This window comes from Hevea brasiliensis, chromosome 14 (assembly GCF_030052815.1).
Source record: "Hevea brasiliensis isolate MT/VB/25A 57/8 chromosome 14, ASM3005281v1, whole genome shotgun sequence".
NCBI classification, from domain to species: Eukaryota; Viridiplantae; Streptophyta; class Magnoliopsida; order Malpighiales; family Euphorbiaceae; genus Hevea; species Hevea brasiliensis.
The window spans coordinates 15,764,240-15,836,328 of record NC_079506.1 but is presented as its reverse complement, the minus strand read 5'-3'; the positions used below and the strand labels follow the sequence as shown (position 1 = coordinate 15,836,328).

The 72,089-nt window shown below is 32.1% G+C and overlaps 4 protein-coding genes, 1 non-coding gene and 1 pseudogene across 5 annotated transcripts; all 6 read left to right on the top strand.

The window, feature by feature from the left end:
• Positions 1–28,894: 28,894 nt before the first annotated feature.
• On the top strand, positions 28,895–31,218 carry LOC110648369 (uncharacterized). The gene is made up of 6 exons (XM_021802585.2): positions 28,895–29,115; positions 29,303–29,515; positions 29,968–30,063; positions 30,296–30,441; positions 30,605–30,824; positions 30,914–31,218. Exons 1-6 carry the CDS (start codon positions 28,981–28,983, stop codon positions 31,100–31,102), a joined length of 999 nt encoding a protein of 332 aa, XP_021658277.2. The 5' UTR covers positions 28,895–28,980; the 3' UTR covers positions 31,103–31,218.
• An 8,050-nt stretch (positions 31,219–39,268) lies between these two features.
• Positions 39,269–41,654, top strand: LOC131173151 (uncharacterized). The gene is made up of 6 exons (XM_058135032.1): positions 39,269–39,648; positions 39,835–40,047; positions 40,500–40,595; positions 40,830–40,975; positions 41,141–41,360; positions 41,451–41,654. The coding sequence occupies exons 1-6, from the start codon at positions 39,514–39,516 to the stop codon at positions 41,637–41,639; spliced, it is 999 nt and encodes a 332-aa protein (XP_057991015.1). The 5' UTR covers positions 39,269–39,513; the 3' UTR covers positions 41,640–41,654.
• A 2,251-nt stretch (positions 41,655–43,905) lies between these two features.
• LOC110648371 (7-deoxyloganetin glucosyltransferase) lies at positions 43,906–63,606 on the top strand. The gene is made up of 2 exons (XM_021802586.2): positions 43,906–44,523; positions 62,480–63,606. The coding sequence occupies exons 1-2, from the start codon at positions 43,998–44,000 to the stop codon at positions 63,424–63,426; spliced, it is 1,473 nt and encodes a 490-aa protein (XP_021658278.2). The 5' UTR covers positions 43,906–43,997; the 3' UTR covers positions 63,427–63,606.
• On the top strand, positions 58,900–59,006 carry LOC131173514 (small nucleolar RNA R71). Its single transcript, XR_009143830.1, has one exon. It is a non-coding gene; the product is annotated as a small nucleolar RNA R71 (small nucleolar RNA).
• Positions 63,444–67,453, top strand: LOC110648375 (7-deoxyloganetin glucosyltransferase-like; annotated as a pseudogene).
• Positions 67,454–69,873: 2,420 nt separating this feature from the next.
• Positions 69,874–71,605, top strand: LOC110648377 (7-deoxyloganetin glucosyltransferase-like). The gene is made up of 2 exons (XM_021802590.2): positions 69,874–70,450; positions 70,557–71,605. The coding sequence occupies exons 1-2, from the start codon at positions 69,934–69,936 to the stop codon at positions 71,480–71,482; spliced, it is 1,443 nt and encodes a 480-aa protein (XP_021658282.2). The 5' UTR covers positions 69,874–69,933; the 3' UTR covers positions 71,483–71,605.
• The last annotated feature ends 484 nt before the right edge of the window (positions 71,606–72,089 follow it).

The window sequence follows — 72,089 nt, the reverse complement described above, 5'->3', positions numbered from 1 at the left end:
TTTTTTATGGCCAAATCTCTCGATCAAAAGAATCTGATAGGTGTCCAGAAGTGCTAGAAAATTTGAGAGCAATTTTAGCCATGAAATTATTCAAGATAGTATTTATGAAAGTCATGCCCAAAGTGAATAAATGTATTAGCAACCCCATAAAAAGAAGAAACGAGTGGCTAGCTGCTAATTCAATTTGGCCACTCTAATAGCAAAACTATTGCTCCTACCCAAATTCTTAGTAATACCAATCCAGTAACTGACTTGAGAGTTTATACCACATTAGTGATCCTTGATAGCAATTCCATCATGCAAAACTCTAGGTTCATAAAATTATTCACGGTGATGCCAACAGTCAGAGTTTTCATGTATAATTATACATCAACATATATTCACTTTTGGAATCACCTACCCAAAGTAAATAAGGTCTTTTTTCTTATATAAAATATATTGATAGTGTAAGAATTTTTTTTATTATTAAAAATAGTTAAAAATATTATTTTAATGCCACATCAATAAAATTTGACAGTGTCAGGCAAAATATTATGATTTGCTATCAAAGTATTACTTTAGAATATCACTTTGTCGTAAAGTAAATCTTAGACTTTGAAAGGAAAAATGGGTGAAATCACATAGTATTTTTTTTTTTATAATTTCTCCACTATTTTACATAGTTTTTTTTTTCACGTTAATAACTTTCTTTTTCATATCAACACCTTTTAATGAAGATAAAATGAAAAGTTGTCATTTAACAATGGTACAAAGTCTCAGAATATCACTTTATCACAAAATGAACTATAGACCTTGAAATAAAGAATGAGAGAGATCATATAGTACATATTTTTGTTTAATTTTCTCTTATTTTTAAGTTTTTTTTTTCATTGATTAATGCTAAGATTGAGGTTGAAAGTAAAAAAAAAAAAAAAAAAAAAAACTATTTTAAATGTTATTGATAAAAATATTTTAAAAAATTTGTTGTTATTTTACAATTTTTATAATTAATATATATTAAATTTAATTTTAAAATAATTTTAATACCTTTAGTTAATATATTTAAAGATGTATTTTTCCAATAACAACTTCTCAGCAGTATGCCCAACATATTCAAATAGTAAATTGATTTGATTTTGGAGAAAAGAAACTTCAACAATAAGCCATACAAACTCCAACAGTAATTAAATGAGTTAATTTTGGATAAAAGAATTATTTTATTGGTAAAATCAAATATCAGACTCTGAATTATTAGATTTTTTTCAACAGAATGAATGAATTTGGAAATTTTAACTAACCTCATTGGTCTTTTTGTAAAATTCACCCACAATAAGAGATTATTTATCTCTTTATATATATTATCTTCTTTCCAATTAAAATTAAAGGAAACCTTCTAAAAATAATAATAATAATAATAATAATAATAATAATAATAAAGGAATGTGGAGGAAAGAAAATAAGAGGGAAAAATGATTTGTTCTCATTTTATTTAAATAGGAGAAAAATAAAAAATAAAAAAGAAAAAATATTTATTTTCCTTGTTTGAGAAGGCAGAAAATAAAAATAAAATAATTATATTTTCATAAATTTATTATTATACTCTTCATTTTCATTCATATTGTTTATATAATTTTTAAAAAATTCATATTCCACACACTCCAATTTGGAAAATCCCGGATTTAAAGAAAATAATTAGTAAAAAATAAGGGATATTTTCTATCTCTCTTATTTATTTTTTTAAATAAAAAAATACCAATATTTTTTAGTGTACTGAAATTATTTTATTTTTCTAATATTATTTAGTCTTTCATATTTTTATCAAATTAAATATATAAATATCAGCAACTATCAAATAAATGATTAAATATATTAACGAGTATCAAGTATAGTGATAAAATTTATTATATTTAAAAAAAAATTAAATTTAATTCCTAAAAATATTATTAAAAAAGCAATTATAAACTTAGAAATAGGCAAGAAGAATATATATATATATATATATATATATATATATATATATATATATATATATATATATATATGATTTTAAGAAAATCATAATATCGCGTGGAAGTTTGACCTATTACACGTGGTAAGTATATTGAGGGTTGAGTTTGTGGCCCACAATGGACGCGTGTGTAGGCGATTCATCATTATATATTGTATTGAATTGAAAGGGGCAAATGGATTGTATTGAATTGGTTTGAGTTAGATTATTATGAATTTTAAATTAACACGAGTTCCTATTGTATCATTATATATTTTTATAAAGGGTTCGAATTAATTTATAAGTTGCATCACAATATTAAAATTTTTAAGAAAAAATAAATTTATTTATTTAATTTTTTAAATAAAAATTTTAGTTAATTGGATCAAATTAAATAAATAAAATTTAGATCAAGTCACAAATATTATTGAATTAATCATAATTTCAATTTTAATTTTATTGTATTTGAGTTAGAGTATTTCAAATTATGAGTGATCAAAGCACATTTAAATTTGATAAAAAAAATACACCTTTAATAATTAAAAATTATTAAATATATCTAATGTATTTATCTTAAATTAAGAAGTATGGACTTACTTGTTTGTGAGTCATGGAGGATGCTCTAATTTGCCACAATGAATACCTAGTGGCGTAGGTCTCTTTGGCTCCATAATTTGGACCACTTTCATCATAGAAAGATAAAGATGTGCTGCGTTTGGTGATGTTTTTATGCATGAATCTGTACAATATAGCAATCATTTGCGAGGAGAGGGCTCCATAAAACCTACCAAGATTTTGAATTTTTGGCTTTCGATTGCGACAAAGAACGTTGTGAAACAACAAAAACAAGCCAGAGATAATTCCACCCCAAGAATGAGCATGCATGGCTATGCCTTATATGGTTTGATTTTGTGACACGCCGATGAATTGATGCCCATACCCTATACCTTTCAGTGTCCATTTTTGTGTCATTAATGCACATTTTGACTCATTTGAAGTACTAATATTTTACCCATTTGGGACCATTCTCATCCCTACCTTCTTTCTCTTTAACCATTTGGCCAAGTTAATGGTTGCTTGTGTGACTTGCTCTTATACGTTGGAAGATTTACTCAAATTTTATGTTTAGTATAAAATTTTATCTCAAAGTTAATGTGGATATTATTATACATTTGAAATTACTTGATTAGATTTTAACCTTGCAAGAACAAAATGATTAAAAAAAATAATAAATTGAAAACCATAAACAGAGAAGGACTGGACGTAGCTGGGAGGCGTTTTATTAGATTATAAGCCATCAAACGATGCTGGAAATTTTGGGAGGATACGTACGTATCATGCATGCACCACGTGTGACAATGACTTGTATTTATTGTTTTGGTTAGAAAATTGACAAAACATGTACTATAGCTTGTTTGGACTAGAAAATTATGCGGAACCGTAGGTTTATGAGGAAGGAGCCATTGGTTGCCAGAAATTAGGTAAAGTGATAGAAAAATTATGTATTTTTATTTTTGTTAATGATGATTTCAATTAAGTTTTAAATTTGAGATATTATAATTTTAAAAATGATTTAAATATTATTAAATTAAAATTTATTAATAAAATTATATAAGTTAATAGTGAATCATAATACTCAAAGCTAATTAAATTCTGATTTATTAGTTATATTCGGTACATATATAATATGAATTAATTTGGATGCTCATTGAATTCATTTCTCTAGATAATTAGTTTAATTTTATATATTATAAAATAAATTCTTAATTATTTAATTTTACATTATAAAACAAACACTCAATTTAATAGATTACTAGAGTGTATAAAGGGCGAGGCAGTAGATAAACTTTTAATTAGATCCCATTTATTTATTTGGCATACAAATGAGAAAGCTATGCAAATAATTTGCAATTATGATGCAAACATGTCTGCTATTAAACTCATCCATGTATGCAAAAACCATTAATTAATGGAAAATTATTATTTAAATTTGATCTATCATATATTTCTGATATAAATATGTAGAATCAATATATTTAATAAGTAGATTTATTATATATTTTGTATCTTAAATATATAATAGACTAAATTTAAGGAAGGAAAATATAATTAGGTCACATTAATATATGATGAATAATAAATTATAGTTTTTAAAGATTAGGCCAAACTTAAGCCAGCTCATACTGAAAATATACCCACCAACTAATTCTCATTATTTTCCTAATAAACTCCCAAATTATTCACAATTCATTCTACCTTGATGATATTCTTTCAAATATTTGTCCCAAGAAAATTATTGGTAGCAAAGTCCAATTTGTGTGTCTTTATATATATATATATATATCAACCTAACCAAATTGTTTATTATAAATTATTTTTTTATTCATATATATTATTTCATAATTAATAATTAAATTTTTATATTTTAGAAAATAAATGTAAATGTTCCTAAATTTAAATTATGTCATATTCTTTATTGATTATTTTTTAGTTTCTTGACTAATGATTACTAAATTAATAAAATTGGACAAATGGATGTAAGTCTGTAATGAAATTAAAATTTAGAGATTTTTTTTATTAATTTTTTAAAATATATAAATATAAATATTAGTTATAATACAATATAAAAATAAAAAATAATTTACCCTATTTTTTGTAGGATATACTTGCCGAATCACTGCCTAGCTATCCTTTTTCTAGTGTTAAGAAAGGGGAAATTATAATTAATAAGATTAATATAACTCTATAAATAATCTTACGCTAGTCATTTATTAGATAAGTTAATTATTTGTTAAAGATGTTTAGTTTTTAAATTATTATTTCTTAAAATTTTTTATTAAAATTTAAACTTTTTATCTAATTTACTACAAAATAAACTCAAATGATACGAGTAACTAATTAATGGTTCAATTGAAGATTAGTTAAATTATTCGAATAATCTAATTCAAAGTTAATCAATTTAAATTGACTCAATTTGTCACGACCCAACCTATGGGCCGGACCGGCACTAGGACCTGGGCCAGCCTAAAGCCCCCGAGGCCCGTAGTAAGCCTTAACTGTTCATTTACCCAATTCTAAGGCCCATTTGGGCCCAATTTCAAGAAAACAAACGGACAGAGTCCGGCCATAAAAATGGACTTTCCAACGAGGAGTTTTTGACTCACCCGACCTGTAAACACAATATATAGTCATTTGGGGAGCTCAGCTCACCCTCCACATACTCATCAACATAATAATAAATGGGAGCTCAGCTCCCTCATCCAATCCATCAAACATGCATAGCATATTAAGTTTCTGAGTCCCAAAATAATAATTTAGTTTACAGACCCAAATCAAATAAACATTTCTAACACATGCGGAAATTCTAAGATTTAATAAGTTTATACAAACAGTAATAATTGACCTGCGAGGGAGAAAAGCAGGTTAACCAAAATAAAATCCTCCTGTAGCATGAAAAAATATTGAACAGGAGTGAGTGTTCGACTCAGAGAGTAAAATATCAATTTAAACCATAATCTCTATAACTATCTAGAACTAATGCACCCTGTAGAGTGAAATGCAACATCAACAACATTTTCACATCATAACATCAAAAAGGTAATTTGGAGCACTCACGCACCCTGTAACATCAATCATAATATATGGGAGTGATCCCTATCTGACTCTCTTAAATCCAACTTTGGTGCGTGAAGAACTCAGCTCGGACTTCCACTTAATAACCAAATCGGGGGTCCCAGCGAAGAACTCAAGCCGTGACTACCCCTCGAAGGATCGGGTCCCAGCGAAGAACTCAAGCCGTGACTACCCGTCCTATCCATAGTCCACACCACATCACACGCACGCCAACGCACGCACACTGCTCCAAATTACCACAACAACACTCATGGCACTTTAACAGTTATCAATGCAACATAAATCGTGCCTAGAGTTTAACTACATAAATATATGCATATAAGTGATGCATGGGCATGCTGAACATATAATAATACCGAAATTACAATTAAAATTAATATTTTACTCACAGACTTGTGATGGTCACCGAGGTAGGCGGAGGAAGAAGGCATCGCTCACGACAATTATATTACAATTATTTAATACAATCTGACTCAATACAAACAAAGAAAAAGACCAATTACGTCCTAAGTCGTGCCAAAAATCCGGCAGAGTCCCCCCTATACCTAGGACCTACCCAACCTGCAAAAGGGTTCAAAACACACTTCTATACTCACAATCCATATATCCACAGTTCAATCATATCACACAGCCCCTCCTGGGCCCATCAAATCAGTCATCCATCACAATACGCAAAATTTCAATTTAGTCCTTATTATTGATCATTTTTGCAAAAACTGCCCAAACAAGCTCTAAAAATTATAAAACTTTGCCCCGCGGTCCTTAGCAATATTACTAAGCTATTGCAAAAAGAATCGTAATTTTCTAAGCTACCACGAATATTTTATGGATTTTTAATCCTATTTAAGCACTAGAAAATTACGAAAAAGTAAGGTTCGGGTTTACCTTTGCCGATTCCGACTTCGGGAACGCGCTCGGGACGTCTGAGAATGGGGGGCTAGCCAAAACCTCGGTCCAATTCGGAGACTTTTCCGGTAACGGGTCTGTCTGGCCCGAAATTTGCAAACCCGGTCAACTGTCGAATTTCCGCAAATCGAGGATACCTACACGAAGCCCATAACACGGAGGTTAGTACATAAATTTTTCAGAATTTTCTAAGCTCATTAAATGCTCGGAAAAACACTGCGAAGTTCCGTGGGACCCACCGAAAAACGATGTCTGAAAAATTCGAAATTTATGTCGTTGCGAAGCTCTCGACGAGTGGAGCGTGCTGGTAGCCTCGGTTTTCTCGTGGGATTCACGGTTTTTGAGAAATCTAGCCCAAAAGTCGAAATGGGCTAAAATCTTCCCGAGCAAAAATCGGACAAACCGCTCGATGGATTTCGGCGTTCTTGGTGTCTATGGAAAGCTCTCGTCGAGTAGATGATTTTGGACACAAGACCCAGTCCAATTGGTGGCAGGATCGGCCGGATTTGGCCGGGGAAGCTGAATCGGCCTTGCGGAGGGGGCATTCGCTAGCGTTTCCGGCCGTTTAGGCGTGGCCGGGAGGAGGGCGCGCGCCGGTGAGGTGGCTGGGCGGTGGTGGCCGTGGTGGGGAGAGAGAAAACGCGAGGAAGAGAGAAGGAGGAAGGAACGCGCGCGGGAGGAAGAAAAAGAGAAGAGGACCGGTCCGATTCGATCGGTCCGATCCGGTCCGGTTCGATTCGGCCGGTTCGATTCGAAATATAAAATTTTTGAATTTTTACTCTGCCTCAGGACCGAAAACGAGATCCAAAAATTTCGAAAAAATTCCAAAAAACTCAGAAAAATACGTAGACTCCAAATATATTTTTAGTTTTGCCACGTGGTCTTTAAATTAATTTTTAAAAATCATCAAAGTTTATATTTTCGGAAAATCGAACCCGATTTTTAAAATCTGAAAAATCTCAAAAAAAAATTCCAAAAATTTAATAAAATTAAAATACTAAAAATGCTCATAAAATTAAAAATTTTGGGGTGTTACATTCTTCCCCCCTTACAGAAAATTTGTCCTCGAATTTTACACAAGGCAGAATAAAGTACAGGATTACACATTGAACATATAAGGGTACTTACTACGCATGTCCCGTTCTGACTCCCAGGTGCACTCTTCCACTGATTGACTCCTCCACAAAACCTTAACCATAGGGATCTGTTTGGATCTCAGCTGTCTCACTTGGTAGTCCACTATGGCTACAGGCTGCTCCTCAAATGTCAAGTTCTCCTTTAGCTCTACACATCCGGCTGCAGTACATGAGAATTATCGGGAATGTATTTCCTGAGCATGGAGATGTGAAACACGGGATGAACGTGAGAAAGGTTGGGTGGTAGCTCCAACCGGTAGGCAACTGCTCCTACTTTATCCGTAACCTCAAAAGGTCCAATATACCGAGGTGCCAACTTGCCCTTCCTTCCAAATCTCATGACTCCCTTCATTGGAGAAACCTTCAGGAATACATAGTCGCCCACTGCAAACTCCACATCCCTCCGTTTGGGGTCTGCATAACTCTTTTGTCTCTTGAAAATTTGTTTTGATCGTTCCCGATTAAAGGAGCTACCTCACGAAGTGTCTTGCACTAGGTCTACATCATGCACCTTCGCTTCCCCATTTCTGTCCAACACAGGAGACCTACACTTCCTTCCATATAATGCCTCATAGGGTGCCATCCCTATCTTTGGAGTGGTAGCTTGTTGTTGTAGGCAAACTCCACCAAAGCTAGCTCATCCCATTGACCTCCAAAATCCAAGACACTCATGCGAAGCATGTCTTCGATGTTTGGATTGTCCTTTCAATTTGTCCGTCTGCGAGGGTGGAAAGCCGTCTTGAAGTTCAAGCTGTGCCAAGTGCCTCCTGCAACTTTCTCCAAAGCGAGAAGTGAATCGGGGCCCTCATCGGATATTATGGAAGCCGGAACTCCATGCAATCGACTATTTCTCGAATGTAGAGCGGGCATCTTGTGCCACGCAGTATGTAGTCTTCAGAGGCAAGAAGTGAGCTGATTTGGTATAGTAGTCTACAATTACCAATATCTAATCATATCATCGCGTTGTACGAGGCAACGATCCACAAAATCCATAGTGATCATTTCCCACTTCCATTCAGGATAGGGAGCTCTTGCAGCTTCACGACGGTCTCTGATGTTCAAACTTAACCTTCTGATAAGTCAAGCACTTGGACACAAAGTCTGCTATGTCTCTCTTCATGCCATTCCACCAATAGCTATCCTTCACATCATGGTACATCTTGGTGGAACCTGGGTGGACACTGTACAGTGTGTAGTGTGCCTCTCGCATGATTTCATTCCTGAGGTTGTCCACATCGGGCACACATATCCTAGAACCTTGCACTAGGGCGCCATCATTGGCAAATCCAAACTCACCACCTTCACCTTCTTTGTACTCTTTCTATAATCTTCATCAGTTGTTGGTCTCTGTGCTGGGAAACTCTAACTCTGTCCCTCAAGTCTGGCCTCACTGAAAAGTGAGCCAACAATACCCCCTCATCTGAAAGATCTAGGATTAAATCTTGATCCATCAACTCATGTACCTCCTGAATTAATGGTCTCTTCTCTACTGAAATGTGCGCCAAAGCGCGGAAGATTTTTACGCTCAGGCATCTACCACAACATTGGCCTTTCGAGGTGGTGCTTGGATGGTGCAATCATAGTCTTTGTAAGCTCCATCCATCTCCTCTGTCTCAAGTTTAAATCCCTCTGTTGGAAGATGTACTTCAAGCTCTTGTGGTCGGTGTATATCTCGCACACTTCACCATACAGATAGTGTCTCCAGATCTTTAGTGCAAAGATTACAGCCGCCATTTCCAAATCATGGGTGGGGTAGTTACGCTCATGCCTCTTGGTGCCTTGAAGCATAAGCCACTACCTTTCCATTACGCATCAAGACACACCTAGGCCAACTCGAGGCGTCACAATACACGGTGTATCCTTCACCACTCACGGTAGTGTCAACACGAGCGGTGGTTAGACACTCCTTGAGCTTCTGGAAACTCACCTCACAGTCATCTGTCCAAATGAATGGAACATTCTTCCTGGTCAACTTAGTTAGGGGAGCCGCTATCCTGGAGAAATCTTATACAAAACGCCTATAGTAGCCAGCTAAACCCAAAAAACTTCACACCTCAGTGACTGTTGTAGGCCTAAGCCAATCGATTCTGACTTCAATTTTCTTGGGATCCACTTGAATGCCGTCACTAGAAACCACGTGTCCCAAGAATGAGATGCTTTCTAGCCAAAATTCACATTTTGAAAATTTGGCATATAGCTGGTGCTCCCTCAACGTCTGCAACACCATCCTCAAGTGCCACACGTGTTCTTCCTCGGTCCGAGAGTATACCAGAATGTCATCTATGAATACGATGACAAAACGGTCCAAAAATGGCTCGAACACCCTGTTCATCAAATTCATGAAGGCTGCTGGTGCATTAGTGAGTCCAAAAGACATCACCAAGAACTCATAATGACCATATCTTGTCCTGAAAGCCGTTTTGGACACGTCCTCATTCCTGATTCTCAACTAATGGTAGCCTGATCGCAGGTCTATCTTGGAAAAGAATCTAGCTCCTTGGAGCTGATCAAACAAATCATCGATCCGAGGAAGTGGATACTTATTCTTCACAGTCACCTTGTTCAACTGTCTATAGTCAATACACAACCTCAATGATCCATCCTTCTTTCTCACGAATAGAACAGGAGCACCCCAGGGTGAAGTGCTTGGACGTATGAAACCCTTGTCCAAAAGCTCCTGTAGTTGCTCCTTCAGCTCTTTCAATTCTGCTGGTGCCATCCTGTAAGGTGGCATGGATATGGGGTTTGTACCCGGAACAACATCAATGCAGAACTCTATTCTCCTTTCTGGTGGCAACCCTGGAAGCTCTTCAGGGAAGACATCCATGAATTCTCTGACAACAGGAACATTTTCCATGTTGACACCTTCTATAGATGTATCTCTCACTAATGCCAAATACCCTTGGCATCCACGCCTCAACATTTTTCTAGCACTAATTGCTGACACTAAGTTATATGGAGCCACGCTCCTGTCACCGTCAAAGCTAAACTCTTCCACACCAGGTATGTGGAAATACACCTTTTTGTTCCTGCAGTCTAAAGTGGCATAGTGAGTTGCCAACCAATCCATCCCCAAAATTACATCGAAGTCCATTACTGGTAGAGGAACCAAGTCTGCTGGGAGGATCTTTCCATCCACTACTACTGGGCTACCCGGAAAAACCATATCTACATCTATGTTGTCACTAAGTGGGGTAGCTACCGACAAAGGGCATTCTAAGGTTGTAGGGTTTCTACCCAACCTCATGGCAAACACAGGGGAGACAAATGAGTGTGTAGCACCCGGATCTATCAAAACACGAGCCTCATAAGAATAGACCAGAAGAATACCTGCCACAACTGCATTTGAAGCTTGAGCATCCTGGTGGGTCAGGGTGAAAACTCGAGCTTGACCCCTACCCTGAGTGGCAGAACCCTGATACTGACTTCTACCTCCTGATCTGCCTCCAAATCCACGTCCCCCTTGTCCTCGGCCCTGTTGGCCACTGAATTGATCGCCGCCATGTTGGAAGTACCGGATACAATCGGGCGAGGAACATTTGCAATGAACCACTGTGACCCCATCGTGGCTCATTGAACACGGGGCATTCCCTAGCAAAGTGACACGTTGGCCACACTGAAGCATACTCCTGAACCCATCAAACAAGGTCCTGAATGTCCTCTTCCACACTGTGCACAAGGTGCCAAAGAGGATCTGAACGAGCAGGCTGCCGTACCACTGAGCTGTTACCAGCTTCTTTGGATCCGTACCACAGTGCGAACCCTCGGGATTTGTGTCTAAAACCACTCCTCTTATTCTTGCTTCTTCCTCTGTAAGTAGTTTGGCCACCACTATCCGTAGTACCCATGTGGGGAACACCTGAAGAACCCTCCGCTTTGTTTTTCTTTGCTCTACCGCTGTCATCCACAGCATAGCTAATCTCAATCTGTCTGGCTCGATCAACCACCACATCAAAAGACTGATCAGACATCATGGCCAGGTTCGCATACCTCCTGTCAAGCCCCTTTAGGAATCTTTTCACCTTCATAGTCTCTGTAGATACTGCTGTAGGGGCATATCTGCTCAATTCGAAGTGCAGAGCATATTCATCTACAGACCTGCCATTCTGTCTTAAGGCCTCAAAGGCCCACTGCTTCTGATCTCTGAAGCTTTCTGGCACAAACCGATTGATAAAAGTTCCACAAACTGAGCCCATGTCAATCCCTCCATCCGGGGTAACACGTAGTCATTCATCCATTGTCTAGGCATAGGCCCCATGACATGCTACACACACTCTATCAGTCTTCTATCAGTCAACTGTAAGTCTGTTCCTGCCTGTCTGCAGGAATCTAAAAACTGATATGCATCGTCTGACACATCATAAGTTCCAGGCACCAACTTCTTGAAATTAATTATCTGTTTATAAGGTTCCCCTCTTGGTGCGGTGGACTACTGCTGCTGTGGAGGGTGGACCATGTACTGCGCCATCATGTCGATGGTTCTCTGTAACCCAGCTAGAGTAGCTGCCATTGGGTCCATGGGACCCTGTGCCATAAAAGACTGATCTTGTACTGGTGGCATTGCTCTTCTACTTGAGCGACTCTAGGCCTCCTACCCGCCTCCTCGGGCGGCGCCTCATCTGTCGACACCTCGTCAGCACATCCAGTTACAGTGCGATGGCAGCTCTCCTGCTTCTACGCATTTTCCTGAAATTCAGCAGCATTAGCCCACAAAACTCAAAACTGCACATTACACAGCTCTATAGACTCATATTTACACACAATATATGAAGCAGAAACTAGAAGCAAACACGACAATGCAAGACGAATGTGGACCCTATTTTTCCGCATGTGACTCCTAGTAGACTCTTCCCAACACTTTAGACAAACATTCCCTAAGAATCTGGAGCCTAAGCTCTGATACCACATTTGTCACGACCCAACCTATGGGCCGGACCGGCACTAGGACACAGGCGACCTAAAGCCCCGAGGCCCGTAGTAAGCCTTAACTGTTCATTTACCCAATTCTAAGGCCCATTTGGGCCCAATTTCAAGAAAACAAACGGATAGAGTCCGGCCATAAAAATGGACTTTCCAACGGGGAGTTTTTGACTCACCCGACCTGTAAACACAATATATAGTCATTTGGGGAGCTCAGCTCACCCTCCACATACTCATCAACATAATAATAAATGGGAGCTCAGCTCCCTCATCCAATCCATCAAACATGCATAGCATATTATGTTTACAGATCCCAAAATAATAATTTAGTTTACAGACCCAAATCAAATAAACATTTCTAACACATGCGGAAATTCTAAGATTTAATAAGTTTATACAAACAGTAATAATTGACCTGCGAGGGAGAAAAGCAGGTTAACCAAAATAAAATCCTCCTGTAGCATGAAAAAATATTGAACAGGAGTGAGCGTTCGACTCAGAGAGTAAAATATCAATTTTAACCATAATCTCTATAACTATCTAGAACTAATGCACCCTGTAGAGTGAAATGCAACATCAACAACATTTTCACATCATAACATCAAAAAGGTAATTTGGAGCACTCACGCACCCTGTAACATCAATCATAATATATGGGGTGATCCCTATCTGACTCTCTTAAATCCAACTTTGGTGCAGTGAAGAACTCATTTCGGACTTCCACTTAATAACCAAATCGGGGTCCCGAAGAACTCAAGCCGTGACGACCCCCAGAAGGATCGGGTCCCAGCGAAGAACTCAATCCGTGACTACCCGTCCTATCCATAGTCCACACCACATCACACGCACGCCAACGCACGCACACTACTCCAAATTACAACAACAACACTCATGTCACTTTATGAGTTATCAATGAATCATATCTGGTGGCTAGAGTTTAACTACATAACTATCTGCATATAAGTGATGCTTGGGCATGCTGATCTTTTAATAATACCGAAATTACAATTAAAATTAATATTTTACTCACAGACTTGTGATGGTCACCGAGGTGGGCGGAGGAAGAAGGTCATCGGCTCACACGACAATTATATTACAATTATTTAATACAATCGACTCAATACAAACAAAGAAAAAGACCAATTACGTCCTAAGTCGTGCGAAAATCCAGTGAGTCTCCCTATACCTAGGACCTACCCAACTGCAAAAGGGTTCAAAACACACTTCTATACTCACAATCCATATATCCACAGTTCAATCATATCACACAGCCCCTCCCGGCCCATCAAATCGATCATCTATCACAATACGCAAAATTTCAATTTAGTCCTTATTATTGATTATTTTTGCAAAAACTGCCCAAACAAGCTCTAAAAATTATAAAACTTTGCCCCGCGGTCCTTAGCAATATTACTAAGCTATTGCAAAAAGAATCGTAATTTTCTAAGCTACCACGAATATTTTATGGATTTTTAATCCTATTTAAGCACTAGAAAATTACGAAAAAGCAAGGTTCGGGTTTACCTTTGCCGATTCCGACTTCGGGAACGCGCTCGGGACGTCTGACAATGGGGGGCTAGCCAAAACCTCAGTCCAATTCGTAGACTTTTTCGGTAACGGGTCTGTCTGGCTCGAAATTTGCAAACCCGGTCAACTGTCGAATTTCCGCAAATCGAGGATACCTAAACGAAGCCCATAACACGGGGGTTAGTACATAAATTTTTCAGAATTTTCTAAGCTCATTAAATGCTCGGAAAAACACTGCGAAGTTCCGTGGGACCCGCAGAAAAACGATGTCGGAAAAATTCGAAATTCATGTCGTTGCGAAGCTCTCAACGAGTGGAGCGTGCTGGTAGCCTCGGTTTTCTCGTGGGATTCACGGTTTTCGAGAAATCTAGCCCAAAAGTCGAAATGGGCTAAAATCTTCCCGAACAAAAATCGGACAAACCGCTCGATGGATTTCGGCGTTCTTGGTGTCTATGGAAAGCTCTCGCCGAGTATATGATTTTGGACACAAGACCCGGTCCAATTGGTGGCCGGATCGGCCGGATTTGGCCGGGGAAGCTGAATCGGCAGCGCATGGGGCGTTGCGCGTTTTTCCATTGTTTGGGCGGCCATTGGGAGGGTGGCGGCGGCGCCCGATCGGTGGGCTGGGTAGGTGGTGGCCGGTGGGGGTGGGAGAGAGAAAACGCGAGGAAGAGAGAAGGAGGAAGGAACGCGCACGGGAGGAAGAAAAAGTGAAGAGGACCGGTCCGATTCGACCGGTCCGATCCGGTCAGGTTCTATTCGAAATACAAAATTTTTGAATTTTTACTCTGCCTCGGGACCGAAAACGAGGTCCAAAAATTTCGAAAAAATTCCCGAAAACTCAGAAAAATACGTAGACTCCAAATATATTTTTAGTTTTCCCACGTGGTCTTTAAATTAATTTTTAAAAATCATCAAAGTTTATATTTTCAGAAAATCGAACCCGATTTTTAAAATCCGAAAAATCTCAAAAAAAATTCCAAAAATTTAATAAAATTAAAATACTAAAAATGCTCATAAAATTAAAAATTTTGGGGTGTTACACAATTAATTTAAATTTAAATTTAAATTTTAAAATTAAATTAATTAAAATTAATTTTTGATAAAAATTATTATTTAATTTGAAATAACCCGTAATCTATTTAAAATTAACTCCAAATCTTTATTAATAACGATTTAATAGGTGATATGAATCAACTTATAATTTAAAATAATTTTTTAAATTATAATTTAAATAACTTATTTTAACTTAAACACAACTAAAAAAAATAAATTTAAATCAAAACGACTTGAATCCACTCCACCCAAGCCCTATTGCGCATCTAAATATGAGGTTGAACATGTATTTAACAAATTTTTAGGTTACAAAGTTAATCAATTTAAACTAATTAAATATATCTCTTTCGCTCATAATAATTGAAGGTTAACCAATAAGCTATTAAATTAATGATATCAAAGTTATCTTTAAAATTTTGAGATTTCAAATCCTAATTTCAAATAAAACTAATTATATATATATAATTGAAGGTTTACATGGTAAGCCATCATCGAGACTAGGGAAAATTATATGCCATCATCATAAAATTTCTCTTAGTCTAAAGTTCTATTTGATAATATTAACTGTTTTAATAGATATTAGATACTTTATTAACTGTTAACTGTTTTATTTTCGATTAGATATTAACTATTATTAGTTAGTTATATATATAGTGATTTAAAATAGGAATGTTTAATAAAAATAGCTATTAGACTAGTTGTTAAACGTAAAAATAGTTGTATTATCTTTGTTGACCCTGATCAAAATACTTCTTCAACCTCTATAAACTAGAAGGGCAACTTTTTATAAACTAATTCCTCAACTTCTAAATACTAAGATAAATATTATGCCACTGAACTGTATAAATAAAAGAGGTAATATTAAACACTACTTTAAATGTCCTATTCAATAATATTGGTTGTTGTAGTAGCTGTTAACTGTTTTAACAACTGTTTGCTGTTTTGCTATCTGTTAGTTATTAAATATTAGTTGTTAATATTTAATTATTTAATGTTCGATAAAAATAACTGTTTGGATTAATTGTTAAATGTAAAACTAGTTTTATCTTTTTATTGATTTTAATCAAAATGGTCTCTCAACCTTTAAAAGTCAGAAGAAGCAATTTTTCATGAACAATTATCTCAATTTCTAAATACTAATATAAATATTATATTATCAAACAATACAAATTAGAGAGTTAATATTTTAATCATGATTAAAATACTAAATATTACTTTAAAAATTGTTATCATATTGTTGGAAAAGAAAGGTTAATGCTTAACAGGGCTAGATAAAGATTGATCCAAAGAAATTTTCTTTCCATATATAATTTCTCTATTGGATAATTTTGTCCGTAATATATGACTAATTAATCATCATAGATAACCTTTATCATTATCTTATCCTCGAGAGATGCATTTAGGCATCCTTCCTCATGCACTTGTAACAAAGCATGATAGCAATTAGTAAATTTATTGGAATCTCGATAAACAACACAGTAACATTTTGCACGAACGGTGACATTTTGATCCTTCTTAATTATATATGTTAAAAAATTGTTTTGTTTAATTACAATTAATTAATTTATATTATAGTACTAATTATTCTCTAATTAAATGTTTATTAGTAGAATCCTGGACAGTATAGCCTTATAATAAAATATATAAGTGGTGAAAAATTCAAACTTGTGATCCTAATAAATAATAATAAGAAGCTTCAAGTTGTATTCTTACTAAACAACCTTAATCTCCAATCCAATTAATTATTGATTAATTTATCTTGTGCATCAGAACCTCTTATGAAAATTTTAAATGTAAAATTCTTTCCAATTCGATATTGATAATTTATAGAATTGGCCCTTTCATTGCAGAGTGTATATATTCATTTTTCTCATAATTTATTTGTTATTATAGCCAAGTGGATTTAAAATGGTAATTTTTTATTTGACTCATCAAATTTATTTAAAAAAAATTCATAATTCGCTTAAATTTACATTTAATTAAAAAATATATGAACTTTCAAAGGATCAATTCAATTATTGCCTATATAGTTTAATTTATTTAGATAAATTTGGCCAATTTAAAATTTAGTTTAAAAATTATTTTTTTAAAAAAAATATTTTATATGAAAAAAATTAATAGATTGAGTTCCTATATTTTAAAATTATTTTATATATTAACTCTATAATTAACTTCTAGAATCAATATGCAATTCAAGATGATCTGACATAATTCTGTCTGAAAAAAATAGACTTAATTATTAAAATAATTTGTTTTAAATAATTATTTATAACTCTAATATAATTCTGAAACTATTTACAAAATTAATATTTACTTGAGAGAAAACTAGTTAAAAAAACAGTTTCAAAGTAAGATATTTAACAAAGAAATCCTAAATGTTATTTTCTTATATATGTCAGAATGTGACTTACAAATAATTTATTCTCCAACAAATAATTAATATAGAATTCTAAAGATAAATTTGTATTTTGATATAAATTGTGTTAAACTATTTATTAGAGAAAATAAATTCTCTACAAGTCAGGCATTACAATGTCTTGACATATTCTACCATACTTTCTTAAGCAATTTGGAATAATTAGTTTACTTGTTCTTATGCATTTTTACTAGACTAAGACATGCTTAAGAAAATATCATTCTAAATTGTATATTTTTAAGTAATCTGACACATTTAAAAATACTTTTAAAAACATTTTTCAATTCACAATTTTTTTTAAATATCTTTTTTCAAAAATACATTTTCAATTGGTATTTTTTAAGTAAATATTTTGTAAATAATTTTAAAATTACATTAAAATTGTAAATAATTGTTAAAAAAACACATTATTTTAATATTTATAAATTATTTTAATGATTAATCCAAAATTATGAACCAAAAATGGTATGAATTACAATAACATGAATTTGTCTAATCCAATGTGTTTATCACCTATACTTTGTATTGAATTCACCTGTTTTAATTCTATAAAAATGAAACATTAATAATAACAATAATAATAATTCTTTTATGATTCTACTCTTTCTATTTTTCTATTCAAATTTCGACTAATAGAAATTAATTTTAAGGTTCACGCATTGACAAAGTGCACACTAGAAAACAATAAACACTTTTTGAAAATATGCTACTATCCACTAGATATATATATATATATATATATATATATATAATGTCATTGAATTGAAGGTCAAGCAAAGCAAGCCAACTTGTCATGGTGTATTCAAATTTTCTAATGGGTCCTCTCTCTCTGTCTCTCTCTCTCTCTCTATATATATATATAGATGGGGCCTTGATCTAACTTTTCTTTGGAATTGCATATGACAAGATTTTGATTAATCCAATTCATGCCTAATTTTCTTTGGCTTGTGGTAGTATGACTATTGGGCAACTTGAATGGAAATGACAAAATTGTTTTGAGCAAGCTCCAGCCTGGATGATTCAAAATTACATTGATATACACATTTATACGAATTTATTTTCTAACTAATTAATCCTTTATTGGCCATTGTGGAATACCCTTTACCCAAACTGATATGGACACATCCCAATTGCAGCAATTTTTTTTTCCCCTTGCTTATCATTATGCTTTTATATTAATGAGAAATTTGGTACGAGATTAATTTAAAATAATTATTATAACTGTAATTTTTGACTCATTAATGGTGTTTGATGCTCTAAAAGAATATATTATTGTTGAAGTTACTTAATATTTAAACCCTTAAAAAAGGTTAAATGTTGATATTAGAGGATTAGATTAAAAAAACTTAACAAATAAAGCAACACTATCATTTAAGGTTTTTTTTTTATTAACCTTATACTAAATATTATTTATTATTTTTTACCCATTATTCCTTTAAAATTCACAGGAATAACACTTAACTTCAAATCTTTAGCCTTGGTGTAAATGCTTCCTAATTACTAACTAGAATAATTTTTTTTTTCTTCTATAACCAATTTTAATTGAAACTCAAATTCAAAATCTAATTAATAGTTTTTGGGATGATTCCACTAAGCTCATTCATAAAATAAAAAATCTTTTTGAAAAAAAACCAAATAAATTCATGTAGTTTTAGTCAGATTAAATAAGTTCAAAATAAAATTTTGAGTTAAATAAGTCTAAAATAAAGTTTTGGATCGAATAAATTCTTATACTTATATAATTAAAACTAAATAAGTTCTCATCTAATATAATAATAAAATATTATTTTCTCTATTTTTAATAATAAAATATTAAAAAATAGTAATTTTTGTTCATCATGTTTTTTATTTTTTAAAAAATTTTATTTTAATTAAAAATAACAAATAATTTTAATATTATAACTTATTTTACCTTACTAAAAAAATATAAAGACTTATTTCATCCAAAATTTAATTTTAAACCTATTTAATCCTCCCCAAATTACAAGAAGTTATTTAATCTTTTTAAAATTCTTTTATCTCAACATGTGAACTCTAAACAACCATATAAAGAATCATTTTAGATGTTATATAAATTAAAATGTGTGTTGGCTCAAAATTTATTATATATTTAAGTCTACTGACAATTTTTTATTATTTAATATTAATTAAATTTTAAATTTATAAATTTAAAAACGACCTTAATGTCTGATTATTAAGTGTAAGACTATTGATGGGTATTGATAACAACCATTTTCTTTGAACAGAATCAAATGGAGCCATTTTCTTTGAAATAGGAGTCATTCAAAATTGGCATTTTCTTGCTGCTGTGAAGGGCTGGAGCTGCTGAGCATTTAAATCACTTAGGTAAATGCCAAACGAAAACAAATTGACAATTCCAATCAAAATAATTAATTAGCAAAGACCTACAAACACCAATCACCAATGGAATTGGGTTCATTATACCTAAAACTTTGTCAATTTTTGGAATCCATGCGTCTGGGAAGATATGCTAGCTTGCATGTTTTAGACACAGCAGTTGGGAGCAGCTCTCAACCTACTTCCAGCACCAGTAGAAGACTTTTTTGCAATAATTGCTTGTGAATTTTGCAGGATAAGATGGATATTGGTTAAATGCTGGTAAGGGATTATTTTGCTTATCCCATATATCATCTACTTAAACAAGATTTAATTTTAATTTAAATATAATGAATTTTTTTTGAAATATATATATATATATTTTATCGTGATATAAATCGAATTATTAATATTTATTACTCCATAATCTGCCGGTGCAGCTGTGGCAAGCACTATGTATATAAATTGCCATCTTACTTGCAGGGAGCTTTACGAAAAAGTGGAACTTTAATATATGCAAGTGATTGTTTTGAAAATCTCAGAAGGCTTATCTTTAAGCAAAAATATTAATTATTTCTTCTGTGTCTTCCTAAAACGTCGACTGCTATCCAGCCCATTACGTTTATTAATTATATATTCATAGTTGTTTATGCATAAATATTTCATAATTTCATCTGCAGGGATTTGTCATCTATACTTAGAACAGACGCCATCTACACAAAATATTTTATCTTATTAATCATATGTTTTCTATTGGAATTTGAGATTTATGAGAAATAATTATGTGGGAATATTATCTCTTATTGCATATTAAAATATTTAATTAGGATATGCAGATATATATAGCTAACTCACATGGATGTATGATGATGCTCCAAGCTACAACATCAAACGTAATTTATTATGTCCTCTAAAAAAATATAAATCATTTTTCAATTTTTAGACATTTAATGATTGATTATTTGATTTAGAGAGTTTGATAAATATAGTTTTTAAATTAGTGCTTAAAATTATTAATTATATTGTTAAAAATAAAAAATATTAATGTTTAATTTTTAATATTTATTTTGGCTCAATCCATCTTGATTTAACCGTGACTGTATTATTTTGAGACCCAAATTTGATTAATTCAATTTGAAATTGACTGTAAATTTGTAATACATACCAAAATTTTGCATTGGCTTGCCGACATTGATTTATAAGGTTAGGACAAGAATGTGATTGTTGCTATAATGAAATAGGTAGTGTTTGGGATAATTATTATTTACTCTTTCTATTTTATTTTTACTAAATTATTTAATTTTTTTATTAAAGTTTTTCTTGATTTGTGCTAACCAAATTAATATTTACTATCTATATTTTAAGAAAATTAATTAGTTAATTCTTATATTTTAAAAAAAATATTATTATTTAGTCTCTCTATTTTAATGAAATTAACTAATTAATCAATATATTTTAAAAAACATATTATTAGATGAAAATAAAAATTTTATTAAATCTGAATTTATATTTTTTTTAAAATTATTCAAATATTTTTATTCAATTCCTTGGACATCATGTTTGTGTTTTGTCTACTAAAAAATAATTTTTTTAATTAATTAAAAATTTAGGAGAACTAATTAATTTTTTTATGTAAATAGTTAGTATCAATTTTTATAAAAAAAATAAAAATAAATAGAGAATAAGAGGAAGAAGAATATGGGTGCAAAAGAAAAGAAATATAGAAAAATAAAAATAAAGAGAAGAAAATTAAAATATTTATGTATAAAAAATAATTATGAAACTAAATAATCAACGAATTAAATTACATAAATTAAGTAATGTGTTATTTCAAAATATAAGTACTAACTAATTATTTTATTAAAATAAAAAAATTAAATAGTAATTTAATTAATATTATAAAACAATTGATAAGTGATTAAATAGTTAAATAAAAATAAAATATATAAATTAAATAATTAATTTTATTAAAATATATAGATAAAATAATAAATTAGTCATTGTGTTTTAAAAGAAATATTTAGAAGATGCAGTCAAAAAAGTATATAAAGTTAACATGACCTAATTTTCAAAACAGCCATGAGGATTTGGGTACCCTATCATTGTCCTTGTGGACTTTGTGCCCCCTAAAAGTTCCTCCAATGTCACCCCCACGATTCATCATCTTTGACAGGAAAATTTAAAAAAAAAAAGTATTTTTTTATTTTTTATTTAAAATTTTAAATGAATGAGTTTTCATTCAAATAAATTCGATACATTTAGAATTTTATATTCAAGTAAAACCATGTCCAAGCACAATTTTCATAATAAACTCCAAGGCTCAAGCAAATAACATATTAGTCGATGAATAAAAAAACATTGCAACCCTTTTTTTTAATTATGATTTAAAATATGTATTCTCAGATTAATTTACATTAATTAAAATTAATTCTTATTTTTAGGAAATTTTAAGTATGAATTTTCATATCGATACGTTGCATTTAAAATTTTTTAATAATCTTACAAAGCGTGAGTTAAATCGTATTAAAAAAATAACTTTTATTTTTGTCAATTGAATTATTCATATTAAGTAAACATAATGAAAACACAGCGACATTCAATTTAATAATTGAGAATTCAAATTCTTTATATCATAATATAAAATTGGCAATTTTTTTTATATAATTAAAGGTGTCTTAAATTGTAATTTCTATATGTATGCAAAGAAATTCCTCTACATGTGTATAGAAAAATTGAAGTATGGCTCATATTTGAAAATTTATTATTCATTAAGCTCATGGTAAAGGGAAGGAATTTCGTGGCAAGGGACAAAGTAAAATATAATTTTATTAGCATGTAGTTGGAAGTGTGGGGGCAACACTCGCACGGTTCTATAGTTTTGATGGTTTGAGACGTTCTTATTATTTGAAAATTTGAATGATTATGTAAATTCCATTTTATATTAAAAAATTTTGAATATAAAAATTAAATCAATATAAGTAAAGTTATAATTTTCTTATCCTCATAAAATAGAAAGAGGCGAGTGATTGTTAGTGGATGTAAGCACATTTTTCAAACTATTTTGGGTTGATTTTTCTTAATTTTTTTTTTAATCTACATGTGCGTTTAATGGTGTTTTCTGCTAACCAGCGGTGCATATGGGAAGATTTTGTCGGTCAATAAGTAAGTGAAATTATATGATATTCATGATGTATTATTAAAAAAAAATATGCTGAATATTAAAAAGTAATTAAATTTTGAATTTAGGAAAATGAGATTCACAATTTTATGAGTGAAGGTGTATATATATACATTATAATTTTACAGTACTTTGCTCAATTTATATGAGTTAATTGATTTCCTATTAGTAAAAATATGTTCTCTATTAAAAAAAGAGAGTTCGATACTTAAATTTATTAGGGGTCAATCTGAACCGGTATATAAATATATAAGGGTGACTTAAGAAAAAAGAGGGGTCAATTGAACAATAAGGAAATTTTTCACTTAAATTCAATTTATTATAAATTATAGACATAAACATATAAAATTTATTTATTAAATAAATGATCTCATCATGTATTTTTTATCTTTATCCATAATATATTAGATATATATAAAAAAAATTAACAGCCATTACAATAAATATTAGAATTACTAGTAAAAATTTTACAATGACATTAATTTTGGTGCAATAAAATTAACATATAGTAACATCTGCTGCTAATGATAAAAAAAAAAAGATATGTCAATACTTATCGTTTTTATATTGATAAATTTTTTATAATATTAATTATTACTATCAATAATTATTTTTTTAATAGCAATCACAATTTATTATAAAATATTTACAATAACAATTATATAACAGTTATATGCAATAATTCATAACCATTGTCATAAGCTTATGAGAATAAATTTTTACCGCTAAATCTAACATTTTTTTAACTAAACGCCAAGTCCAAGTCATATATCTGATTGAAACTAGGACGACATATGTTACAGCAACCAAAACACATGGGAAGAGAAGGAAGCACTAATCTATAAGTTTTCCTTTCAGCTATATCAACCGATGTATACAAAATACTTTTTTCTTGCCAACTAATTTATAATGCTAAGTATTGCCCCACTACAATTATGAATCCAAATCGAAAGGTCTTTTGGGAGAAGGCAACCTCACAAAAGCAATTATGAGGACATTATTTCATGAAAGTGATTTATCAGAGAACACTAAAATAGCACAAATCCAACAATCTAATGCTTGCTGCCAAGAGACTATCCCCATTTCTTTACTTTGGTTAATTTCCTCCCTTTTACTATACATGCCTTCATATGATTTTCCCTTTTGAAATTAGCATTTTTTTTATTCAACCATATAATTTTATCACAAATCTTTTATTTTTAATTTTTGTAATTAATTACAAAAACATGCATACACACATAATTTTTTTAATTTTAGTATTAATAGTTTATATTTAACTGATTATGTAAATATGTAATGGCATATGATACATATACCATTAAATTGAAATTAATAAAAAGAAAATTATTTGACATTCTGTTAGATTGATAATGTTTCCTCATTTATTCCTCAACTTTATAGTTCATCTTAAATAAAAAAAATTAATAAAATCATAGAGAGTAAAGAATTTTAAATTTGAGTTTTTTTATATATCAATTATGAAAACTTTTATGACGAGAATAGTAATTATTAAATAAAATGTATTTATCTTTTTATCATATAATTCATTAATTATTACTTATTTATTGAATGATTTTCTTCAAATATGTAATAAAAAAAAGAAGTTTAAGGGATGATGAAGTAATCACAGAACTCAAAGAAACCTCTATGAATCTGAGCCTGCAGGGATGGCGCTTCCAAAATATATTTTGTTTTCATTAAGCCTCCAATTTTAGGTATTGTTGGATTATGTGTACATGCAAAATAATATAAAATTTTCATGAAAATCGGAAATAGTTATTTTAAGTTGGGAATATGGGGATTTTGTAGGGAATAACATTATACAACACACCACACATCTATATTTAATTAGCCGATACCAATGTGCTAAAATAGATTCTACCCAAATTTAAAGCAAATTATTTACAGTTTCATCAATATCCAAGCCTTCATTTATATATAATCTTAGCTTAATGTGTCATTACTAATTAATGGTTGAATGTCTAACCCAACAGGATCTAGTATATATTTTTTTAATATAAAACTTAATAATTTATTAATAAAAATCATAAGGTAGATGCATTTTAATCATTCAAGTAAAAGGAAAAAATATAATTAAAATATTTTATTGAGAGATGATTTGGATATATAAAAATAATTTTTTGAGTATTAATTGGTCATTTTTCAATTGGTCATTTTCTCCAAAATTTATTATCTCTTTGTCTAATAAAAAATTAAATCACTAAATATTAATAAAAAAATAAGTCACGTCAAGCTCTAGAAATAGAAGATTATTACTTATACTTAAAGATTTTAAGTCTCAAATTTAAAGAAATTAACTATTTACACTATTTTAAATTACAAAATAACTCATAAAAAAAAAGTAAAACAAAACAAAACCAAGCTTATAATTTTTATAATCAAGACTCTGTTAAAAGCAATTCTAAATAAATTAGACTAATATCTGATTAATAAGATAGGGAGCAAATCTTCCTTTTTTTTTTTTTTTTTTAAGAAGATGATATTGATTATAGAAATTGAGAAATGACCATGTCCAACTAAAAGAGTTCAAGTGAAGATGAAGGTATGTGGTGAAAGCAAAACGTTAGAGAGGACCAATGCCCAATATGTATAAAATGGACATGCCCCAGGGACAGTTCTGCTGAATCTGGGCCTATGAATATTTTGGACTAATGTTTTCAACTTAGAAGTTGGACCCAATCTCGTATATTTTTTTTAATTGATTAAAAATACATGCACAAACACATAACAGAGAAAATAAACACCCTTAATTTAATTGGGGGAGAGCAGTTTTCAGTTTAAATAAAAAAATCGAATCGAATCAATTTAATTCAGTTTAATCGGTTTAATTTTAAAATTTAATCGGTTCAATTCGGTTTATAATTTTGATAATTTCGATTAATCGATTCGGTTCGGTTATTTTCATAAAAAATAAAAAATCGAACCGAAACGAAATTATTAATATATGTAGGAAATCAAAGAAAATCGAACTAAATCGAATCAAACCGAATTGAATAAGAAAACCGAACCGAACCTTAAGATTTTTGAGTTTTGATTTCTATTTTTTTTTTATGTTTTATTATTTAGATTTAATGTTAAAAATATGAAATTTTATAAATTTTAGTTTGATCGGTTTAAAACCAAACCGAACCGATATTTATCGATTTGATTCTATTAAATTTTCTCTTATTAATTAGTTTGGTTCGGTTTTTAAATTTTTTATTTTTAATTTTCGATTTTATCGGTTCGGTTCGAAACCAAACCGACTGTTTGTACACCCCTACCCTTAACCTCGCCGTCTTTAGGATTTTAAATTCCTTAATTCCTTTAAATAATATGCATTTACGATTAATGGTAATTTAAATTTATAGTTTAAATGAATAATTATAAAATTTTAACATAATGTAAAATTTATATATTCAATTATTTTATATATATTTATATATTCTTTAAAGATATAAAATTTAATTTTACTTATAAGCCATTGACTTAGGCGTGTGTATTACCATTGTCCTTCAATTTTAATTTGTATAACAAAAACCTGAACTTTAATTTGAGTATTACTAAAATTTATGTAATCTATTATCATAGGTTTTTCAAGTTAATTTATAGTTAAATTTCACGCATTATCTCTAAATTTAAATTGATTTATCATAATTGTCCCTAAATTTTGTAGTTAGTTTAAAATTTTAAATATTTATTTTTATTTTGATTTATTTAAAATAAAATCATACATTTAGAAACAGTATATTTTTTTTATTAATATTTATAATGAATTATTTATTTAATTTTTCATATAAAAATATTATTTTTACATATATTTTTTATTTGATTTTAGGTCAATATCTAAAAGATTTATGTCTAATTTATTTTACTTTCTTTGATTTTGTTTTAATATAAGAAAAAAATTAATAACATGTAATTATTTTACTTTATTTTGAAAATATTTAAACCTAATTAGGTGTAAATGAATTTTTTTTTATATAGGTTGATATTGTTATAGTTTTTGTCTTTATTTCATAAATTAGAAAAATAATACATCCAATCTTAACTATTATTTAGTATATTTTATATTAAAATTATTTATATATATTATATTAAAGTTTAAAAAATTTTGTAAAATAAATTAAAGTCAAATGATGTCTGTGATATATTTATTGAAATTGAAAAACAATAAATGAATTTTAGCCATAAGTTAATTTGAAAATTTATAATAATAAGTTATAAAAATTTTAATGATATTCAAATTAAAATTTAAGAATTTTTATGATACAAATTAAAATTAATTTACATTATTGATATAACCAACTAAATTAATACCATGAGTGAAATTTATATGATTGTAGGATGATAACAACACAAATGCATAATAAATATATTGATCAAACTCCTTTGTTATTTTAATGAGGAGGAAGTTGTACTTAAATTTTTAAAAAATATATATATGTTTGTTTTAGAAATTGTTTACACTTTTGATATACAATTAATAATTAGAAATTATTTAGACGTTTCATTTCACATGTTTTCAATTATGACATTTGAATAATTTTACCTCCATTAATTATATATTTTTAGTGATAAAGACATTATCTACACCTAGCATTGTTCTAAATTTGAATGTCACACTACTCAGGATAAATATGTGCTTATGTTTTGAATATATATATCCTATTTCATCAATATATGACTTCTTTTCAATAGATTAAGGAAGAAAATTTTAGAAGTTATAAAATATTCTAATTACATAAAAAAATATTATACCTTATATTTTTAGATATATAATTATTCCTTAAAATATGAATAATAAATTTTATATATATTTGAAAATGATACATCAGCTGCAAAAACACTTAATAGTTTTTGAAAAAATTTTAACAAGAAAATGAATCGGGTCTAATTTCACTGAAATTTACTAAAGTGTTATATATAAAGTAAAGATGTAAGATAACATACCCCCTTCACGTCTAGAGATAAACATTTAAATTGTGAAATTTATAAGAAAACACTAAAACTTGACTAACATTTAAATAGATCTGCAGGTTGCCTAAATTTTATATATATTACAAAGCCTTTATCTTAAACTAACGTGGGAAGGAAGAAAAAATTCATTTTCTTTGTCTTAGAGAATCGATAACCAAGATTCGAAATAGAAAGTAAAATAAAACTTTTTTTCATGTTAAATAATTAAAAACTCACTTCACACATTTAAATTTGAGTTCATTTTTTTTTATTAAAAGAAATTAGAAACTAAAATTTATTGATTAATAATTTTTCTTTTCCATTGAATTAATATTGTAGTACCAGGAGATTAGGATTCAAATATCAGAAATTCACTGTTAAAAAAGATAGAAATTCTTATTCTATTTTAAATATTCTTGAAATACTTTAAAAAATTTTTTAAAGAAGAAAAGAAAAGAAATTTCATGATTTGTCAAGAAGAGAACGAAATGGGAAGTGGCTACTGACTGCTGTTTTCCTCTCGGCCTGTTGAGACGCGGCGAGTCATGAGCAGCCGCCGCTTAAAATATAACCTTAAAAAACCATGTCAACGTCCTACTGAATTCAAGTAATCTAAATTAAACACGTCCTCCCTTACGTTAACAATAGCAACATACCATTATAAAATGTTACACTCTGTTTTTGCTTCCACCATATCCTTATTACAGACAAAAGAGTAACTATCGCAGAGTAACTCTCCTTTCAGAATCCAATCAATTCTTTTTGGGATTTGAGCAGCCAACTTGAGGAAGAGAAATTCTCTTCTTCCACTTCTTTGGCGTGTGTGTGTGTGTATATATATATATATATATCTATGTATGCTTTCAGTTTGAAGACAGAACAAGTTCACAAGAATATAGTAGTTTTATCATAGTCTTTTGTTCGTTTGGAGAGTTGGAGAAAGGAAATGGGTTGGAGAGGGATTTTGGGTTTTGAATATGGGATTGTACAGGCTCCTTTGGGACCTGATATTTCTTGTCCTGAGCTTGTAGCTGCTGTGGCTAATGCTGGCGGACTTGGCTTCCTCAGAGCTCCGGATTGGGTATCTATTTCTTTTCTTTTCCCTCTTGCTCATTATTGTAGCTATTATGTTCAATTTGGTGGTTTGCTCAATGGAAAATGTCATACAAAGGGAAGCACTAATCTGTGTCCTCCCTATTCAGCTGCAAATTGTTTCATACATAGAATCTTCACTGTTGAGAAGGTGAATTTGTGAAAACTTGTAACAGGAGTCACCTGATTTCTTGCGGGGACTGATAAGGAAAACACGAACCTTAACTGACAAACCCTTTGGAGTTGCTGTTGTTCTGGCATTTCCCCATGAGGAAAATATAAAGGCCATACTGGATGAGAAGGTAGCAGTTTTGCAAGTTTTTTGGGGTGACTGTTCAGAGGAGCTTGTAATCAAAGCTCATCAGGCTGGAGTCAAGGTTGCTCCCCAAGTAAGTCTGAACACCTCAGTTTCATAATTACTACTTTCAAACTACTAAATGATGGCATTCTTGCATGAATATTATAATGACAACCACGGCTAAACAGAGTAATTACAATAGATCAGATCATTTGAAAGCCTTGCATTTATGATCAGCACAATAATATTGCCTCTATATATATATATACTTCAAAGGTGCTTGATGATGATTAACAAATTACCTAGGCTGCACAATCAGTTCGAAAGGAAATATTCTCAACAGCTAATACAAGAATGGTTTATTCACGGATACAATTTCTAGAATTTACTACATTCACGGGATTCCAAGAAACAGAAATAGGGCGTTGAACATGGAAATGGAAAGCCTCTACAAATCAAATAGTTTGATTTTAAGATAGTTATTGATTTTTGCCTTGTGATTTTGTTCGAGTGGCTAATTAATTGCTTGTATTTCAACTGGAGGTTGGGAGCTTTGAAGATGCTAAAAAAGCCATCAGTGTTGGTGTCGATGCAATTATTGTCCAAGGACGCGAAGCCGGAGGGCATGTCATTGGTCAGGTATCAGCTTGTGTTTCCAAATTTATATGCGACTATATGGGAAAATCTTGCATTCAATCTGTGAATAGACAGTTAAACATTGCTATGCGCCAAGAACTAAAGAGCCTGCCATTTTTAATCTTGATAACTTCTCTTATTGCTTCCATGTTCCTAAAACTTGTTTAACACCTGCTAATTATGTTCTTTCAGTAACATTGGACTATTTTGTTCTCGTCTGATCATGTTCTTTCAGGAAAGCTTAATTTCACTGTTGCCAAGGGTAGTTGATCTTGTTAGCGATCATGATATACCCGTAATTGCTGCTGGTGGTATTGTAGATGCCCGTGGCTATGTTGCTGCTCTGGCCCTTGGTGCTCAAGGGGTCTGCCTAGGCACTAGGTATGAACCAAGCATCATCTTCTTACACATGTATGAGCAACTCATTTAGGCATTGGAAATGGAAAGTTGGCATGAAAGAATTATCCGCTGAAATGGCCTAGCTGAAGGGCAGTTTAGGTGGAATCCTTGATATGGTTTTGTTGTTCTTGAAATATGTGTGCAGGTTTGTTGCAACAGAGGAAAGCTATGCTCATCCGACATACAAGAAGAAGTTGATTGAGCTCAACGAAACTGAGCATACAAATGTGTTTGGCAGGGCCAGGTGGCCTAATGCACCACAACGTGCTCTGGTAACTCCTTTCTTCAATGATTGGAAGTCTCTCCCACCTCATGAGAATGAGCTTAATCAACCTGTCATTGGTCGTGCAACAATAAACGGCCAGGTGAGATTATCTCCACAATATGTCTGTCATAAAAAAAGAAGAAAACCTGGAAATAATTTTCCTACAATTTTGATTATATTCTTCGGTAGGAAAAAGAGATTCGTCGTTTTGGGGGCACCATTCCGAATGTGACAGCAACAGGTGACATAGAAAGCATGGCAATGTATGCTGGTGAAGGTGTTGGCCTTATTAATGCAATTCTTCCAGCAAGTGAAGTGGTTAAAAGGCTAGTCGAGGGAGCTCAACAACTGATCCACAAAGAATTCAGTAACCCATAGTTCAACTTCTGCATAATTCTTAGAAGCATTGGAATTATTTTCAGAAAAATAATTCCTTGTATGTAGAGACTCTCTGTTGCTTAATAATTACTTGTATCCTTTTTGTTTGTCACCCATCTCTGAATTTGACTCTTTTTCTACCTTAATTTTGTTAGGAAGAAACCTAAGAATATCCAAAATCTTGTCCAAGAGTAATAAAAAAAAAAATATTGAAAAACAAGGATGTAAAGAAAATAAGACAAGAATTTACGTAGTTCAGCATTAAGGCTTTTGTCTATGGAAGAAAACAATCAAGTGAATTTTAATAGATAGGGTAAATAAAGAAATTACATAACACTCAGATAAACGCTCTACTCAAAAGCCTAATAACATCATCCAAGTTTACAATAATTAAAATTTTTACTTGACTTAAACTACGTATTATTTTTAATTTTATGGTTGTACTTATTATTATTATTTTTTTATAATTCACTTTATAATAAATCATAAAGTGGTATCATTAATTTTCGTATTATTAGCCATGGATGACTTTTTGTCTTTGTTTCTTAAAAAGTCATTGAAGTGAACAAAAAAAAAAAAAATTTAACATATTAAAATGATTTAAAAATGAATAAAAATTAAAAGGATAAAAAAAGAACGAAAAATATAAACAGAGGAGGTAATTCTCAAATTTACAGCTCTTCCCTCTTTCCTTAGTTAGAGCTCTAATTCCCAAATTACAAAAAATAGTTCATGTTCGTAGGCAGGCGAGATCAATGAGGCCGGAGTAAGGTTGTGAGGTGTAGATGCTTCCTGCGCAATGAAGACAGCCATTAACTCTTATCAAGAGATGAATCTCTGCTGCAACTACTGCTGCTACTTTCCTTCCTATCGGCAACATATTGAAAGCCCCCTGCAATTGATGCCTCGGACGTGTGCTGGGAAATATCAAATTTGGAGAAAGGCTAAGAATGATGAAGTCGTTGGCAGATATCATTCCATTTCTTTTGCAGCCCCAAAATTCTAGTATTCAGTGTTGTTCCATCATCTTTGGTCTGCACAGAAGATGATTCACATTCTTACATAAATATTGCCGCAAATCAACTAATGAAATATCTGAAAGATTTTAAGGCTAAACCCGTTAATGCAAAAGAGTTTAAAAGAAATGCTATAAATTAAGATTTCCAACTGTGTAGGAGTAACACACCTTATCTGCATCCAATCCCTTGCCTTTGTCAAGTTGAGCCATCTGAAACCAAGAAGGCAAGTTCTCTAAATTGATCTGCAATTGAAACTGTAGATCCCATCTTCAGCGTCTTTTATATTAAAAAAAAATTAGAGATAATTTTACACAAAATTATATATTCAAAAATTTCTAAGTTTTTTTAAACTCATTAAACAATATTATTAAAAAATTTCATTAAATTCAGTAAAATATCACAATAATAATATTTCATTATTAATTTGCCAAAAAAATTTACACAGTAGATTGAAATTTCTACGCTATTACTCTACAATATGTTGTTAGAAATAGCAACCCTTAAAAATCTATAACATGTAATTAATGACAAAAAATCCTAATTGATTTTTTATTCCAGATTTTTTTTTTCAATTTACTTAGTTTAAACCTAAATTAATAGTGACTATTTAGCATTAAAATTAGGGGTTAAAATTATTTTTCAAAAAAAAACATTAATGCTACTGAAAATATATTTTAAAAATATTATTTTAGTGTTATATTAACTAAAACTTATAAATTTAATTTTAAATTATTTTTTATGATTTTTAATTAATATAATTAAAAATTATTTTTTTTTATCCCTATCTTAGGAACTCTCAGATTGAGATTCCTTTTGTACTTATATATAGTATACAATAAGAGGATCGCAACTTGCAGGGTCACAATAGGTACATTTTTTATACACAGGACAAATATAGAGTACAAGTATAACTTTTCTTAGAATTAAAATAAATAGCCATAAAAATTTGACTATTTTGATCTTTTAATTTGTTACATTTTAGACTTTATTTATTTTATAAAAAATAAAAATATTTTTTATGAAAATTATTTTTTAAAAAATAATTTTATGAAAATATATTTATATTAATAAAATTAAATTGATTAAATTAAAAAATAAAAAAAATAATTTAACTGGATTTTTCAGTGATAGTTGTTGGCCCATTTAGTTGGCGAGAGAGTCAAAACTTCCACATGGAAGTTTGTCCTCCACGTGTACGTCTACCATCCTGCATGGGGACCCCAACTTATTGCCCTTTCTCTGCCAGTCTGCCAAATGCCAAACATAGCATTGCACTTCTGGCACACTTGTCGTTACGTGGCCATGCTGCAGCCCCACCAAGGCTACGTACAGGAAAATTGGTTTAATATTAAATAATTCATGTAATTCTATTACAAATTAAATAATTTAGTATAGTTTAATACGATTATAAGTGGAAAGAAGAACACGACCTCTCTCGATCTCTCCTCTCTCTTTCCCTTCAGAATCTAGCTATAGTTCTTCATCAGCATTTTCACACACATAGAGAGACAAGAGATGGGTTTCAATCTAGTAGCTGATCATAAACCTCATGCTCATATTTGAAAATTTGTTATTCATTAAGCTCCTGGTAAAGGGAAGGAATTTCGTGGCAAGGGACAAAGTAAAATATAATTTTATTAGCATGTAGTTGGAAGTGTGGGGGCAACACTCGCACGGTTCTATAGTTTTGATGGTTTGAGACGTTCTTATTATTTGAAATTTTGAACGATTATGTAAATTCTATTTTATATTAAAAAATTTTGAATATAAAAATTAAATCAATATAAGTAAAGTTATAATTTTCTTATCCTCATAAAATAGAAAGAGACGAGTGATTGTTAGTGGATGTAAGCATATTTTTCAAACTATTTTGGGTTGATTTTTCTTAATTTATTTTTTTAATCTACATGTGCGTTTAATGGTGTTTTCTGCTAACCAGCGGTGCATATGGGAAGATTTTGTCGTTCAATAAGTAAGTGAATTACATGATATTTTGGATGTATTAAAAAAAAATTGCTGAATATTAAAAAGTAATTAAATTTTGAATTTAGAAAAATGAGATTCATAATTTTATGAGTGAAGGTGTATATATACACACTATAAGTTTACAGTACTTTGCTCAATTTATATGAGTTAATTGATTTCCTATTAGTAAAAATATGTTCTTTATTAAATAAAGAGAGTTCAATACTTAAATTTATTAGGGGTCAATCTGAACTGATATATAAATATATAAGGGTGACTTAAGAAAAAAGAGGAGTCAATTGAACAATAAAGAAAATTTTCACTTAAATTCAATCCATTATAAATTATAAACATAAACATATAGAATTTATTTATTAAATAAATGATCTCATCATATATTTTTTATCTTTATCCATAATATATTAGATATAAAAAAAAAATTAACAACCACTAAAATAAATATTAGAATTACTAGTAAAAATTTTACAATGACATTAATTTTGGTGCAATAAAATTAACATATAGTAACATCTGCTGCCAATGATAAAACAAAAAGATATGTCAATACTTATCGTTTTTATATTGATAAATTTTTTATAATATTAATTATTACTATCAATAATTATTTTTTTAATAGCAATCACAATTTATTATAAAATATTTACAATCACAATTTTATAACAGTTATATGCAATAATTCATAACCATTGTCATAAGCTTATGAGAATAAATTTTTACCGCTAAATCTAACATTTTTTTAACTAAACGCCAAGTCCAAGTCATATATCTGATTGAAACTAGGACGACATATGTTACAGCAACCAAAACACATGGGAAGAGAAGGAAGCACTAATCTATAAGTTTTCCTTTCAGCTATATCAACCGATGTATACAAAATACTTTTTTCTTGCCAACTAATTTATAATGCTAAGTATTGCCCCACTACAATTATGAATCCAAATCGAAAGGTCTTTTGGGAGAAGGCAACCTCACAAAAGCAATTATGAGGACATTATTTCATGAAAGTGATTTATCAGAGAACACTAAAATAGCACAAATCCAACAAACTAATGCTTGCTGCCAAGAGACTATCCCCATTTCTTTACTTTGGTTAATTTCCTCCCTTTTACTATACATGCCTTCATATGATTTTCCCTTTTGAAATTAGCTTTTTTTTTTAGATTCAACCATATAATTTTATCACAAATCTTTTATTTTTAATTTTTTTTAATTAATTACAAAAACATGCATACACACATAAATTTTTTAATTTTAGTGTTAACGGTTTATATTTAACTGATTATGTAAATATGTAATGGTATATGATACATATACCATTAAATTGAAATTAATAAAAAGAAAATTATTTGATATTCTGTTAGATTGATAATGTTTCCTCATTTATTCCTCAACTTTATAGTTCATCTTAAATAAAAAAAATTAATAAAATCATAGAGAGTAAAGAATTTTAAATTTGAGTTTTTTTATATATCAATTATGAAAACTTTTATGACGAGAATTGTAATTATTAAATAAAATGTATTTATCTTTTTATCATATAATTCATTAATTATTACTTATTTATTGAATGATTTTCTTCAAATATGTATTAAAAAAAAAAAAGAAGTTTAAGGTATGATGAAGTAATCACAGAACTCAAAGAAACCTCCATGAATCTGAGCCTGCAGGAATGGCGCTTCCACAATATATTTTGTTTTCATTAAGCCTCCAATTTTAGGTATTGTTGGATTATGTGTACATGCAAAATAATATAAATTTTTCATGAAAATCGGAAATAGTTATTTTAAGTTGGGAATATGGGGATTTTGTAGGGAATAACATTATACAACACACCACACATCTATATTTAATTAGCCGATACCAATGTGCTAAAATAGATTCTACCCAAATTTAAAGCAAATTATTTACAGTTTCATCAATATCCAAGCCTTCATTTATATATAATCTTAGCTTAATGTGTCATTACTAATTAATGGTTGAATGTCTAACCCAACAGGATCTAGTATATATTTTTTTTAATATAAAATTTAATAATTTATTAATAAAAATCATAAGGTAGATGCATTTTAATTTTTCTAGTAAAAGGAAAAAAATATAATTAAAATATTTTATTGAGAGATGATTTTGATATATAAAAATAATTTTTTGAGTATTAATTGGTCATTTTTCATTTGGTCAACCAAAGAAATATTTTGCAATATTGCTCTCTCCATAATTTATTATCTCTTTGTCTAATAAAAGAAATTAAATCACTAAATATCAATGAAAAAAAAAAGTCACGCTGTTAAGCTCTATAAATAGAAGATTATTACCTATACTTAAAGATTTTAAGTCTAAAATCTAAAGAAATTAACTATTCACACTGTATTTTAAATTACAAAATAACTCATAAAAAAAGTAAAACAAAACAAAACCAAGCTTATAATTTTTATAATCAAGACTCTGTTAAAAGCAATTCTAAATATATTAGACTAATATCTGATTAATAAGATAGGGAGCAAATCTTCCTTTTTTTTTTTTTTTAAGAGGATGATATTGATTATAGAAATTGAGAAATGACCATGTCCAACTAAAAGAGTTCAATTGAAGATAAAGGTTTGCAGTGAAAGCAAAACGTTAGAGAGGACCAATGCCCAATATGTATAAAATGGACATGCCCCAGGGACAGTTCTGCTGAATCTGGGCCTATGAATATTTTGGACAAATGTTTTCAACTTGGAAGTTGGACCCAATCTCGTATATTTTTTTTTAATTGATTAAAAATACATGCACAAACACAGAACAGAGGAAATAAACACCCTTAACCTCGCCGTCTTTAGGATTTTAAATTCCTTAATTCCTTTAAATAATATGTATTTACAATTAATGGTAATTTAAATTTATAGTTTAAATGAATAATTATAAAATTTTAATATAATGTAAAATTTATATATTCAATTATTTGATTTATATATATATTCTTTAAAAATATAAAAGTTAATTTCACTTATAATTCATTAACTTAGGTGGGTTTATTAGCATTGTACTTCAATTACAATTTGTATAATAAAAATTCTAAACTTTAATTTGAGTGTTATTAAAATCTTTTGATATGTTATTATAGGCTTTTCAACTTAATTTATAATTAAGTTTCATCCATTATCTCTTAATTTAAATTGATTTATCATTTATAAGTTTTATAGTTAGTTTAAAATTTTAAATTTTCATTTTTCTTTTGATTTATTTAAAATAAAATCATACATTTAGAAATAATATATTTTTTTATAAATATTTATAATGAATTATTTATTTAATTTATCATATAAAAATATTATTTTTACATATATTTTTTTAATTTAATTTTAGGTTAATATCTAAAAGATTTATGTCTAATTTATTTTAATTTCTTTGATTTTATTTAATATAAGAAAAAAAATTAATAACATATAATTATTTTACTTTATTTTTAAAATATTTAAACCTAATTAAGTATAAATGAATTTTTTTATATAGGTTGATATTGTTATAGTTTTTGTCTTTATTTCATGAATTAGAAAAATAATACATCCAATCTTAACTATTATTTAGTATTTTTTTTATTAATACTTTTATATTAAATTAAAGTTTAAAAAATTATGTAAAATAAATTAAAGTCGGGTGATATCTGTGATATATTTATTGAAGTTGAGAAATAATTAGTGAAATTTAGTCATAAATTAATTTAAAAACCTATAATAGCAAGTTATAAAAATTTTAATGATACTCAAATTGAAATTTAAAAATTTTTATGATACAAATTAAAATTAATTAACATTATTGATATAACTAACTAAATTAAAACTATGAGTGAAATTAATATGATTGTAGGATGATAACAACACAAATACATAATAAATATATTGATCAAACTCCTTTGTTATTTTAATGAGGAAGTTGTACTTAAATTTTTTAAAAATATATATATGTTTGTTGTAGAAATTGTTTACACTTTTGATACACATTTAATAATTAGAAATTATTTAACGTTTCATATCACATGTTTTCAATTATGACATTTGAATAATTTTACCTCTATTAATTATATATTTTTAGTGATAAAGACATTATCTACACCTAGCATTGTTCTAAATTTGAATGTCACAATATTTAGGATAAATATGTGCTTATATTCTATTCCAACAATATGTGACTTCTTTTCAATAGATTGAGGAAGAAAATTTTAAAAAGTTATAAAATATTCTAATTACATTAAAAAATATTATACCCTATATTTTTAGATATATAATTATTCCTTAAAATATGAATAATAAATTTCATATATATTTGAGAAGGATACATATGCTGCAAAAATACTTAACAATTTTTGAAAAAATTTTAACTTTATTGAGGAAATGAATCGAGTCTAACTCTGTTAAAATTTATTCAAGTGTTATATATAGACTAAAGATGTAAGATAACACATCTCCTTCACGTCTAGACATAAACATTTAAATTGTAAAGTTTACACGCAAACATTAAAATTTGACCAACATTGAAATAAATCTGCATATCGCCTAAATCTTATATATATATTATAAAGTCTTTATCTTAAACTAACGTGGGAAGAAAGAAAAATTCTTTATCTTAAAGAATCGATAGCCAAGATTCGAAATAGAAAGTAAAATAAAACCTTTTTCCATGTTAAATAATTAAAAACTCACTTCACACGTTTAAGTTTGAGTTCCATTTTTTTTTTAATTTTTTATTAAAAAAATTAGAAACTAAAATTTATTGATCAATAATTTTTCTTTTCCATTGAATTAATATTGTAGTACTAAAAGATTAGGATTCAAATATCAGAAATTCACTGTTAAAAAAAATAGAAATTCTTATTTTATTTCAAATATTATTGAAATACTTTAAAAAATTTTTTAAAGAAAAAAAGAAAAGAAATTTCATGATTTGTCAAGAAGAGAACGAAATGGGAAGTGGCTGCTGACTGCTGTTTTCCTCTCGGCCAGTTGAGACGCGGCGAGTCATGAGCAGCCGCCGCTTAAATATAACCTTAAAAAACCATGTCAACGTCCAACTGAATTCAAGTAATCTAAATAAAACACGTCCTCCCTTACGTTAACAATAGCAACATACCATTATAAAATTTTACACTCTGTTTTTGCTTCCACCATATCCTTATTACAGACAAAAGAGTAACTATCGCAGAGTAACTCTCCTTTCAGAATCCAGCCAATTCTTTTTGGGATTTGAGCAGCCAACTTGAGGAAGAGAAATTCTCTTCTTCCACTTCTTTGGTGTGTGTGTATATATATATATATATATATATATATATATATATCTATGTATGCTTTCAGTTTGAAGACAGAACAAGTTCACAAGAATATAGTAGTTTTATCATAGTCTTTTGTTCGTTTGGAGAGCTGGAGAAAGGAAATGGGTTGGAGAGGGATTTTGGGTTTTGAATATGGGATTGTGCAGGCTCCTTTGGGACCTGATATTTCTTGTCCTGAGCTTGTAGCTGCTGTGGCTAATGCTGGCGGACTTGGCTTCCTCAGAGCTCCGGATTGGGTATCTATTTCTTTTCTTTTCCCTCTTGCTCATTATTGTAGCTATTATGTTCAATTTGGTGGTTTGCTTAATGGAAAATGTCATACAAAGGGAAGCACTAATCTGTGTCCTCCCTATTTAGCTGCAATTGTTTCATACATAGAATCTTCACTGTTGAGAAGGTGAATTTGTGAAAACTTGTAACAGGAGTCACCTGATTACTTGCGGGGACTGATAAGGAAAACACGAACCTTAACTGACAAACCCTTTGGAGTTGCTGTTGTTCTGGCATTTCCCCATGAGGAAAATATAAAGGCCATACTGGATGAGAAGGTAGCAGTTTTGCAAGTTTTTTGGGGTGACTGTTCAGAGGAGCTTGTAATCAAAGCTCATCAGGCTGGAGTCAAGGTTGCTCCCCAAGTAAGTCTGAACACCTCAGTTTCATAATTACCACTTTCAAACTACTCAATGATGGCATTCTTGCATGAATATTATAATGACAACCACGGCTAAACAGAGTAATTACAATAGATCAGATCATTTGAAAGCCTTGCATTTATGATCAGCACAATAATATTGCCTCTATATATATATATACTTCAAAGGTGCTTGATGATGATTAACTAATTACCTAGGCTGCACAATCAGTTCAAAAGGAAATATTCTCAGCAGATAATACAAGAATGGTTTATTCACGGATACAATTTCTAGAATTTACTACATTCACGGGATTCCAAGAAACAGAAATAGGGCGTTGAACATGGAAATGGAAAGCCTCTACAAATCAAATAGTTTGATTTTAAGATAGTTATTGATTTTTGCCTTGTGATTTTGTTCGAGTGGCTGATTAATTGCGTGTATTTCAACTGGAGGTTGGGAGCCTTGAAGATGCTAAAAAAGCCATCAGTGTTGGTGTCGATGCAATTATTGTCCAAGGACGCGAAGCCGGAGGGCATGTCATTGGTCAGGTATCCGCTTGTTTGTTTCCAAATTTATATGCGACTATATGGGAAAATCTTGCATTCAATCTGTGAATAGACAGTTAAACATTGCTATGCACCAAGAACTAAAGAGCCTGCCATTTTTAATCTTGATAACTTCTCTTATTGCTTCCATGTTCCTAAAACTTGTTTAACACCTGCTAATTATGCTCTTTCAGTAACATTGGACTATTTTGTTCTCGTCTGATCATGTTCTTTCAGGAAAGCTTAATTTCACTGTTGCCAAGGGTAGTTGATCTTGTTAGCGATCATGTTATACCCGTAATTGCTGCTGGTGGTATTGTAGATGCCCGTGGCTATGTTGCTGCTCTAGCCCTTGGTGCTCAAGGGGTCTGCCTAGGCACTAGGTATGAACCAAGCATCATCTTCTTACACATGTATGAGCAACTCATTTAGGCATTGGAAATGGAAAGTTGGCATGAAAGAATTATCAGCTGAAATGGCCTAGCTGAAGGGCAGTTTTAGGTGGAATCCTTGATATGGTTTTGTTGTTCTTGAAATCATGTGTGCAGGTTTGTTGCAACAGAGGAAAGCTATGCTCATCCGACATACAAGAAGAAGTTGATTGAGCTCAACGAAACTGAGCATACAAATGTGTTTGGCAGGGCCAGGTGGCCTAATGCACCACAACGTGCTCTGGTAACTCCTTTCTTCAATGATTGGAAGTCTCTCCCACCTCATGAGAATGAGCTTAATCAACCTGTCATTGGTCGTGCTACAATAAACGGCCAGGTGAGATTATCTCCATAATATGTCTGTCTTAAAAAAAGAAGAAAACCTGGAAATAATTTTTCCTACAATTTTGATTATATTCTTCTATAGGAAAAAGAGATTCGTCGTTTTGGGGGCACCGTTCCGAACGTGACAGCAACAGGTGACATAGAAAGCATGGCAATGTATGCTGGTGAAGGTGTTGGCCTTATCAATGAAATTCTTCCAGCAAGTGAAGTGGTCAAAAGGCTAGTTGAGGGAGCTCAACAACTGATCCACAAAGAATTCAGTAACCCATAGTTCAACTTCTGCAAAATTCTTAGAAGCATTGGAATTATTTTCAGAAAAATAATTCCTTGTATGTAGAGACTCTCTGTTGCTTAATAATTACTTGTATCCTTTTTGTTTGTCACCCATCTCTGAATTTGACTCTTTTTCTACCTTAATTTTGTTAGGAAGAAACCTAAGAATATCCAAAATCTTGTCCAAGAGTAATAAAAAAAAAAATATTGAAAAACAAGGATGTAAAGAAAATAAGACAAGAATTTACGTAGTTCAGCATTAAGGCTTTCGTCTATGGAAGAAAACAATCAAGTGAATTTTAATAGGTAGGGTAAATAAAGAAATTACATAACACTCAGATAAACGCTCTACTCAAAAGCCTAATAACATCATCCAAGTTTACAACAATTAAAATTTTTACTTGACTTAAACTACGTATTATTTTTAATTTTATGGTTGTACTTATTTTTTTTTTTTATAATTCACTTTATAATAAATCATAAGGTGGTATCATTAATTTTCGTATTATCAGCCATGGATGACTTTTTGTCTTTGTTTCTTAAAAAGTCATTGAAGTGAACAAAATAAATAATATTTAACATATTAAAATGATTTAAATATGAATAAAAATTAAAAGGATAAAAAAAGAACGAAATATATAAACAGTGGACGTAATTCTCAAATTTACAGCTCTTCTCCTCCCTCTTTCCTTAGTTAGAGCTCTAATTCCCAAATTACGAAAAATAGTTCATGTTCGTAGGCAGGCGAGATCAATGACGTTGGAGTAACGTTGTGAGGTGTAGATGCTTCCTGCGCAATAAAGACAGCCATTAACTCTTATTAAGTGATGAATCTCTGCTGCAACTACTGCTGCTATTTTCCTTCCTATCTGCAACATATTGAAAGCCCCCTGCAATTGATGCCTCGGACCTGTGCTGGGAAATATCAAATTCGGAGAAAGGCTAAGAATGATGAAGTTGTTGGCAGATATCATTCCATTTCTTTTGCCGCCCCAAAATTCTAGTATTCAGTTTTGTTCCATCATCTTTGGTCTGCACTGAGGATGATTGACATTCTTACATAAATATTGCCGCAAATCAACTAATGAAATATCTGAAAGATTTTAAGGCTAAACCCGTTAATGCAAAAGAGTTTAAAAGAAATGCTATAAGTTAAGATTTCCAACTGTGTAGGAGTAACAGACCTTATCTGCATCCAATCCCTTGCCTTTGTCAAGTTGAGCCATCTGAAGCCAAGAAGGTAAGTTCTCTAAATTGATCTGCAACTGAAACTGTAGATCCCATCTTCAGCGTCTTTTATATTAAAAAAAAAATAGAGATAATTTTACACAAAATTATATATTCAAAAATTTCTAATTTTTTTTAAACTCATTAAACAATATTATTAAAAAATTTCATTAAATTCAGTAAAATATCACAATAATAATATTTGATTATTAATTTACCAAAAAAATTTACACAGTAGATTGAAATTTCTACGCTATTACTCTACAATATGTTGTTAGAAATAGCAACCCTTAAAAATCTATAACATGTAATTAATGACAAAAAATCCTAATTGATTTTTTATTCCAGATTTTTTTTTTTCAATTTACTTAGTTTAAACCTAAATTAATAGTGACTATTTAGCATTAAAATTAGGGGTTAAAATTATTTTTCAAAAAAAAACATTAATGCTATTGAAAATATATTTTAAAAATATTATTATAGTGTTATATTAACTAAAACTTATAAATTTAATTTTATATTATTTTTTTTATATTTTTTAATTAATATAATTAAAAAATATTTTAACCATTTTACATTTACATACAATATATAATAAGAGGACCGTAACTTACAGGTCACAATAGATATATTTTTGATATACTGGATAAATATAGAATATAAGTATAACTTTTTTTAGAATTAAAATAAATAGCCATAAAAATTTGAATATTTTGGTCTTTTAATTTGTTACATTTTAGACTTCATTTATTTTATAAAAAATAAAAATATTTTTTATGAAAGTTATTTTTTAAAAAATATTTTTATGAAAATATATTTATATTAATAAAATTAAATTGATTAAATTGAAAAATAAAAAAATAATTTAACTGGATTTTTCAGTCATAGTTGTTGGCCCATTTAGTTGGCGAGAGAGTCAAAACTTCCACATGGAAGTTTACCCTCCACGTGTAAGTCTACCATCCTGCATGGGGACCCCAACTTATTGCCCTAAATAATTTAGTATAGTTTAATACGATTATAAGTGGACAGAAGAACACGACCTCTCTCGATCTCTCCCTCTATCTTTCCCTTCAGAATCTAGCTATAGTTCTCCATCTGCATTTTCACACACATAGAGAGACAAGGGATGGGTTTCAATCTAGTAGCTGATCATAAACCTCATGCTGTATGCGTCCCATACCCAGCCCAAGGTCATATAAACCCTATGTTCAAGCTGGCAAAACTCCTCCACTTCAAAGGCTTCCATATCACCTTTGTCAATACTGAGTACAACCAAAAACGTTTACTCAAATCCAGAGGCCCCAACTCTGTCGCTGGCTTGCCGGATTTTCGCTTTGAAGCTATCCCCGATGGCCTCCCGGTGACGGATAATGATAACACCAGCCAAGATATCCCTTCTCTTTGTGAATCCACCTCCAAGAACTGCTTAGTCCCATTTCGCAATCTACTTTACAGACTCAATAACACTTCTTCTTCTTCCAATGTTCCTCCAGTGAGCTGTATTGTTTCTGATGGTTCAATGTCCTTCACTCTTGAAGCAGCTGAAGAGCTTGGAATTCCTCAAGTACTCTTCTGGACGCCAAGTGCCTGTGGTGTTTTGGCCTACGCCCACTACCCTTTTCTTGTTGAAAGAGGCTTTATACCTCTCAAAGGTACGATAACTTGATTTACAACCAGACCACAACAAGCCTTTATTTTCCATTTGCAATTTTTTTTTTTAATTGTTTCGAGTGCGGATATTTTGCCTTTTTTAGTCGAAGAAAACCCAATAAAAACTTGAGCGCTTTGCAAGACAAATATGATAAAAGGTTATATTAATCAAAGATGAAAATGGGCTGATTAAAATAGAATCAAGAAAGAATAAGGGATAGATATAGTCTAGATTATTCCCTTTCCTTTGTTAGCAAATGAAAACCGAGCTTTTATTAATTCCAATTCTTAACGTTAAAAAAAAAAAAAAAGCATTGAACCAATGATGACTTCTGACTTAGTAGCGGTCTAGTCGTGTCGAGGTCTTAATTTAAATTTCAATTAAAATTAATTATATAAAAATTAAAAATTAGAAATTACCACTAAAAACCTTGCACATTTTTATTGTCTCATGTGTAATGCGATAAATTATTAAATATTTTTAGTGTACTTAAAATGAAAGAATAAATAATTATTTAATGATGAGTGTATTATTTTTTAGTACATCATTACACCCTATAATTGTTGTATAATAAATGAAAAATTATAGAATGAACTCGTGATTCCCATGAATGGTGTCAATAAATGAAAAATTATAGAATGAACTCGCGATTCCCATGAATGGTGTCACGGGACGGGAGTTCTAGCCCCGTGCGGCACCTAGGTCCCCTTTGGCCAGGGCCCCTAGGTTAGCCTTGCTCCATATCTGGCAAGCTCGCATAAGCCCAAATATTAAGCATATTCGAGATTTTTGGCACGTACTTGTACAGATTCACACTGGTTAGCTCCATAGGGCAAGAGACAGCTTATGATGGCCTTGCCAACTGTCAAGACTAGGAGTTGGGAACTTCCGAACCTTTACATTCTCCCCCACCCAATCCCGCAAACGCTCTCGTTTGCGTGCGTTCACGTTGCTTCCCTGCGCAACTTGTCACACTCCCCCGCACGTGGGAGCCTATACACATTTGTTGCACTCTCCTAATGCAAACACTTGAGCAGCATGTCGGCCACCAGTTTGCCAATGCACTCACCCACTTCCGCACGCAGACATCCTCCAAAATGCCTTGCCAAGATTCATCATGTTACTCGCCAGACGCATACAAGCTGCTGCATAATAGGCCGCACTTATTCCTCGGAATGACCCCTTTCTTGTCCGATGTTGGATTGAGAAATCCTTGTCTACCTCTGTCCCATTGAGGCCTGACATTCTCCCCCACCTGATTCTAGCAACACCCTTGTCACCATCGGCACCCTGCCTACCCCGGTCCTGTTGGGGCGCTTGGCGTGATTCGGATCGTCTAGGGCCTTGCTCTGATACCACATTGTCACGGGACGGGAGTTTTAGCCCCGTGCAGCACCTAGGTCCCCCTTGGCCAGGGCCCTTAGGTCAGGCTTGCTCCCTATCTGGCAAGCTCGCATAAGCCCAAATATTAAGCATATTCGAGATTTTTGGCACGCACCTGTACAGATTCACACTGGTTAGCTCCATAGGGCAAGAGACAGCTTATGACGGCCTTGCCAACTGCCAAGACTAGGAGTGGGGAATTTCCGAACCGTTACAATGGTCATGTAAGACCTTTATAGATATCACTAATCCTCTTATAGATACCACTAATCCTCTTGTATTGGAATCCCTTGCATGTTGAAAATCCCTCTTACTTGTAAAAAGTAAAAACTAAGGGTTTCCTGTATATCGAGGTTTAAGGTGACTCCTAAATAGTAATTAAAGCTGTGAAAGATGGTTTGGTACTTTAAAGACATCTTTTATCGGTCTGGTTATTTTAAGGTTTGCTCTTTCACCTTTGTAAAGAGATGTGCTAACAATGCTGCTCGCTCCATGGCTTGTTGAGCTGGCCGCAATACTTCTTTCGTTAGCAATCCTCTTAAGCAAGTTTGTGTTGTTTTGATGCATATGCCGCTTGATGTTTGTGTGTTGTTGTTGGTTATCTTTGATAAAAAAAATAGTGATTCCATGTTGGAATTATTAGTTGGAATGACAAGTCAGTTAAATAGTACACAAAAGGCTGTAGCAGGGAAAAAAGAACTAACTTTCATTCCTCATTTTCAAAGCTTCCCTAACTAACCATCACCGCAGAATAAACACCACCTCCCAACAATCCACAGAAACACCACCTATCTCTATCTATAACCATCTAACTCCACCGAAGGCCTCTGCATCGGACCCAGTGCTCCTACAATGCCTACATCTAGCACCATATACGCTAAATCCCAAATCACAAAAGGTTTTGACAACTGATGTGGCCCAACCGCAAGTGCATGGGTCGTACGAGTAATATAGAAAAGATATTGTTCCCACGAAGAGTTGTGTAAATGATTGAATTTTTGATATAAAAATTCTAACTAATTTGGACTATTTTTGAAATTAAAGTAATGAATTGATAGATATTGAAGTGTGCATTCTATGTGTGTAAAATTAATAATCTATTTAACAATGTAGTGATTTAACTAAATTTGCATCAAATTAAAATAAGCAAATTGAAATATGATAAGATTTAAAATGGCAAGTAATTAAATTCAATTAGAAATTAACAATGATAAAAAGGCGATTACGGAGTTCGGGGATTCATATTCAAGCTATTTTGGGATTTTAAATTGGTTATCTAATCTTGTGGAACTTACGGGTTTTAAGGAGATTATTTCTTAAATCCTTTGAATACCCTTTCGAGTGGGACAAAGAGTGCCTTAATCAGTCTAATCCTACTTTTGTGGAGTTAAAGTTAATCAAGACCCATTAAGTTCCTTAATTAATCTGTAAATCCTGTTAATCCTTAGTCTATTTCTAGATCTAAGTTAATTAAGTCTAATTTCTTGATTATCTATCACAAGGCTTTCTCCTTTCGGTGCCTCAACCATGGATTAAGAACAATACTTAATGGGATCCTACACTAAGTATGTCATTGAGCACACAAGAAATGAATAAAACTCATTAAAACCACAAAATATGGATTACCCAATCAAAACCCACAAAATATCTCAAATATTACATCCCAACTCCAGAATCTAATGAAAACAACTCACTATCCATAATATTTACAAGATATTCTGAGTTAATATGGAAATAAAACCGTAATCTAAGCTAAGAACTAAGAAACCCAATACAAGAAAGGTAGGAAATATGCAAGAAAGGAAAAAAAACTCCAAATCTATCTGGAAATGGAGTGGGTGACAATTTTTTGCTCCCTTTTTGACTCTTCAGCTGCTGCTCCCTTTCTTTTCCTTTTCTCTTCCTTTTCTAAAATGGGATAAGGGCCTATTTATAACTTTTTTTCTGACAAGTAGCCCTAAAATGGTGTGTTTGAGGTATGTTTTTATGAAGGAATCTTCTGCCAGCTCATTATGAAGACTTTCTGGGACTGCATAAGTGGACTGCATAAGTTATGCAGTCCCTTATGCAGTTTTCGGTTGGTTCCTGGGCTCTCTGTGCGAAGCTGCATGAGCAGGGTGCAAGACTGCATAGGTTATGCAGTTTTCCGTGAGGTTGCATAAGCAAGGAGTGAATCTGCATAAGCTATGCACTAACTTATGCAGATTTCGGCAGGTTTGGATCATTGTTTCTTCTCCCTGTGCAGAACTGCACAACTTATGCGGCAAGTTATGCGCAATTAGGCCAATGCATACTTCAACTTTGAAACTTGTTTTTGACATCTTTGGCTGTAGAAATCACTCCTCAAAGGCAAAATTTCTTTTTAGGCCTTCAAAAACACCATTTTACCTACAAAACAAAGTAAAGTTACAAATTAATCCAAAAATTGACAATAATGAAAAACTATCTAAATAACTAATGAAATTAGCTAAAAGTGACTAATAATCAAATAAAGTAACCATGAAATTAAATCTAAATGACTATGCAAAATGTATGTATCAAATACCCCCAAACTCAAGCTTTTGCTTGTCCTCAAGCAAACTTTAAAATATAATGCAATTTTTAGAGGTGCCTTGTCCAAAGAGCTATGAAAATCACTTATTAAAGTAACTTAACATACCTTTAGCCATACCAACAATCCATATACCTATCCTTCAAAAATGCAAAGAATTTAATGCTTATCTAAACTTTCACCGCTTAGCCATCAAGTCAAATATCATCCAAAATTCCCAAACCAACCAATCAAAAGAGAGAGTCATGCTCAAAAGGAATTCTAGAATAATCAATAGTCAAAGTGTCTCTATATAGAATGATGGAATTGAATGAATGAATGGATAATTTTCTAATCCCATAGGCAAATTCCCTACTCCTATCTCTACTAATGTAGCAAGTACTATCAAGAGATCAAAGGTCTTTTTAGGGATGTAATGGGGCCATGGGGTTCAAAATGAGGCTAAGAAGAAAAAGGGGAAAAAGGATTCAAAGCATGAGAATATTTTCAATCTTGAAAACATAAGGTACACTTCTTATTTTATTTTTATTTTTATTTTTTTTCTTATATATATATATATATATATATATATATATATATATATATATATATATATATATATATATATATGGAGGAGAGAAATACACAATGAGAATTGTCAAGTGTTAGCATATTTTACAAAATACATAAAAATGGAGGGACACTTTGATACTTTAAACTTGTATCTTGTATTTTCTCTTGATGATTGTCCCTAAAAATGCCACCCCCAAACTCATTTCCTTTAATTACTTTGGGTGGATTTCTTTCAATTTGAATGACAATAGTGAAAAGCACATATACTAGTACTTTTACAAGATGACAAGCATTTCTTCTCCCTTTTATTAAATTTTTTTTTAGTGTACCTAATATTATAAATAATTATTATCATGAAAAGGGTTGGAGTGTTTGGTTCATTGGCTAGGTAACAATAAGGGTTTCAAGAAAAATTAGGAATAAAAAGACTCAAAGGGGTTTGCAAGGGTTTATTTTTAATTAGGAAAAAGGCCAAAGGTTTAAAATGAGAAGGTTTAAATCAAAGAATGCCTAATCATCTCTCTTTTCAAGTATAAGCTGGTATTTCACCTTGAAAGGTTTAGAAAATTTGTTCTAAGATTGGTGAGACATCAATTGACTACCTTATATCCAATAACTCTTACTAAACATTCTAATCTCTAAAGGACTAGTTGGGTGGCTTTTTGGCTAAGAAGATATAGGCAAGGGATAAACACTTCAAAACTTTACACTTCTTAGAAAACTTTCAATCCACCAACCCCACTAAAGGTAAGTCAAATCACTCTCATAGGCAACTTTTTAATACTCAAGGGATTTGGCAAAAGATTTTAATGCATGATTCCTAAAAATGAGCAATGCATTAACTAAATGGAGGAAATCTATTTGTGTGCAATGTGTACAATTTCTAAGTGATGTATAATTTGTGTGTAAATGTGTTATGAATATGGATGTATGGATGTATATGTAAAATATTTACAATATATATGTAAATGGAATGAGATGAGATGTTCCTATACTCAAAATATGAAAAATGTAGCAAAAATCAAAATGCACACCCCCAAACTCAAAATTGGACATTGTCCTCAATGTCGCAAGCAGTGCAGCATCAAAACTCAAAGCAAAGGGGAATAACCAAGAATAGTTAAATTTAAGAGCAAAAAGAAAGTGTTACCTGGTATAGAGCAGATGAGAATTCAAGAGACAATGGTGATGCATAAGAAGCTGCACAGGTTATGCAGAATAAAATGCTATACAGAACAGGTGCATAAGTAGAGTGCATAAGCTGTGCAGTTCTGCATAAGTTGCATGAGGGATGCACAGGCTATGCATAACATTTGCATAAGGAGTTTCACAGCCTGTGCAGTATATTGAAAAGTTGCTGCATAATGATATAGCAAGGAAAAATGTGCAAACACCAGTAGATGTATGTAAATATATACAGTGTATTGACAAGTATGCACAAAAGGGCAGTAAAGGCAATGAGAATCAATGAAAAACTAATGGAATAGCCATCCAATAGAACTTTAAGAAAACAGAATTCAAGACAAACTAAAATTGTTTCAGCACATCCAAAAAGAAAAACTCCTAGAAGTTGAACAAAAGCAAAATAAAAACTAATCTAATTCTATGGTTTTGCCCTTGTCCAAATGTGCTGCTAGAGGACTGGATGGAACTGGTTGCTGCTGAAGGGGTGGTTCTGGGGGAGGTGATGGAGGTGGAGGTGGCATTCCCAGAAAAGCCATGAGCTACTTCATCATCTCTTTTAACTCTTTCTGCTTATCTCTGGTTTCCATAACAAAATCAAAGAGTTGATCATGACGATCCTTGAGGGTATCAAGACCAGTTTCAAGCTTCCTATCCATAAAATATACATCATCACTAAGCCTCTCAAGATAGGTGAATAAGGCTTTAGTGTTGAAGGGAGGAGCTGCTGTGGATGAAGAGGGTCCAGTTGCAGATGGTGTTGGCTGTGCAGATTCTGCTGGGGTATCCTGTGCAGACTGAGTGGGTGGTGCAGTTCGTGAGAATCTTTGTTGGACTGGTGGTACAGATTGTGCTTCTGGTTGTGCAGTGGGTCCTGTATCTACTACTGGTTGTGCAGTGTCAGATGGTGGCAAACTGAATCCAGTTTTGGATAGGTGAGTAGCATCAAAATATAGAGTGTCTGAAAGGGCTGGTAGAGGATGCTCTTCCGAATCAAAACCAAAATGCTTAGCTATAACAGTTATGAGCCCACCCATGACTATATCACCTACAGATTTGGTAGCAATATGTAACACATGCTCATAGAAGAAGTAACCAGGAGATATTTTGACTTTGTGAAAAGCAAACCATAGTATAAACAAGTCAGATTTTCCAACAGCACCAGAACTAGTCCCTCGGCCTAAGATAGTGCTAGTAATAAGCCTATAGATAAATCTAAGTGCAGGGTCTATTATTTGGGATGTCTTGGATCTGCCAGCATAAAAACTCTGAGGTTGGTTTGTGATACTCCTCCAAAACTGAACATCATTCCAAACACCTTTATTTGCTACCTCTATGCCTGTATATGGTACCCTAAACAATCCATCAATTGCAAACCCAAAAATACTATGAAATTGGTCTAATGATAGCTCTCTATTTTGCCCCAAACACCTAAATTTCATAGTTGGCTTGTAATCTATCTCATGCAATTTCAGGGTAGCATAAAATGAGGAAATAAATTCCAAAACTAGAGCTGGATAAACTAGTTCTTGTTTATGCACAAATTCCATCCAACCTAGACCATCAAGGTAGGCAACAACATTATCAAATAAACCAACTGATTGGATGGCATCTGCAGAAATGTACCTAGTGGGTTGCACTTTCCTGTCCTTTAGTCTCTTAAAAGTTGCCTTGTGGGTTGCATCAGGAAGGGGCCAAGGTAGTTTGGATACCTGTGTTGCTGTTGAAGGTTGCTTCTTGCTAGAGGAGGGTGATTTGGCTTGTGGGGTAGAGGTAGAAATGCCAACCCCCTGTCGTGTGGAAGCTGAAGTTTTGGGGTTTTTGGGTGTTGGCTCTGAAAGTGGAGTAGCAGGTGGGTCTTTGCGTTTTGTAAGAGGTGGTGTAGAGGCCATGGGTCGGGTTGATTTCGACCAGATTTTCCTCTTATAGGTGGATGTAGGAGGAGGTGGAGGGGTTTGTTGTGGAGGGGAATCGGGGTTGGGGGCTTGCATTGCTAGGGGCATGACTTGGAGAGGAGAGCCTTGAGGGAAAGGGGGAGGTGATTCCATGGTGGTTGTCATCGATGGTGGGAATGAAGGAGGGAAGAAGAAAATGAAAGAGATAAAGGGCGGTTAGGTCGTCGGTTGGTGAAAAGAGGTGTGCCGAGAAAATGAACAGGAGGTGGGGTTTTTGAACAGGAACGACGGGAAGTGGGAGGTGGGAAAATGGGGTGCCGAAAATTTTTGATTTGCACAGGACATGTGATTTTCTGCATAAGGGGAGAATGGAGGTGCATAAGTTATGCACTCTCTTATGCAGGTTTCGGCAGAAAATAAGGGTCTGAAAAATTGGTTATGCAAAAGTGCATAACTTATGCACTTGGTCATGCAGGTTTCGGCAGAAAATGGGAGTGTGAAAAATTGGTCGTGCAAAAGTGCATGACTTATGCACTCCCTTATGCAAGTTTCGGCAGAAAATGGGAGTGTGAAAAATTGGTCGTGCAAAAGTGCATGACTTATGCACTCCCTTATGCAAGTTTCGACAGAAAATGGGATCCCAGAAAATGTGGTTATGCAAAAGTGCATAAGCTGTGCACTCCCTTATGCAGATTTCGGCGGAAAATGGAAGTGTGAAAAATTGGTCGTGCAGAAGTGCATGACTTATGCACTTCCTTATGCAAGTTTCGGCAGAAAATGGGATCTCAGAAAATGTGGTTATACAAAAGTGCATAAGCTATGCACTCCCTTATGCAGATTTCGGCAGAAAATGGAAGTCTAAAAAATTGGTCGTGCAGAAGTGCATGACTTATGCACTTCCTTATGCAAGTTTCGGCAGAAAATGGGATCCCAGAAAATGTGGTTATGCAAAAGTGCATAAGCTGTGCACTCCCTTATGCAGATTTCGACAGAAATGAAAATGCAGGATTTAAAGTTATGTAAGAGTGCATAAGTTATGCACACACTTATGCAAGTTTCGGCAGAGATGAAAAATGGCAAAAATGTAGCAGTGCAGAATTGCATAAGTTATGCAAAGGGTTATGCAGGTTTCAGCAGAGATGAAAAATGGCAAAAATTGTGGTCTGAAAGCTGCATAAGTTATGCAGTTACTAATGCACATTTCAACAAGATTGAGATTACAATTGAAAATGTTTTGCAAGTTTGAAAAACACACTAGAATGAAGAAATGTAATCCTATGAAGCATAAATCATGAGAAATTATCACCAAAAACACATCAATATATATACAAAATCCATCATAATTGCACCATACAAGCTTGTAGAGGCAAGTTCTGCATAAGAGGCATTTGTGAATTATGCCATTTCAACCCAAACTCTGCAAATTAACATTTAGCACATTAAAGCTCAATAGAAATCTGCACAAAGTTGCACATTGAAAATAGACTCTCCAAGTTATGCCAAGAAAATGCAGCATGTGCACATTGAATCACACAACCCAAATAAGCTCAAAACTACAAATATGACCTACTTACCATCATATTAACATGATAAGCACAAATACTTAAAAGTTACACACCCAATCTCAACAAAGAAGCAAATACCATATTCTGCAAACCCCTTTTTGCTGAAAATTTCATTTCTCTGCATAAGCCAAGAAGGGGCCCTGCACAGGTTATGCAATGAAAATAAATCAATCTCAGAAGAGTTAATGGATAAAATAGCAGATTAAGATTTACTCCCCAGCAGTTCAACAACCTTCATCCATTGAAATACATCTACAAAGGACAAGATTCAACAATGTCAAAAATTAAATTTGGGGAGATTTAAGATAAAAACAAAAGTAATGCAAATAAAAGTAAATCAACAAAAGTAAAATAAAAGAACTTGGGGTGCCTCCCAAGAGCACTAATTTATAGTCCTTAGCTGGACTCTTAATGCATTTCACTAAAAGGAGGTGAGGGATCAGAGAGCTTGTAACAGCTTGCTCCCTTTATTGGCTCTCCAGTTATGTAATGTTTCAATCTATGCCCATTGACCTTAAAATTTCTAGATTTTTCACTCCAAATTTCAATTGCTCCATAAGGAAAAACCTTAGAGACTCTGTATGGACCAGTCCACCTTGATTTAAGTTTTCCAGGGAACAATTTCAATCTTGAGTTGAATAACAAAACTGAATCACCTTCTTTAAATTCCTTTTTCCTAAGATGCTTATCATGCCAAACTTTAGTTCTTTCTTTATAAATACGAGCACTTTCATAGGCATCTATCCTCAATTCTTCAAGCTCATTAAGTTGCAATAGCCTCTTCTCATCAGCTTGCTTGAGATCAAAATTCAAGGTCTAAATGGCCCAATATGCTTTATGCTCTAGCTCCACAGGTAAATGACAAGACTTACCATACACCAACCTAAAGGAAGTAGTTCCTATAGGGGTTTTGTAAGCAGTCCTATATGCCCATAAAGCATCATCTAGTTTGACAGACTAGTCTTTCCGAGAATTGCTCACTGTTTTCTCCAAGATATGTTTGAGTTCTCTGTTAGAAATTTCAACTTGTCCTGAAGTTTGAGGATGTTATGGGGTAGCTATCTTGTGCACTACACCATATTTTCTCATTAAGCTCTCAAATTGCTTATTACAAAAATGTGAACCCCCATCACTAATTACAGATCTTGGAGCTCCAAATCTACTCAAGACAAATTTTTTAAGAATTTCACTACCACCTTAGCATCATTAGTTGGAGTTGCAATAGCCTCCACCCACTTTGACACATAGTCAACTCCAACTAGAATGTATTTATTACCATATGAAGGGGGAAATGGGCCCATAAAATCTATTCCCCAGACATCGAATAATTCCACTTCAAGAATATCATTTAGGGGCATTTGATCTCTCTTTGACATATTTCCACTCCTTTGACATTTATCGCATTCTAACACAAATTTCCTCACATCCTTAAAAAGATTTGGCCAAAAGAAATCAGCCTACAGAGTTTTATTAGCTGTTTTAGAGATTTCAAAATGTCCTCCATAATCAGAAGCATGGCAATGATGCATAACACTCTGTGTCTCCTCATTAGGAATACATCTTCTTATTAAACCATCACAACATCTCCTAAAGAGTAAAGGATCATCCCATCTATAAAATTTTGCCTCATGTAAAAACTTTTTCTTTTGTTGCCATGTCATTCCTAGAGGTAAAACTTCTCAAGATAGATAATTAACCAAGTCTGCATACCAAGGTAGTTTAGCAACAAGAGAGAAAAGTTGTTCATCCAAGAAAAACTCATCAATAGGGACTTCATCCATTTCTTCATCATCCAATTTCAACCTACTAAGATTATCCGCAACTACATTTTCAGCTCCCTTCTTATCTCTAATCTCCAAATCAAACTCTTGTAGCATCAGAATCCACCTAATGAGCCTAGGTTTAGCCTCCTTTTTACGGAGTAAATACCTGATAGCAGTATGATCTGAAAATATAACCACCTTTGAGTCAATAATGTAAGGTCTGAACTTTCCCAATGCAAAGAAAATTGCTAAGAATTCCTTTTCAGTTGTTGCATAATTTGTTTGAGCCTCATCCAGTGTTCTACTAGCATAATAAATAGCATAAGCCCTTTTGTCCTTTCTTTGACCAAGAACAGCTCCAATTGCATAGTTGCTAGCATCACACATAATTTCAAAAGGTAAGCTCCAATCGGGCGGTTGCATGATTGGTGCAGTGATAAGAGCTTGCTTCAACCTACAAAAGGCATCAAACACTCTTGGTCAAATACAAATGGTATGTCATGACTTAACAAATTAGACAAAGGTTGGGCTATTTTAGAAAAATCCTTGATAAAGCGTCTGTAGAATCCGGCATGCCCTAAAAAACTTTGAATTCCTTTGACATTAGTAGGAAGAGCCATCTTCTCTATCACTTCAACCTTGGCTTTATCAACCTCTATTCCTCTGTTAGACACCAAATGTCCAAGCACTATCCCTTCCTGAACCATGAAATGACACTTTTCCCAGTTTAACACAAGGTCAGTATCTGCACATCACTGCAAAACTTTAGAAAGGTTAGCCAAGCATATGTCAAATGAAGATCCATAAACAGAAAAGTCGTCCATAAAAATCTCCATTATATCTTCAATGAAATCTGAGAAAATTGCCATCATGCACCTTTGAAAAGTTGCTGGTGCATTACACAACCCAAATGGCATCCTCCTATAAGCAAAGGTTCCATATGGACAAGTAAAAGTGGTTTTCTCTTGATCATTTGGATGGATAGGGATTTGAAAGAATCCTGAATACTCATCTAAATAGCAAAAATAAGAATGCCTAGCCAGTCTTTCTAACATTTGATCAATGAAGGGAAGTGAAAAATGATCTTTTCTAGTGGCAATATTTAATTTTATGTAATCTATGCACATTCGCCAACTAGTCACTGTTCTGATGGGAATTAATTCATTATTTTCATTTTTGACCACTGTCATTCCACCCTTTTTTAGGGCAACATGTACTGGACTCACACAAGTACTGTCTGAGATAGGATATATGATCCCTGCATCAAGCAACTTCAAAATTTCCTTTTTAACAACTTCTTTCATATTTGGGTTCAACCTCCTCTGATGTTCAATAGATGGCTTACAATTTTCTTCTAAAATAATTTTGTGCATGCAAAAGTGTGGACTTATTCCCTTAATGTCATCTATGGTATATCCTAAAACTTTCCTAAATTGCCTCAACACTCTTAACAACTTATCAACCTTTAAAGTACTCAAGTTTGCATTTACAATTACTGGATAAGTGTTATTGGTGCCAAGAAATTCATACCTGAGCTGAGAAGGAAGTTGCTTAAGTTCTACCTCAGGTGCATCTTCTTCCTTGAATGATGGTTGCTTAGATTAAACTATTTCCTTTTGTGTGAGTTGGAAAACTGGAGCAGAAATGAATGGTGGACTACCCTCTAAATGTTGAGCATATGCAGCCACATGAGGGTTGTCATAGTCTATGCTTCCTCCATGAACCAAGCAATTTTCAAGTGGATCTTCCGGATATCTCTTTCTGAAGTGTTCTTCAACCAGCTCATCAATGATATCAATTCTTAAACAAGTATCAGCTTCAGAAATGATGCTTCTTCATAGTATTATTAATATTGAAAACCAATTGATCTTCACCAACTCTAAGAGTCAATTTTTCTCCCTTAACATCAATCAATGCTCCTGTTGTAGCTAGAAAGGGTCTTCCCAAGATAATTGGGATATTAGAATCCTCTTCCATGTCCAAAATGTCAAAGTCAACAGGTATATAGAACTTTTCAACCTTCAAAGGCACATTCTCCAAAATCCCTTCAGGATACTTAATTTATCTGTCAGCTAACTGAAGAGAAATGTGGGTTGGCTTAAGATCTCCCATATTGAGCTTCTCATAAAAGGAGAGGGGCATAAGGCTAACACTAGCCCCTAAATCACATAAAGCTTTTGTAGAACATGATTCCCCAATGTGGCATGGAATTGAAAAACTCCCTGGATCCTTGAGCTTTGGAGGAAGCTTCCTTTGGAGGATAGCACTGCATTCTTCTGTCAAAGCTACAGTTTCATGGTCTTCAAGTTTCCCCTTGTTTGAGAGAATTTTTTTTAAGAATTTTGCATAAGAGGGCATTTGTGAAAGAGCATCAATAAAAGGCACATTTATGTATAGCTTCTTCAAAACCTCTAAGAACTTTTCAAATTGCTTATCAAGCTTGGTTTTTTGAAATATTTGTGGAAAGGGGAATTGTGGTTTGTAAAGATCTGGAGGTATATACTTCTCTTCCTTCTCTTCAATTTTGTCTTTACATTTTTCTGCACTTTCTTTCTCACTTTCTTGTTTTTCACTCTCATCAGTTTCTTTCTCATTTTCTCTCCTCTCACTATTTTCACTTTTCTCATTATTTACAACCTTTCCACTTCTTAAAGTAATAGCTTGACACTGCTCTCTTGGATTTTCTGGTTGACTTGGAAGTTTTCCAAAAGACTTGGTACCTGAGAAAGATGCTTGTTGTGCAACCTGATTTTCCAACATTCTGTTATGTGTTTGCATCTGTTCTAGCCTTGCTTTCATCTCTCTCATCTCTTCATCATGCTTAGTTTGGTTAGCAAGAATCTGTTATAATAAAGCTTCTGTGGTGGAACTTTGTTCTTGCTGTTTTGGTGGAGAATTCATATTTCTCTGTTGAAAATTAGGCAATGGTTGCCTATTTTGCTGATATGGAATTCCTTGTTGCTGTTGTAGCTGAAGATTCTGATTTGGGACTTGACTTTGCTGATTTTCTCATGATTAGTTGGGATGATTCCTCCAAGTTGGATTATAAGTTTGAGAGTAAGGATTCCCCATTTGTTTGTTTCCATAATTACCAATATATGTAGCTTGCTCTCCATAGTCTACTCCACAGCTGGTAGTTCCTTCTGCATAAGCAACTTGTTGTGAACTTCCAGATGATGATGATGAACTAACCAACATACTTAAATCTTCCATCTTCTTAGCCAAAACATTTGTAAGTGCATCAAACTTTGCATTAATCATGTTGAATGGATCAAGGTCATACATTCCAGCAGCTTACCTCTTTTGAGTTGGAGCTGGTCCTCTTGGACTACTCCAAAGATGAGTATTCTTTGCAATTTTCTCCAATAGCTCATAAGCTTCATCTTCATGCTTCATAATAAATTCTCCTCCTGTTTGAGCATCAATAATCCCTCTAATTCCAGGAGTACTTTGGTGTAAAAATTCTGGTTTATCATCCATTTTGGAATGGCATGATGTGGGCATTATCTCTCTAATTCCTTCTATCTCATCCATGATTCATAGAGAGTTTCATCTTCTCTTGGTCTAAAAGCTGTCATTTGATTCCTCAATTCTTGAGTTTTTCCAGGTGGAAAATATTGTGCAAGAAATGCATCAGTGAGTTACTCCCAATTTGTAATGGAGTTGTGAGGTAAAGAATCAAGCCAATCCAATGCTCTATCCTTCAAAGAGAATGGGAATAGCTTCAATCTTGCTGCATCATTGTTGTTTTTGCATATCACAAATCATAGCAAACTTTTTTAGATGTGTGTGTGGATTTTCAGAAGGGTGTCCCCCAAATTGGGAATTTTGAATCATTTGAAGAACCCCAAAATCCATCTTGTAACTATTTGCATCAATTCTTGGTCTTGCTATGCTCTCTCTCAAATCATCAAAATGAGGAAAAGCATGATCCATCATACTTCCCCTAGGCACATTAGCATTTACAACCTCTTCACCTTGGGTTGCATTTTCATTGTTTCGATCATTTCCAGCATTACCACCACCAATTCTAATTCTTTCATCAGCCATATCTGCTTCAATTTCAGTTTCTCTCAAGGCTTCTTTCCTTTTTCTGGTTTCTTTCTTGTTGGCTCTACAAAATTTTTCAATTTCAGGATTAAACAATAAGGATGTGTCACTTGTGCTTCTAGCTCTTCTCATAAAAGATTAAGAGTACCTAAAAAAAAAATCAAACAAACACAAAATGAAAAGATAACAAAGATAAGACTATAAACAACTAAAATAATCAAGAATTCAATCTTAAACAAACAACTCCCCGGCAACGGCGCCAAAAACTTGATGTGGCCCAACCGCAAGTGCACGGGTCGTACAAGTAATGTAGAAAAGATATCGTTCCCACGAATAGTTGTGTTAATGATTGAATTTTTGATATAAAAATTCTAACTAATTTGTACTATTTTTGAAATTAAAGTAATGAATTGATAGATATTGAAGTGTGAATTCTATGTGTGTAAAATTAATAATCTATTCAACAATGTAGAAATTTAACTAAATTTGCATCAAATTAATATAATCAAATTGAAATATGGCAAGATTTAAAACGGCAAGTAATTAAATTCAATTAGAAATTAACAATGATAAAAAGGCGATTACGGAGTTCGGGGGTTCATATTCAAGCTATTTTGGGATTTTAAATTGGTTATCCAATCTTGTGGAACTTACGGGTTTTAAGGAGATTAATTCTTAAATCCTTTAAATACCCTTTCGAGTGGGACAAAGAGTGCCTTAATCAATCTAATCCTACTTTCGTGGAGTTAAAGTTAATCAAGACCCATTAAGTTCCTTAATTAATCTGTAAATCCTCTTAATCCTTAGTCTATTTCTAGATCTAAGTTAATTAAGTCTAATTTCTTGATTATCTATCACAAGGCTTTCTCCTTTCGGTGCCTCAACCATGGATTAAGAACAACACTTAATGGGATCCTACACTAAGCATGTCATTGAGTACACAAGAAATGAATAAAACTCATTAAAACCACAAAATATGGATTACCCAATCAAAACCCACAAAATATCTCAAATATTAGATCCCAACTCCAGAATCTAATGAAAACTACTCACTATCCATAATATTTACAAGATATTCTGAGTTAATATGGAAATAAAACCTTAATTTAAGCTAAGAACTAAGAAACCCAATACAAGAAAGGTAGGAAATATGCAAGAAAGGAAAGAAAACTCCAAATCTGTCTGGAAATGGAGTGGGTGACGTTTTTTTTTCTCCCTTTTTGACTCTTCAGCTGCTGCTCCCTTTCTTTTCCTTTTCTCCTCCTTTTCTAAAATGGGATAAGGGCCTATTTATAACTTTTTTTCTGACAAGTAGCCCTAAAATGGTGTGTTTGAGGTATGTTTTTATGAGGGAATCTTCTGCCAGCTCATTATAAAGACTTTCTGGGACTGCATAAGTGGACTGCATAAGTTATGCAGTCCCTTATGCAGTTTTCGGCTGGTTCCTGGGCTCTCTGTGCGAAACTGCATGAGCAGGGTGCAAGACTGCATAGGTTATGCAGTTTTCCGTGAGGTTGCATAAACAAGGAGTGAATCTGCATAAGTTATGCACTAACTTATGCAGATTTCGGCAGGTTTGGATCATTGTTTCTTCTCCCTGTGCATAACTGCACAACTTATGCGGCAAGTTATGCGCAATTAGGCCAATGCATACTTCAACTTTGAAACTTGTTTTTGACATCTTTGGCTGTAGAAATCACTCCTCAAAGGCAAAATTTCTTTTTAGTCCTTCAAAAATACCATTTTACCTACAAAACAAAGTAAAATTACAAATTAATCCAAAAATTGGCAATAATGAAAAACTATCTAAATAACTAATGAAATTAGCTAAAAGTGACTAATAATCAAATAAAGTAACCATGAAATTAAATCTAAATGACTATGCAAAATGTATGTATCAACAACCAAAGATTTTGACCACAAAGTCCGCATTTTTGCACAATTCGTCGAATCCTTAAGCAAATCATCGAAAAATTTTCTCTTTGATTTTGTCCTAATCTCATATAGTGAGAGAGAAAGGAGAGAGAAGGGTTGCTTGGAATTCAAAATTCTTGGCGAAAACCTTTATGATCTTTAACTTTAGTATAGTTTGGAGAAAAAAAGAAGAGGCATTGGTGAGAGGAGTAGGATTAGAGCCATAATGAGAGACGGAGGAAACTTGTTGAGTGAATAAAGAGATTTATGATAAATTACTATATACACTCGATACTCTAAGATAAATAATGCATCACATAAAAAAGTAGTGATAATACGGAGACCCATTCTTTTATGAATAATGGTGCATAAGCACCAAAATCACTGTATAATTTGCCAGGAAATACACCTCATCTACTGCTGTCTATTAATATTGTTCACTTGCCATTTCAACTAATTATTCCAACGTGAAATCACGGTTTAGAGTATAATTACTCGTAATGAAGGAATCATGCATATAATTTTGAGGGACAACATTAATGGCTAGGATAAAAGAATTTTTGCCTTATTCTTTCGCAGTAATTGCGAGATCACAGTAAATTTCTATTTCGATATTATACAATTTATCATAAAATAAAAATTAAAATCTATATATGCTTGAAAATTAATTCAGGACAATCGATCATTATATATTAAACTAACTAAAAACTATCACTTGATCATGATAAAAAAAAATTATTCTATTTAAAATTAAATTTCTTCTATATGCTTTTAAATTTTTTTTTCTTTGATCATAATCCATTTTATTACCTCATATAGTTCCATTTTTCAATTCCATATAGTGTATGCTCATGTCCTTCAACAACTTAGCCAAATTATAAGGAAAATATTTATGTTGTTAAAAATTCTTTAATTATTAACAATCATAGGATATATAATGAGAGATAACCATCTCATTTTCTCAACAAAAAAAAAGGATATAATTTTATTAGACTAATGCATTGAAATTAGTTAAATAGCAATTATAGCTTCTAGACATGACTTTGTTCTGAATAGGGTATCATCTATTTCTAATGCTAAATTCTTAGCAATGATTTTGCAGATACCAGCTATCTAACAAATGGGTACCTAGAAACTACCATAGATTGGATTCCAGGCATGAAAAATATCCGGCTGAAGGATCTCCCATCTTTCATTAGAACTACAGACCCAAATGAAATCATGCTCAACTTTGTCCCGAATGAGATATCAAAAGTTCCCAGAGCTTCAGCGCTCATTTTAAACACATTCGATGCCCTGGAACAAGATGTTTTAGATGTTCTTTCTTCAATGTTTCCTCGTGTTTACAGCATTGGCCCTCTTCATGAGTTGCTATCTCATCAGATTTCAGATTATCATGAAGAACTAGCAAATTTTGGTTCAAATCTATGGAAGGAAGATTCTGAGTGTATTAAATGGCTAGACTCACAGGAGCCTGGTTCTGTGGTTTATGTAAATTTTGGCAGTATAGCAGTAATGACGCCTTTTAAACTCGCTGAATTTGCTTGGGGACTAGCCAACAGCAACAAGCCTTTCCTGTGGATAGCAAGACCTGATCTTCTCACCGGTGACTCTGTGGTTCTGTCATCAGAATTTGTGGCTGCAACGAAGGAGAGGGGTATTTTTTTAGCAGGTTGGTGTCCACAGGAAGAAGTCTTGAAACATCCATCAATTGGAGGGTTTTTAAGTCATATGGGATGGAATTCAACCATCGAAAGTGTGTCTGCTGGAGTGCCTTTGCTTTGTTGGCCATTTTTTGCAGAGCAGCAGACAAATTGTTGGTTTGCTTGCAATAAGTGGGGTATTGGTATGGAGATAAATAATGATGCAAAGAGAGATGAAGTGGAAAACCTGGTGAGAAAGTTAATGGAGGGAGAAGAAGGAAAAGAAATGAAAAAGAGCGTAATGAAGTTGAAGGAAAAAGCTGAAGAGGCAACAAGGCCTGGTGGTTCCTCTTATCAGAACTTCCAAAAACTGCTTGCAGTTCTGGCAAACAAGCAAATAAATTAGAAAGGAGAATTAGGTGCATGTGTTCGAAGAACAGCCGGATGAAGCTTAGCCTCGAGTTGTTCGTTATATTTAGTGAACTTGTTACAAGAATTTTCCCTTTTCACCCCATCCTTTGTATCTTTCATGTATATTATCAATTGTTCTAAATAATACAATTAAATGAATTCTGTCATTTTTAAATTTATTTTAAATGCATAATTTATTATTTAAATTGAAATTTTTAATAGAATTATTTTGAATTCTAACAAAATAATAATAATTCTGTCATTAATAAGAATTTTTACATTTTCTTATTTTTCTTTCATTAATAAGACAAAAGAAAAGTGGAAAGAAGAATTAGACCTCTGTCTCTCTCTCTCTCTCCCTCTGAATCTAGCTATTGTTCTCCATCAGTATTTTCACGCGCACAGAGTGACAAGAGATGGGGTTTCAATCTAGTAGCTGATCATAAACCTCATGCTGTATGCATCCCTTACCCAGCCCAAGGTCACATAAACCCTACGTTCAAGCTAGCAAAACTCCTCCACTTCAAAGGCTTCCATATCACCTTTGTCAATACTGAGTACAACCACAAACGTTTACTGAAATCCAGAGACCCCAACTCTGTCGCTGGCTGGCCGGATTTTCGCTTTGAAACTATTCCCGATGGCCTTCCGGTGACAGATGATGATACCACCACCCAAGATATCCCTTCTCTTTGCGAATCCACCTCCAGGAATTGCTTAGTCCCATTTCGCAATCTACTTTACAGGCTCAATAACACTTGTTCTTCTTCTTCTTCCATTGTTCCTCCAGTGAGCTGTATTGTTTCTGATGGTTCAATGTCCTTCACTCCCGAAGCAGCTAAAGAGCTTGGAATTCCTCAAGTACTCTTCTGGACGCCCAGTGCATGTGGTGTTTTCCCTACGCCCGCTACCCTCTTCTTGTTGAAAGAGGCTTAATACCTCTTAAAGGTACGCTATCTTATGGATTTACAGTCAGACTACAACAATTTTTTTTTCATCAAATTTTTTAATTATTTCGAGTTTGGATGTTTTGCCTTTAATTAGTCGAAGAAAATCCAATAAAAACTTGAACACTTTGCAAGACAAACATGATAAAAGATTATATATTAATCAAAGATGAAATGGGCCAATTAATTTTAAAAATTTAGTATTTTATTAATAATTAATTAATTAATTAATTCGGTTCTTTCATTGGACAACCCATTAATGATTGGAGTTGAATATGTGACAGAATTAGGATCACAACTGTCAGTATCAAAAGCTTCAAAACCTGTTTGTCATTGAACCCACAAGACTGAAAATACCATGGGCCATTGTGAAATTGTATCAAATTTAACATATGCAAAGAAAATCACAGATGAAGCCACAAAAATACCGCGAGCCATAGAACAAAGAAGCTGCAATTTTTAGAGTCTGCTTTGACGAGGCCAACGATGATGGAGACACGGTAACTGAAACGGGAGAAGAGCCCTGGGTTAATAAGCCAAATTAAAATATTCTAACACATTGAGCACAGGAAGAAAAAGAATGGCAACAAAGCAAGAAGAAAGAAATAATGATTCAAGAATTGATGGAGGTGATTTGAAATATGGAAGGCCAACATGTCCATCAGTTCACACCATTTGAATAAAGTCCAAAACCTATACATCAAATTACAATATCCAAACATCAAACATCTTCAACAGACACAAAGGAGAGTGATTGACAGAGAATTCAAGGAAAGAAAAAAAAGTGAAGAAAGGAAGGATAAAAAAAGAATGAGAAACGTAACTCGAAATAAAAGAGAGGGAGGAGAGAATCGCGAAAGAGGAAAATAGAAAGAGAAGGAAAAATTTGTGTAAAGGAAGATGATCACGATGCTGCCTGAAGTTGACTTTTTTGAAGGGAAGATTGGAAAGCTGCATTACGCAAGAGAGACAGAGATGGACCAAAGGAAGAGGCATGAGAATTGGGATTTTTTTTTTTTTTTTTTTTTTGCAATTGAGGGAATTTAAGTAATTTTAAACAGGTCTTTCATATATATATATAGAATAATTAAAAAATAATTTAGGGAAAGTGAGATTTAGTATTTAAATTTTTTTATTAATTTTATTATAATAAATTAAATAAATAGTTAAAAGATTAAGATTATGGAACTACTATATTAGAAATTATTATAATAGGATTTTTTTGTTATAATTAGAATCGTAATTAAAGTAATATTAAAATTTTTTTATATTAATTATAATTATATTAAAAATTAAAATTATTATGAGATTTAGTTAGGGATGTGTTATTGCCAAAGTTATCAGCGATGCCATAGTATAGATAAGCCTTTTATTGCTATAAGTATTAACAATAAAGTATTGCCGCTCAAAGTTATTAGCGACAAAGTTGCATATATATATTTATAGATATGATTTTATTGATATTTTTATACATAAGTCGTTAAAAGTTAATAAAACTTTTTATTAAATTTTTCATACATTTATACTAAAATATCAAAATTTAATAAAACGTTTATAAATGAAATTATCAATTTTTATTATAGAATAGAATAAAAAGGAAAAAGTAAGAATAACAATAGAGAATGATTAAAAAAGAAAGTTAAGCAATGTTGAAAAAGAAGTCATTGCAAATTTGTAGCGGCAACAAAATTCTTCTTAATGCTATATGACTTGAGTTTTGAAATATTAAAATTCTAAATTTTTAAGAATGTATATATAAATATAAGTAATTATGATTTGTTATTTTAACGATTAAAATTTTATTTAATTAAAAACTTAAATAATGAAATGGGCAAAAATATAAAAGAAAAAGAGAAAAAAGGGCAATTTCAAACTTCAAAAATTACACAGTATTTCAAGCTCTCATATATGCAGGTACTATTGGGTTATATCCATCACCAAAGATAATAATACTAGACCAATGCGTTAAAATTAGTCTATGGTTCCAATTAAAGGGAAATCATTGCATCATCTATTTCTAATGCTAAATTCTTAACCGTTATTTTTTAGATACCAGCTATCTAACAAATGGGTACCTAGAAACTACCATAGATTGGATTCCAGGCATGAAAAATATCCGGCTGAAGGATCTGCCATCTTTCATTAGAACTACAGACCCATAGGAAATTATGCTCAACCATGTTCCAAATGAGATATCAAAAGTTCCCAGAGCTTTTGCACTCATTTTAAACACGTTCGATGCCCTGGAACAAGATGTTTTTACTGTTCTTTTTCCATGTTTCCTAGTGTTTACAGCATTGGCCCTGTTCATGACTTGCTTTCTCATCAGATTTCAGATGATGATGAACTGACAAATTTTGGTTCAAATCTATGGAAGGAAGATTCTGAGTGTATTAAATGGCTTGACTCACAGGAGCCTAGTTCTGTGGTTTATGTAAATTTTGGCAGTATAGCAGTGATGACGCCTTTTCAACTCAACTGAATTTGCTTGGGGACTAGCCAACAGCAAAAAGCCTTTCCTGTGGATAACAAGACCTGATCTTGTCACCGGTGACTCTGTGGTTCTGTCATCAGAATTTGTGGCTGAAACGAAGGAGGGGCCATTTTATTAGCAGGTTGGTGTCCACAGGAAGAAGTCTTGAAACATCCATCAATAGGAGGGTTTTTAAGTCATATGGGATGGAATTCAACCATCGAAAGTGTGTCCGCTGGAGTGCCTATGCTTTGTTGGCCATCTTTCGCTGAGCAACAGACAAATTATTGGTTTGCTTGCAATGCATGGGGTATTGGTATGGAGATAAATAATGACGCAAAGAGAGATGAAGTGGAAAATCAGGTGAGAAAGTTAACGGAGGGAGAAGAAGGAAGAGAAATGAAAAGGAGGGTAATGAAGTTGAAGGAAAAAGCTGAAGAGGCAACCAGACCAAGTGGTTCTTCTTACCAGAACTTCCAAAAACTGCTAGATGTTCTGGCAAACAAGCAAATAAATTAGAAAGGAAAATTAGGTGCATGTGCTCCAAGAACCGCCAGATGAAGCTTGGCATCGAGTTGTTAGTTATACACAGAGTTTGTTCTTTTGGGATCTCTCAATGTTTGTATTTGAGGAAAAAATACATTAACTCTATCTATGAATTATTTTAAATAATATAATTCAAATGAATGATGTCATATTAAAATTTATTCTAAATACATAAATTTTCATATAAAATTATTTGAATTAATTTTTAAATATAATTAAGAGTCTATTTTATTTAACTATTAAATATAGCTAATATTTAATAATTAATTTTCTAGCTAATAACTAATGATAATTAATTTATATTAAATATTTAATTTTTTTTTTAGGTTCTATTGTTGGAATGTATATAAAATAACTAAGTAAGGTATGTATTATATAATTTATTTTATTATTATAATAAATCTATAATTATTATTTTTATTAATAAATAAACATAGAATTATTATTTTATTAATTTATTATATTATATTATTTATTTTATTATTAAAATACATAAAGAAAAATTAAATGACGATATAATATTGCTCATGTAATATATAATATATTGAGCACTGGACTTTCGAGAATTTTAAATTTTTTTAGGAATTTATTAGCAATTTAAAAAAAAAAACTCATATTCTTTATTGTCCTATTAAAAAAATATACCAATAATAAAACGTAAATCCTATTACAAAGGAAAAAAAAAAAAAGGAAAAATCTATTTTATAAGCAAGAATTCAAAAAATAATTTTATATTTTTTGCTTACCTTACACTTAAATATCTACTAAATTTGTAACATGAGTATGAATTTATTTTGAAAATTAAAATATAATTATAATACAAGTTGTGATTTTAGAGAGAATATATTTATCTATATTTAATCAACATAATATATAATAAATTTAAATTTATATGCTAATGAGAATAACTTGATTGATCTTTATGAGTCTTTCTATTTATTTATATATTTTAATATTATTTATTTTTATGATGAATAAAAAAATAATTATCTTTATAATTTAATTCAATAATTATTATCTAATTTATTATACTTCTATCCATCCAAGTCAACGGTTTGAGTTCTGCTCTCTGTAGTACTGCACTAATTACGAGATGATTGGATTTTTTTTTTTTTTGAACTGCAAACATATGCATTACAAGGCCCCAAGAGCATCAAAATACAAAGAAGATCTAAGTTCTGCTGGATGATTTACAATCCAATTATAAGGAAGGCTACCTCTAATCAATAATTTAGCAATACAGTCAGCAACTTTGTTTGCTTTTCGCCTAATTAAAGAGAAGGAGATGGACTCGAAGAAGGGAGACAATTCTCTAATCGCTTTAACAGCTGCACTGATATCCCATCTCAAACTGCTTTGGAAAGAAATGATAGCAGAATAAATAATGGTAGAATCAGTTTCAACTATGAGAGAAGATACCTCCATGGATTTCGCTAGCTTTAATGCCTTAATAATGGCAAGGGCTCCATGGATTTCGCATCTGCATTGGATCATTTATTTAAAGTGGTTTTGATCGAATCCAAACTCACACATTCGAAGCAATTTATAATTTATTATAATGTACATAAAATTTAAAATAATTTAAATATAAATAATTTATAAAATTAAGTATTAATGAGAGAATAAATGATATAAATGATTTAATTTGAAATTAATCCTTTTACATTAACTTGATTTTAATTTTAAAATAAGATGAATGATATATATATTTTTTGAAAATTGATATTTTAACAAAAATAATTAATAAAATGACTCTAAAATTGAGGTATCTTTATGATTTTGATTTGTAAAACAGTAAAGAACAACAGTTATAAAAAAAAACTTAAGATGAAGTCAAATTTAATAAATTAAATAAAATCGGACTGAATTAATTCATTCAATTTTTTTCTAATTCATTTTGATTTGATTTTATCAGTTAAAATTTTTTATTTATTAGATTCAATTTTTTCTTTAACTTAATTTCATTCGATTTCATTTACTGAAACTTTTAATTTATTTAGTTTTTAATTTTAAAATCAAATAAAATCAAAGTGACCGATTCTAAAACATGCCCATATGATGCGTCCGTGATCTTGTATCAACTTACCATACACAGATATGGATTCTGCACCATAATGAGTGATATATTACACATATAAAAAACTATTTTTTGACATATTTCTTCAACTTCTTGGAGTTGGAGTTGCACCACCATAGGTAAGCACTGATGTCAATCGATGCTAAATTTATTCTTTTAAAAAACAATGCATGGATAGTCGTTCAATCAGTTCATTGGATCCATTAGATCAATCCTAATAATTTTTTTAAAAAATTATTACACTCCCTATAATTTTTGCCACCTTTTTTAATTATTAATTTGACTCTTAGAATATTTATAGTTCAATTTATAATATTAAATTTCTGCAATCTTTTATGAATAATTATGAATTCTATCCTGGAAAGTCTTCCATCCTCCATTTACTTACAAGAAGCGGAGTTTAGGTCCATTTTTCTGAATCAAATTCAGCTGTTACAGTAAGTACACATACACACATAGATGGGTTCCTTTGCCAATGTCAGGTATGATAAACCTCACGCTGTGTGTGTCCCATATCCAGCTCAAGGTCATGTAAATCCAATGCTCAAGCTAGCCAAAATCCTCCACTGTAATTATTTTCATATAACCTTCGTCAACACAGAGTACAACCACAGACGCTTGCTCAGGTCTAGAGGCCCCAATTCTCTTGACGGATTGCCAGATTTCCACTTTGAGGCTATCCCTGATGGCCTTCCACCTTCAGATGCCAATGCCACCCAAGACATTCCTTCTCTATGTGAATCCACCTCCAAGCACTCCTTAGTCCCATTTCGTCATCTTCTTTTTAGACTAATGTCTTCTGATGCTGTTCCTCCGGTTACGTGTGTTATTTCTGATGCTTGCATGAGCTTCACTCTTGATGCTGCTGAAGAATTTGGGATTCCTGATGTACTCTTCTGGACACCCAGCTCTTGTGGCGTTTTGGGCTGTGCACACTACTGTCATCTAATTGAAAGAGGCTTAATACCTCTTAAAGGTTTAATACTGATCTCATTCTTTTTATAAATATAGCTTAGCAGAAGAAGAAATATTTTGCAAGTTTACTCGATCTTTCTGAATTTGATTGGTTTTCTGAAATTCAGATGCGAGCTATCTAACAAATGGGTACTTGGAAACAACCATAGATTGGATTCCAGGGATGAAAAATATTCGTTTAAAGGATCTTCCAAGCTTCATCAGAACTACTGACAGAAACGACATAATGCTCAATTTCCTGGCGAGGGAAATAGAGAGAACTTCAAGAGCTTCTGCTGTCATTTTGAACACATTCGACGCCTTTGAGAAGGATGTGTTGGATGTTCTCTCCACCATGTTTCCTCCTATTTATACCATTGGTCCTCTCCAGTTGCTTGTTGACCAGATCCCAAACAGCAACTTGAAAAGTATTGGTTCAAATCTTTGGAAAGAACAACCAGAATGTATTGAATGGCTTGGTTCGAAAGATCCAAGTTCCGTTGTGTATGTGAATTTTGGTAGCATCACTGTGATAACTCCAAAACAAATGATAGAATTTGCATGGGGACTAGCCAACAGCAAGAAACCATTCTTGTGGATAATAAGGCCAGATCTTGTGGTTGGCGAAGCTGCAATGTTGCCGCCTGAATTTGTACCTGAAACCAAGGATAGAGGCATGTTAGCTAGTTGGTGTCCACAAGAGCAAATCTTGAAGCATCCTGCAATAGGAGGATTTTTAAGTCATATGGGGTGGAATTCGACATTGGACAGTGTGTGTGGAGGTGTGCCAATGGTTTGTTGGCCATTTTTCGCAGAGCAACAGACAAACTGTTGGTTCGCTTGCAATAAATTGGGTATTGGGATGGAGATTGATAACAATGTAAAGAGAGATGAAGTGGAGAAGCTTGTGACAGAGTTAATGGATGGAAAGAAGGGTAAAGAAATGAAAAGGCAAGCAATGGAATGGAAGACCAAAGCAGAGGAGGCCACAAGACCAGGTGGATCTTCTCACAGAAACTTGGAAGAACTGGTCGGTTTTCTTCAAAGAAAATGAGTTTCAAATTCGATGGTAGAGCAGACTATCAAACTTGCTTGATGACTAGTGTTTGTTTGTTAATGAATATTGATTGCATTTTCAGTATTGAAAATTTGTAATTCAAGATAAGCAAGTTAGGCCCCTAGAGAGCCTTTTTTTCCCCTCAATTTACTTTCCCAGTTCAAAAGAAATAAGCAAATTAACTTATAGTCAAGTAAGATTTATGGATACATTTTTTTTTTTGGTTTGATTTGAGATAAATGCAACGAATGGAGGAAATTCGGAAACTGTTTATCATTTTAATGGTAATTTGAGGCTGTTCCGCTGATATTGTGAATCAGTAGCTTGAAGCACTACTATTTAATTTTATGTGTGCTATGGAGTTGCAACTATTGTTTTCAATTTCAGTGTTTGGAAATTGGTAATGGCTTCTATCTTGTTGAACGATGCCGGAGGAGTGCAAGATGTTATAGATTTTCTTGAAAACTGAAGATATGAGTCCACCCATGATCTTTTCAAAAAAAAGTCCACCCATGATGTGGGCTCATGAAGAGGGACATTGGCATCGTAAATAATTCCTTTCATGATTTATGTTGTGAAAAAATTACATCCACACAAAATAAAG

Coding starts and splice junctions, on each gene's coding strand:
- LOC110648371 (XM_021802586.2), top strand. CDS start 43,998: ATGGGTTTCAATCTAGTAGCTGATCATAAACCTCATGCTGTATGCGTC. Junction 44,524..62,479: donor AGGCTTTATACCTCTCAAAG/GTACGATAACTT, acceptor ATGATTTTGCAG/ATACCAGCTATCTAACAAAT.
- LOC110648369 (XM_021802585.2), top strand. CDS start 28,981: ATGGGTTGGAGAGGGATTTTGGGTTTTGAATATGGGATTGTACAGGCT. Junction 29,116..29,302: donor TCCTCAGAGCTCCGGATTGG/GTATCTATTTCT, acceptor AACTTGTAACAG/GAGTCACCTGATTTCTTGCG. Junction 30,825..30,913: donor GTGCAACAATAAACGGCCAG/GTGAGATTATCT, acceptor ATTCTTCGGTAG/GAAAAAGAGATTCGTCGTTT.
- LOC131173151 (XM_058135032.1), top strand. CDS start 39,514: ATGGGTTGGAGAGGGATTTTGGGTTTTGAATATGGGATTGTGCAGGCT. Junction 40,048..40,499: donor GAGTCAAGGTTGCTCCCCAA/GTAAGTCTGAAC, acceptor TTTCAACTGGAG/GTTGGGAGCCTTGAAGATGC. Junction 41,361..41,450: donor GTGCTACAATAAACGGCCAG/GTGAGATTATCT, acceptor ATTCTTCTATAG/GAAAAAGAGATTCGTCGTTT.
- LOC110648377 (XM_021802590.2), top strand. CDS start 69,934: ATGGGTTCCTTTGCCAATGTCAGGTATGATAAACCTCACGCTGTGTGT. Junction 70,451..70,556: donor AGGCTTAATACCTCTTAAAG/GTTTAATACTGA, acceptor TCTGAAATTCAG/ATGCGAGCTATCTAACAAAT.